Source organism: Diadema antillarum, unplaced genomic scaffold (assembly GCF_040938485.1).
Source record: "Diadema antillarum isolate AM-2024a unplaced genomic scaffold, OU_Dant_1.0 seq00000507_RagTag, whole genome shotgun sequence".
Classification (NCBI taxonomy): Eukaryota; Metazoa; Echinodermata; class Echinoidea; order Diadematoida; family Diadematidae; genus Diadema; species Diadema antillarum.
In genome coordinates this window covers 2,863,360-2,935,448 of record NW_027271462.1, presented here as the reverse complement: position 1 = coordinate 2,935,448, position 72,089 = coordinate 2,863,360, and the positions used below count along the sequence as shown (strand labels likewise).

At 38.3% G+C, this 72,089-nt stretch overlaps 1 protein-coding gene across 1 annotated transcript; it reads right to left on the bottom strand.

Moving 5' to 3' along the window:
* Positions 1-14,320: 14,320 nt before the first annotated feature.
* LOC139734053 (protein polybromo-1-like) lies at positions 14,321-67,728 on the bottom strand. The gene is made up of 37 exons (XM_071644869.1): positions 67,621-67,728; positions 66,836-66,991; positions 65,678-65,775; positions 63,752-63,899; positions 63,075-63,197; positions 61,618-61,773; positions 56,743-57,021; positions 54,485-54,672; positions 53,601-53,973; positions 52,409-52,573; positions 51,172-51,366; positions 49,922-50,053; positions 48,871-49,027; positions 47,669-47,853; positions 46,589-46,756; positions 45,930-46,144; positions 45,247-45,376; positions 44,471-44,629; positions 43,437-43,532; positions 42,467-42,534; positions 41,928-42,066; positions 41,478-41,657; positions 40,893-41,051; positions 40,034-40,191; positions 39,204-39,376; positions 38,313-38,740; positions 37,713-37,829; positions 34,605-34,887; positions 30,694-30,735; positions 27,320-27,374; positions 26,721-26,813; positions 25,790-25,929; positions 23,847-24,044; positions 21,005-21,088; positions 16,987-17,110; positions 16,068-16,295; positions 14,321-14,430 (listed from the first exon to the last, which is right to left on the bottom strand). The coding sequence occupies exons 2-37, from the start codon at positions 66,950-66,952 to the stop codon at positions 14,394-14,396; spliced, it is 5,790 nt and encodes a 1,929-aa protein (XP_071500970.1). The 5' UTR covers positions 66,953-66,991; positions 67,621-67,728; the 3' UTR covers positions 14,321-14,393.
* Positions 67,729-72,089: the final 4,361 nt, after the last annotated feature.

Sequence of the window (72,089 nt, the reverse complement as noted above, 5' to 3'; positions counted from 1 at the left end):
ATCAAATAAACGTTGAATTCCTCATAGAATTACATGCTCTTTCATATTTCATTAGAGGTTTCTCATTATGTCACCAAAAAATGTTGAAACCTGAAATTAGGTCTCAACCAAAACCGTATGATCCCTTTAAAAAATCAATGAACAGGTATTTTGGATAGTCTTACTGATCAGTAAAGATTTTTTTTTTCCATTCATATCAGGGTAGTAGCCATGTAGCTCCTTACAGACCTCAAAATGCACTATACTAGATTATGTGCATGGCTGCCAGATGTATCATAAGCAATCATATGCCATGATATAGATTGATTGATATAGGACAAGTTATGTGTGGATTGAGTGAATGCAGCAATATTAGAAGAACACATCAGTTAAAGTTTGAGGAAAATTGGACTATCTGTTCGAAAGTTATGAATTTTTAAAGGCATGATTAACCATTTGCAGATGAAACAGAAACCAGCATTAGTGCTTCAAAATAGTTCTAAAATGTGAGTTAGGGATAGAAACAACCAATGTAAAAATTTGAATCAGTGTAATTGATGTTAAGTATTATTAAATATACAGAATGTGAACAAAAGTTATAATAAAAATGTTTCCAGACTAAATCATCTACAGTTATGATTTATTGGAAAAAACAGTGATATCTCCTTATATTTCAGGCTTTATTGCAAAAATTTTATATGGTAGGATGTTTTGTGGTACAGCTGACCTACTCATATGCATCAAATACGATCTATTGAATTTTTTTTTTTAAATCACTGCTCCCAAAGGTAAACAGGACGTTTAAGTTTCAGTTCTGGCATTGCTGGACAAAAGACTATAATGAAAAAAAAAAATTAATTCAAGATATTTTCACTTTTCTCGGATAAGAACATTTGACTTACCCCTTTCAGAAGGCAATGGGAAAAATATTACCCTTAACATAAGTCAGTAACAAGTTGAGGGAGTGTGTACTTTTCAAAAGGAAATAAAAGTTTGTGGAATTCTCTTCATATGTTTCACATTTTTCAAACTTTCTCTGATATGTCCTAGTAATATTACTGCATTTGCTCAATCCACACATATACTAAGGTGAACTTGTCCTTTGATAATGACATAATAACATGTAATAGACATATATGTATATATGTGTATGTATGTACTGTGAAGCAAGATTTTTTTTGTTGCACTAAATTTTTGCGAATTGAAGCCGACGGCCGTTTTCACTGCGTGTAATTTTTGCGAAGAGTCACTGGCATTCAATGCAAACGGTCTAGACAACTTTCATGTGCATTTTGATTTCATGAATCTCGGCTCTTTCAAAATTAAAATGCATACGAACATACAAGGTTTTACAGTATATATGTATGCATGTACACGTATGTATATGTAAATATAATCAGTTCATACATAAATCATATCGTATACCACTATTTTGTAATTGATACGTTCAAATTCCTCCCATGTGAGCTTCAAGTTCATCCTGTAAAATGACATCAATTTTTATTAAGCGGCCAACATGAACAATTTCCAGCAGACTTTGAAGTACAACGTATAAACTCTTAGCATCCACAAAGACTCAGAAGTTTACCAGCAGCCCAGCTCCCCTGTCATCAAAGCTAGTGCATGGTATGTTCCCAAGATTTATTTGAATGCTGAGGATGTCCCCAAGATGAAAGTGTACTTTCCGAGGCGCACAGTGCAAATCATACATAGCGACTGGTTTATATTTACCAACTGAGTCATCCCCACACAGTCTATTTAGGCCATGGGCTCACTCCATGCTGATCAGCCGTCCTGGTGAGGCATTCAGATCTGTGTATAATAGTTGGAATGGATTTGTAGGTGATATTATCCCAGCAACATGCTTCACACATGAAAGATTTGAAATTAACAATGAGTGAAAAAAATCCCCTCATAAGGAGCTGATCCAATCTGTATTGTCCATTCTAGTGGGCCATATTTCTCTCCAGTTAACTATATTCTAATATTTTGTGGCTGAAAAGCACATTTTTCTCTCTTTTCTCTATCTCTGGGACAGCTGAATCAAACGTTCAGCTCTGACTAGGCTCAAACATGTAAACACACGACCTCTACAAATGCCCTTTGACACGTCATGACCTTTGGCAATCACAATAAACCAAGCATCCTACCTTGAACTTTGCAGTTCACTTGCAACCCACACAAGATGTTATTTGTAACACCCAAAATCCAACTTGGCCAATTGTTGTATACGTATTTGTGTGTTTGTGTGTGTTCATGTTTTATATTTATCATATATACATATAAGATATGATTTATATATATATATATATATATATATATATATATATATATATATATATATATATATATATATATATATATGTCTATGATTATAACATAAATATTTATCTATCACATATAATTATATACACACACATATATATGTTTTGAATTTGGTTTTGCAAACTGAGACATTATCCCCAAGGTATTAGTTCCTCTGAGGTATGGATAGACCGAGACAAAATGAAGTCTGAAGTAGAAATTAGCAGTCTCATTGTCCGCTCCATGTATTGGTGACTTGTCATTCCCTGGGGGGTCTCATGAATATTCATACCATACAAGGGACCACCTGAACAGCTGCCCATGTGGTGGCAGGGAAATGAGTGCCCATAGAACCGGCTCTCAGTTTCATAGAATTGGTTTGCCGGCTCTTGCACTAGCAAATTATGGGTTATTTCACCAGACAATGTTGGATACACATGAATAGGAAATGTTTTGATTTGATTGTGATGGCAAAAAAAGAGCACTTTCCATTTGTGTTGTTCATTGGTAGAAACCTCATAGCTTATGCCCAAGGTTTCCAATAGATAGGCAAAGTGTTCTAATAAGCAATATGGTGTGAAAAAGACAGATTGAAAACAAGAAAATCGCTTCAGCTTCTGACAGATATTTGATTGAGTAGGTAAACTGAAAACTCAAGGGATCCATATATCCTTCACAGTAGTCCTATGAATTTGATCTTTTGCACGAAGGCTTCCAACAACCATATTACAAAGTTGTGCACTGCATATATCTTGAATAGAGCATCAAAGGTTTGAATGGGACTTGCTATCATGAATATTGTTATTATGACTGAGCATAATAATACTTTGTAATCATAATCATAATCATGATTATGATTATGATACTACTACTACTACTGATAATAATAATCTAAAAATAATGATATTCATTATCATCATTCTTCTTAAAACTATTATAACCATGTATTATTATCATGATGATTGTTGTTGTTGTTGTTCTTCTTCTTATTATTATTATTATTAGTAGTAGTAGTAGTAGTAGAAGTAGTAGTAGTAGCAGTAGTAGTATTATCATCATTATTATTATCATTATTATTATTATTATTATTATTTCATTATTATAAATATCATTACTACTACTACAACTACTGCTGCTGCTAAAACTACTACTACTACTAGCTACTTCTACTACTACTACTACCACCATTTTAGCATTTTTATCAGAGTTATCATCATCATCATCTTTATTATCATTGTCACCAACATCATCATTTTTGTTACCATGACATGAATGACTCATCAGAATGGCCCCCAACTCTTTTGAGTCGCTCGACCTGCATCCACCTGTTGAGGTTAATCTCATCTGCATCGGCCAACATGGCATGTTGTATTCTTAAATCAATGCGATAGGACGAGCAAAGTGTTGGCAATCTCTATAGGGATGTTGAGGATTTGTTGTGAAGGTTCTAAGTATGTCCAGAAAGTGGTTTGTTCCTGTTACAATTGCGTATGGTCTTGTAGGATCTAGGTGTAATGTAAAATCATCTAGAACTTTTCTTTTTAACCAATGGGCCATGATGTCGGCCAAAAATAGAATGCAAAAATTAATTCATATTTCATCTAACTATGAGCCTGGAAAACATTTGTATAGGAGCCAAAGAGGGCCTTGGGTTGAAAAAGGTTGAGAAGCACAAATCTAGAATTCGGACACAAATAAGGCACATCATTCAAGTATTTATGTGTATCTTGATGTTGAAGAAATGAAATTCAGGATTATAGGAGATAGCCAAAGTCATAAAAATTATATAGATGTCTCATAGTGGTCAGTATTGCAGTGTTGAAGCTGTCACATTATCTTTTTTTTCCCTTGCAGTGGTCCTAATCAAATGACATTAATATCTCTATACTGCATTGCACATTACACAGTGCTGCATAATACATGTATGTATACATGCACTGATCCCTTGTTCTATTCTCTCCTTTTTACCACTATTGATAAAGTAGCTTCCCTTCCTGTCACAATTGCATGCTTTACAATTCTTACATTTATCTGCATATGTCAACATATCTCACGATCACTTTTTGCAAGATACACACAATCAAAAGTAAACAGTTGAGAGTATATGAACATAATTCTATCTGCTTGGCAGGCTTGTGCTAGTTGTGCTTGTTGCATAATGTACACTCCGAGGAGAATTTTGTGCAGAAAGCTAGTACCAATGGATAAAGGGCATGTTGTAAATGTATTTACCAAGCAAATGCCATCATACAGCTGCATTCCACAGAATTTGCCATATCTGCAGAAATGTATGTCCCAAATCTAAAATGCAATGATTATTATATGGGAAGGTTTAATCCTGTATGCAGTGTGAAGTATTGACACATCTAATTTAGATGTAAATGTGTGTGCATTCACGGGGCTTCATATTTCCTCAGCCAGCACTCCCAGCCCCCACACCCCACCCCACCCCAGTTAGTGTCAAAGTGATGGCATGATATAGTCATGGTGTGTTTTATTGCAGGTGTGGAAACAAAATAGACTCCACTATTTCTTAACATATTGCATCTTTAGTTACCAGGACTTTGTTTTTGGTTTAAATGCAGAATTTACAAGTTTGGATGTTTGGTGGGCACTAATTCTAAGGGCAAGGAGGTGTTGGGATGGGGGTGGGTAGGGAAAAATATGTCTATAATGTATTCATTCAGTCATCACAGAGATAATAATATTACTCAGGTTTCACTATGTAATGATTTTGGGGGGCCAAGATTTTATGCGATGGTTAGTCAAACACTGCAAGTATACTTGGGTGACCCGCACCTCGTCATAGTTAATGTTTGCCCATAATTGAATCACATTTCGCCACTGAAATTCTTTGAAATCCAACTCGCATACAGGAAAAATACTGAAAATTCCAATGGAATCACAAGTTCACTGATCGATATTGAAAATTTGCAGCTATCGTCGTCAAAGGCGAACGATGCGAAAAAGTTGCGCGCTAAGGAAGGGGCCCGCAACTCGTCACCCGCTCTCCCATAGACTTAGCACGTAAAAGACGTGTGCGGGTGACCGTGATGTTCCCATAGACATACACGTAAAAGATGCGTGCGGGTGACATATAACACGTATTCCTATAGCTCTATTAAAATTTCAGATTTTCGCGAAAAACTGTTTGGTTTTCACCACGATTTGCTTGGTTGTGGTAGTCCTGCCAAGTTTCAAGCGTACAGAACACAGTCCCGGGCATACATTTTTGTTCAGTGCGCTCAAAACGATTTTAAGCGGGGTGACGGTATTCGGGCCCCTGACGAGGTGCGGGCACCTGGCTATACTTTAGTGGATGTCTGACTCACAGCAGGAATATTTTATTGAATTGGAAAAGAACAACAATTAACAACCCATGACAACAACAAATGAGCTTATAAGATTTGAGCACCATAATATATTGCTTGACAGCAATGCAATTTCCTGAGATCAGGTTTGCGTTAGACTATCTAAACAACTCATTCAGGACTGCTGGTTGCATATTTTAATTTCAGACATCAAACTGGCAGTGAACAAACTCCATAGATAATACTCTGTGGGCTAAATCCAGATATACTGAATGATCTGCATCGGATTTGCACCGGTCCAAGACTACATCAAATTAATGCCAAGGTCATGAATCAGTTACTGAAATTGAATTTTATGAATGTGTCAAATGTCAGCCATGACAATTAAATTTGATGAGGACGACTTGATTTATTGTATTATTACATTGCAGTTCACATAATAATGAAGTCTTTTGATATGAGTGTGAAATTAAGCTATGTGAAGAGACATGGAAATCTTTATCAATATGCCTGCTAGTAAGTGAGATATGTTTGGTATACTATCTAGCACATCATATATATAGTAACTTCATTATCTTCTGCCAGTACATTCTTGTATTAAATTTGCAATAATTCCACACAAACTTGCCACCATTTTGCCTTACAAACGAGGTATGCCGTAAAGGCACAAATGATCAAACCTTGGCTGATTAGGAGGTTATAGCTCAATTGGACTATTCCTCTTGTCTATATCTGTTGCACATCCCACCCCATCCTCATGCAAACCCCCACCTACCCACTCCCCTCTACCCAATAGAGCTGCATCAGTTGTTATTATTGGAGGCCTTCAGTCTTATCCAACATTAACCCGTTCCATACTAAATTCTGAAATGCCCAAAGACGTAATACGCAGGCCATACCAGGTTCCTGCACAGAATGGTTTAAAGGTCTTGTTTACCTTTGGGAGCAGTGATTTAAAAAATGTTCAAGACATCACATTTGATGCATATGTGTGGGTCAGTTGTATCACAAAAAACATCCTACCGTATAATTTTTTTTTTTTTGCAATAAAGCCTAAAAGTTAAGGAGATTTTTTTTCTAAATAAACCATACGTATAACTGTACACAGTTTAGTCTAGAAACATTCTTATTAAAACTATTGTTCATATTTTGTATATTTGGTAATACTTAACATCGATAATACTGGTTCAAATTTTTACATTGGTTGTTTTTGTCTCTAACTCACATTTCAGACCTATTTTGAAGCGCTAATGCTGGGTTTTCGCTTCATCTGCAAATGGTAAACCAAGAGTTGAAATGCATTTCATGTGCAGACGCAATATCTGTCTTCTCACAGATGCGCTGTGATGGGTGGTATAGTCTTAAACTCTGTGAACCATCATCTTTCACACAGCCATACTAAACATATCACAGCCTTTCTAACTTAGAATCATCTTACTGACATATCACAAAAAGATGAATGAATAAAGATATCTGTCAATGTTTGTGTCTATCTGGGCATAAAGTAGATATGGAAATGGTTGTCTTTGTGGATTGTTGTAGAGTGTATTATAAGTCTAATTCTAGTTTTATTTGGTGACATGACATTTGCTCCTATGACAAAGGCTCCAGTTTTATTTTCTCCAAGGGCTGATGGTTAGGGTTAGGGTTAGGGTTGGGGTTGTGGTAGGGTTTTAGGTTTAATTCTTGTGAGGATTAGGATTAGGAGAAGGATTTGGGTTATGTTGTGAGTAGAATTTATGTTTGGCTTAGCGTGCAGATATTTCATGGAAGCAAATTGTCGCAGGAGCAACAGTGATGGAACTGTTTTTCTTTACACACACAAAAAAAAAAAAATCCTCTGTCGATCTGCATGCATCTTTCTCTCTTTACATATTTCATCCTTTCACAGATATCTCCAACAGGCCAATATGTATCTCTGATATGACACATTCTTTTACAAATGGAGGCATTTGCTGCTCAACTCCTATCATATAAACCAATACATTTAAGCAATACATTCTGCACCCAGTTTATGAAAACCTAGTAAGTAGAAAAACAATGAGATCAGTTTTAGTGCACTAAATTCCTCCCAATCTCTACTTTGGGTGAAATAGCTAGTCCTTCTTGTTTTGTTTTGTGTTTTTTTCATTTTCAAATTTTCCTTTCCCTCCACTGTATGTTCCTTTCCCTCCTCCTCAACCCCCTTTACCTTCCTCCTCCCTTCCTCTGGTTTCTTTCTTCTTCCTTTTTCCACCTCACTTCCCTTTCCCTTTCTTTCTCTTCCCTTTTCCATCTTTGTCTTTTTGTTCCTGCTTATCTCTTTCATCCTTACGGTCGTTGTTGACGCTTACTTGCATAACTCAGGGAACAGGCCAGTTAACTTATGACTCTGACCATCATATATGTCCATCACACAAAAGACAATGGGAAGTAATATATCAAACATGTAATTAAACCCTACATTTTTTAATTCAAACAATATCCATTTGTCAAATTATATTGATTTTATGTTCCTGTATGAGTCATGTAATGTACACACCATGGTAGTGTCGTGAATATAAAGGTACGATTACAACTTTTTTAACACTATATCTGTTGTAAACGATATCTATTGTTCACTTTTTTAACACTATATCTGTTGTAAACGATATCTATTGTTCACTTCCTCATATAATGAATATCAGAATAATGTGCCACACAATACACTAGCAATTCATTCTCAACTCAGGTTTATGACAGTAGAGTGCTTTTGTCTGCATATAGTTTTGATTTTGTTTTTCTAACTCAAAACCCTGTTGACATTGCTGCACTTAACTACGGTACTTTCAAAAGCTTTCAATCATTAAAATCACATGGCTGCAAAAGAACCTTGTATTATCTATTGATCTATAGTGTTTCTCAAAGGACACAATGAACTCTTCATAAATCACAATTATTATCATCATATTTTTGCCAAGTATCAATTCACAGAATTTGGACGTGAGCAGTCTCCTTTATTTGGCTGCTCTTTCATTTCAAAAGTTTCTCAATACCATTATCCTGATCCCTTCTATGACCTTCCGTTGACTTATAAAGTGCGCAGCACACTTTCAATGACATTTACGAACATTTATGAATCAATCATATTTTGCCAGGCAGTTCTCCCAATTCAAACCATGAAGTTATATAGCGCCGCTCAGTGAGTGATAGAGTGTTCGGCACTTCATGCGACATGATTTCAGGAAGTTGTTAGTCATGTTGCTCTCTTTCACTGAAGTCTGAAGTACACCAGTGGGTAAATATGGAAACTGTAATCTTGGGGTTTACTCTCGGTACACTTAATCCAAACACGAGTGATTGCTGATGAGGGAACGACATGCAAAAGAAAACCGAAGCACAGATCTTGGGAAAAATTGGGGGGGCATGAACTCTAGCCGAGAGGCCACAGGCATTCCTCAGTTGTTTTTCTTCTTTTTTCTTGCATTCTCTGAATTCTCTTTCAGCTGTCTCATAACATTTGTCAAGCTTGCATTGGATTTGAAGGGTAGTGTGATGCAAATATGTTCAGTGAAGCATGAGGCTATAGGACTGTGTTTTCTTATCTACTGAAGGAGCGCCATTTAAATTCTCAAGGAGATCATAAAGCAGAGAAGGTTTGAATGAAAAACAAAAAGAAAATAGATGGGTCTCTCTAACAAGACACACATCTTTGAGGTTGACTTTGATTACTTACACATCGCATCACATTCAATGTAACCTAAACATACTAATGGAATATTTCAGAAGAGGGGTAACACAATACAACTTTATAATTAAAGGTCTTTACTGGCTCCCTTTTCCATATACTGTATCTGTATCATTTTGGAACTTTTATGTGTCAATGTGATGATTTGTAACATATTTTTGTAATTTTGCATATAGCTTGTCTATCTCATTAAAATTGGAATAAATACATGATACATGATTAACTTAAATTTAACAAGAAACTCAAAACTGTTACATGAGGCAAACTATCACAGAAATCCTGAAGCGCACAGTATACCCCACCCGACCCACAAAAAAGAGAGATGATAATGGGAAATGAAAATATGGTCTAGATTAACATTTCTTGGCAAAGTTGAGCAAGTTTTATTGAAAACTGAACACACGCTACTCTGTTGCCAATCAACATCTTCCAACACCAGCTGTAGGACTTTGGGGGACAAGAGAATTCCAAACAACTTTGTGTACTTTTTTTTTTTTACTTTTTGTACAGATCTCTTTCTTCCTCATTTCATGTAAGTTAAAGGGTGTGTACAGTTCTGGTCGAGGTGAAGATTTAGCATTGAACATTTTGTGAGATATTCAGAAACCACTCTATGAGATGGCAAAGAGCATCAGAGATGCCAAGTTCAAAAAACTTTTATGAGTGAGATTTTCATGACTCGGCATCTCGGCGCTTGCGCGCATGCGCGCGCTAACAAAGGGGGTGTCCATCGTAGGGAGCTTTTTTAAATCATTAGCTCTTAATGATACGATCTGGTGCATACTTTAGTGACTACTTTTTACTAATTTTGAAAGACAAAGGGGAAATATACCTTCAATTGCAATTATCACTTTAATCCTTTGAGCTATGCTCCTTATTTTTGGCCCAAATTGCAGACTTCACCCGATGTGTGAGAAAAATGGGTGCCATGCATGAGACAGACCGTAAATGCTTGAGTCTCATGCAGAATGCGTGAGACTTGGTAGCTCTGGAGCATGCAATTCTAAGGGGTATCAAAAGTTTATTTGATGAAAATCAGTTATGGAATTGCTGAGATATCCAAAAACAAGGTGAAACAAAGAGATCCTAATAAAAGGCATGGCCTGTCGCCTTTAATTATTATCTTTTTTTTGGGGGGGGGGATATCTCAGCCATTTGAAAACCAATTTTCATAAGATAAACGTTGAATCCTTTTTAAAATTACATGCTCTTTCATATTTCAAAAGAGGTTTCTCATTATCTCACTTAGGAATGTTCAAAACATGAATCCCCATCTCAACCAGTACTGTACACTCCCTTTAAGAAAGGCATCATTCACAAAGGATAGTTGGTCGATCTGTTTACAAAAAGTTGTGATATAAAACTGATTCAAGCTTGTCTATGAATAACGTTGTCACAAATTCATGACAGTGAGAACAAGTTTACAATCATGTCTTTACGAATATGTCAAAAAGAAAAAAAGAGGAAAGAATCAAAATATTCATGTGCAAGGCTTTGACAGAACACGTGTGATGAGTGAATCATATCCTGAACTTGACATTTCAGTATATTGTGATCTAATCAGTGCTGTGCATATGTTCTATCAGAGAGACAAGTGGCATATGAAAAGGACTATCATTTTATTTGTGTGACATGAGCACTCTCTTACCTCAAATATACACACAAACACACCCCCTCTCTTTCCTTTCTCTCTCTCTCTTCCTATTGTTCATGAAGGGCCTGAATTGACATCTTAAAAGAAATTGTGTGGGTGTGTGTATGCACGTGTCCGTGCATGTATGTAAATGACTGTACAGTTCAAGTTTATTTGATGTTGCAATTGAAATATTTTTGGGGGAAAAATAAGCATGATTATGGTACTATTAATCACAGCTATCTTTCTTTTATCGTGCTCAACAAGAATCTTCCATAGATCAAATTATCGACCTTTGCGTAGCCATTATGCTAGACCTTTGCACACAATCCTGGTATTGTCAAACACATCCTTCTATTCATCCCATTATACATCATACGTCATAAAAACACCACACAGGTTGGCAAAAGGGCAATGCCAATGGTTGCCCACACATTTTGAGCAAAATTTGTGCGACTGTTTGTCTGCTTTTTTACTCGTTTTGTTTCCTTTTTTTTCCCAATTCTCCCGACTTCCCACACAAATCTACTTCACAATCACAGACAGAACTCCACACATTTACAGCTGCAATGTTGTTCATGCCATATGCTTGTATCGACACAAAAGACTTTGAGACAAATTCTCGCTTTTATAATATTCACAAAAATTCCGCGCATGAGCTGTCTGAGCTGAAACTTTATTGAATACACACACAAACACATATGCACCATTCATAATATAAACAAAGAAAACAAAGGCTTGTGAGAAACAATGATGCAACGATGACAAAAAGCTGGTTTGGTGCTCATAAATAGCTGTACAAAATAACAAAAATATCCACCAGTCTACAACCTGCAAATTCACCCTTCTGTGTATGATTATTTACATGTCCTAAAGAGACCACTAAACATTCTACCTTTGGCATGATTTTGTTTTTCTTCTCCTCATTATTCTAAATTTCATGTGTCATACCTATGCATCATCTTTTCTTCATTTTTTTTCTTTTCAATACATATGAACTTGACATGAAACAAGCCTGTGAATGTGTTGCATAATAGACTAACTACAGTGAATTGCTATGACTACCATCACCATGGCAACAAGCTGAAGTCCTGAAAGCTGATTGGCCATCACTATGACAACTGATAACACAGACACGCTAAAGGCAAAAGGGTCATTTTTACATTCAAAAGCTAGTCCCAAAGTCAATTGGTCCTCATGTGACATGCTAGTAGAATCAAAGTTTAAATGAGAAGAACAAAAACCACATTCCCGTCCTGAAAAGTTGCATATGCATTAATGGCTGTCACCACTGAACATGTAAATTAGCAATTTCTTCCTCATTTTACACTCTATGAGCATAAATTCATTTTGCCAACATTTCAATGAAACACCAAGTAATGTCAACAGTACAGTACATCCCCCTTTCTACAAATGTACTTCTACACTACAAATGGCATTATGATAGCATTACAGCGACTATTTTCTCAAAAACAAAAACAAACAAAAAAGAAAAAAACAACATATACAGAATGAGACACTATACAAAATCAACTGTATGTCATAAACAGTACCAAGGACACAATAATTAAATTCACTGTACATAACATAATGAAGACAACAAACGATCAAACAGATTGAAAAGTAAAGCATATCGAGTTCAAGAAAATTTCCCATCCTGAAATTTTCCCACTTTTCCCCCCTACATCAGGTGAGTTGAGTCTATTTCTGGTTGATTTCAGGAAATTCCTATCTCTGTGTCTATTTCTGGTCAGGATGTGGCTTTTTTTTTGGACATGTTTCACAACAGATGTCAAACGTTGATTTCTGCATTCCTTGTCTGAATTTCCTGCAAAACTGACGTTAGTGAGCCAGATCTGGGGCGGTGATTTTTTTTGTCTTGCCTGCAGGGGACGAGCGAGTGTGCAATTTCATCCTTACAGGACCTCAAATTGAAAAAACAAACACAAAAACAAAAACAAAAACAAAAACAAAAACAAAAACAAAAACAAAAACAAAACAAAGCAAAACAGAAAGACAGGAAAAAAAAAGTGCAACCTGGATAGGAATTGCAGTAAACTTCTCAAAGGAAGAGTAAAATTTATCTTTTGTCACAACATGCCTTGACTTGTGTAGTCATTATCACAGTCATGTTTTTGTATCATCCATTCATACTCTGTAACAGCAACACAACAGTACAAGCTATCGTATTTCCCCTTAATTACCTCATTACGCAGTACAGAGTTTCAGCTTGAAATGACAGAAAGATGAATTTGAACAAAACAAATTTGGTCGATATGTGATGAAACTTCATATAACCATGTTTAAAAAAAAAAAACAACCTGTAGCATACAAAGCGATATCACCATTAAGAAGTCTCTCTCACTGAGTTGGCGCACACGTGAGCAGGGAAGTTCTTAACAACCATATTCCTTTTGCTTTTGGTTTCATTTTGTCTACCGAGGGACTGAGAATCACAAACCACACATCTCTTCCGAAAATGACATGGAGACAGGTAGAAAGACTGCCACTCTGGAGTGAATAAAGTCAAATCTACCTATCAAGGCTTTATAAAGGGAAACATTTAGTGGCCAGTGTGAAAGGTGGCCACTATGGACAGTGTGGCCTGAGCTTGCAATTTTGTAAACCATTGTATATAGGTGGCTGCTACTGACAGGCTGGTTGTGACACAGGTTTAACTGTATTGCAGGAGAGGTATTCATCTTTCTTTTCATAAAGAGGAGTGCCACGCATACCTACCGGTAATCATGTATCAACACAGATTAATGTAATATCAACATAAATTCAACAAAGGTTACAAAATGGTATGAATCATTCATATCTAGGAACTGACTTGTATTTTCAGTGCAATTCATATTCAGGGCGGTCACATATTTGTACTTCCCATTACATATCACACATATTTTCTGAGTGGAATGTTTAATACTTCTGAGCATTTCAATCATGTAAATCATAGAAACGTAGTTATCAACATGTAACAAAATTTTTTCGACTCATAACTTCACGCCACTTTACGCATCGCACTGTGCAACAGTAAATGCGGCAGATTTCATCATTCACTTTGAAATGAATAGTGATTGTATTATCAAGGCTATCAACAACATTTAGACATTGAAAACCACAAAAGGTTCCGTAAGGCAAGCAGGGAGATACTTCTGTTCCACAAGCACCTCAATGGGCACAAGCAAATCTCATATCAGGAGAGCTTTGTATATCAGGACGTAAGAAGATATGACAGATTTCTGGGAGCCTCTTGGAGAATCTGAGTGAATTGGTAACATTGTGTTCACTCTTCCACTCCCCAGCACTGAATAGTCCCATAAACTTGCGCTGAAGCAACTAACATTCCAGCTTTGAAAGCACATGACGGGACAATCGAGGCAGGGGCGCTGTTTGGACGTTGCATTTCAGAAGATGGTGCTGAGATCTCTTCCTTGTACACGTGGAACGTCACCTGTCATCAAAGCGCAGGCTGTGCGCCCGTGTCCAGAGTTTGGCTGACAGGGAGAAAAACAAAACAATTCAACATAAAGCTTTCATTTTTTATCGTGTCGTTGTCAATGTAGAATGTTGAGTAAGTGAAAGTCCTATTCTCATCTTGAGCACAAAGTACATGTAGTTGACTTCATACTCACTAGAAAGTACAGTGAAACAGTGCAAGCACTTTGCTGCATTTGAATATCAACTATTAAAATGTCTGTTTTAACAGAACATGCTTGCATGAAAACTACATCATGTGCAACACTTAACTGCATATGAATACATTAATATGTTCAATTATTTGTACACACACAAAGAAAATGAAAGAGGAGAAGAGTGACAGCTAGCTAAATTCAATTTGGATGTGCTTCAAAAGTACATCAGGATGATATTGAATTTGGTTTGGAAACAATAATTAATACAGAACATGAATAAAAAGCCATCTCTTTTGAGTGCTAAATCAAGTTTCTGCATCATTTACATTTTCGCGCATGGCTAGCTACAGCTAATCAGGGCTCTACTTTCATGATGTCATATGAAGCTTTTCCTCTCCTCCCAAGAAGAAAAGAAAAATCAAATAAGTTTGGTGTACAAAATAACATTTAAAAAAAATGAGTAGCATATTTCAGCGGGTAAAATGTGTGCAATTCTGCTTCACTGCATCACAAAAAAATACAATTAAGAAACTCAAGATTTATGGGGGGGGGGGGAAACAAAAAGGAAGAAATTCTTAAAGTTACACTTTTGGAAGCTCAATACACAAAACTATACAAATGGTCTCTAGTGAATACATTACATGCCTTTCATCATCTCACCATCTTGTTTCATATTCAAACAGATATTTTCTGTTTCCTGATTACCCAACTACATGACTGAATTATCTGTAAACGATCACATTTCTACAGCACAACAAACAAACAGGAAGCATCTAAATAGGACATTACCTTTTTCTTCTTTTTTTTTGGACAACTGCAGTGAAATGAAAGATGCATATCAGCAGATTTAAAGGGGATGGCTAGTAACTGATCAGTGGGAATCAGTGGGAATGCTGGAGGGTGATTGTTCCAATCCTTGTGGGATTCATTTAAGAGTACAACGTGTACATCATATATCTATTGTTGTGTGAAAATCATTTGCTTCAGAATGGTCTCATATTCAAGTAATGTGCAGTTTAATGTTTCCAGGTTAGCGTGCCTGGTCAGTGACGGGGCATTAATCTGCACATTACTTGAATATGAGACCGTTCTGAAGCAAATAATTTTCACACAACAGTAGATATATAATGCACTCTTAAATGAATCCCACAAGGATTGGAACAATCATCCCTCAGCATTCCAACTGATTCCCACTGATCAGTTACTAGCCATCCCCTTTAAGCAGATCAACCAAAAGGGCTTTACACATAAATTTGAACGCCATAAAGGCACATGTTGAGATGTCTCACAAACTGACTGGAGTTTAAAATTTTCCCAACGACTTAAAGTTCCTGTACTGCAAGTATCAGGTCATGACTCTGACCTACGTCGATCTGTATTTTCTAAATGTCACCCACACAGACGCACAGACACAGACACACAGACACACACACACACACACATGCACATGAAATAACAAGGTCCTTCCAAAGTTGAGCAAGGGAACTCCGCACACTTACAACTGGAAAGCCTGTGGCATCATGAGCGAGTCGTTCAGCATGATGTCCCGCATCTTCCACAGGGCGTCCACAATGTCGCCCTCTTCTCCCAGCACGCCCTGGGCGAACCAGTGGCGGGGCAGGCGGGATTTCTGCTGCTCTGTCATGGCGACCGTCTCCTTGGCGGCCGTCAGGTTCTGCTTCCAGTCGCTGATGGTTTCCGACCTGTTGTTCAGGCCCTCGATGTACCTGAGATGAGGAGAAATAATGAGGAAGAAATTCGGTATCATTCTACAGGAATACAGAACCATGCTAAAGCTTTATAAGATGAATCACAGTTTATATGTGACCGTACCCTTAGAGTTTACCTCGGGAGTCCTTTCATCATGATTAATTCCTTGCATTTTTAAAGCAATCTTGATAAGATTAAAAAATCGACAAGTTGAAGATTCACTGACCTTTTTTTGTCCTCCTTCAAAGTAACATAAACTTCTCAATATGCAAATGATATGCAAATGAGTGTAACACAGCAGAAAATTACACAAGGTTTACAAGAGGTGCTATCTTTTTATATCAGTAAGAAGAAAATAATTAGCAATCCCAGCACTTCCCTCTGAGTTTAATACATGCTCCATCATAATTGTTGTCATGACAACTCATGATGCTGTATCCCACTCTTCATTTCCCTTCATCCCTAATGGTCTCACCCTGCCAGTTCACACTGTTGACTGTAAGTTTGAATTATCACTTGATTTTTCATGTGGTCTACCCACGAGAGACTTGAGAATAAACATAAACTGAACACAAGATTAGAGTTTACGAACGTATAAAGCAGGGAGAAAGTCTGCATAGTCACGCTTTGAGGTTCATATTGCTCTTTCAGATGGGGAAAAAAAAGAAGAAGAAGAAGGAGAAGAAGAATTTAAGACAGATGCCTCACTTGATGTATGCCTCGGAGTGCAGCAGTCGTTGTGTCTTGGGCGGGGCAGGAACGAACATGGGCTGGGGTGGGGCCAAGGGAGGGTACTGGGCGGGTATGCTCTGCTGCCCCTGAGGTACGCCACCTGATGGAAGAACAGACACACCCCATCCCAACAACACCATAAGTTAGGGTTTGTTTGTTTTTCCTGTACATAAATGTTATGATGCAATATGTCAAAGGAATGTTGGTAAAAGACACAATCTGAAAACAGACCTTTAATACAGACAACGTTTGGGTTCCATTTCACAGAAAGTTGCTGTGGTAGCCACTCTTGCTGCAATGACAAGTAACATAGTAATCCTGCTTCTGGATAAGCTGTTGCTGCAAGAAGTTACCATCATTCTAGTACTGATTGCAGCTGACAGAAATGGTAGTTGAGTGACAAATGATCACCTGAAAGTGATGCAGCTGCTACTACTGTAACTGAAATTATAATTGGGTCTTGAAATAATGGTAAAATCCTCAATGGAATGAGCCCTTGGCAAAACATATGAATAAGTATTTGACATCTCTCATTGTTTAATGTTTATGGTAGCACATGCTGTGCATGCCCTAGACATCTTCATATCTATACCAATGCAACCTTACATCTCAAAACAGCAGAAAGTCATCAGATACACCTTTTTTGATGGGTGTAAAGTTTGGACAACTTTTTAAAGAATAGACTTTTAGTTTTGATATCATGACTAGTTCATGAATCATCAAAATTGGATGATATGAACCAATTGAAACAATGACAGAAAATAAATGCTGCAACATTTCTACATTTAAGAAAGGGCTCTGAATTTAAGGGTCTTTGGAATAGCAATGACTCACTCTCTATTGTGCGTACACACAACAAAAGGGATTTAAATCGCCATAGCAACTGCTACAAGAGATTACCGGTATCTGTCTTTCGTGAAACTTGGCACACTCATCAAGTGAATTCTATATTAACTGAAAAGTATCAAAGTGATTGCTCAGTTCTAGTAGGATTTTGATGCACATTTTCATGTCGTGCTCCATGTAAAGAAAATCTGAGTAAAACAACATAAAAACAGAAAAGGAAATTGGCCATTGCAACACTTGACCCCTTCCCCCCCCCCCCCCCCCCAGCCTTCACTAAATTGTATGACACTGTAACTTACTACAATTACATGGTCTATTATCGCCTTAACACTGCCGAATATTACCACAAGATTTCTCTGGGATAATGAAACCTCGTATTTGTCATTTCTGTTGCTAGCTCTCTGGATGATAGGAAAACTTACATCAAATTTCACCGCATTTCGCTGCTGTAAAGGAAGATTTACACTGTGGTGCCACCACTATAGATTATCAAATTTAAAGTGTTTGTTTGTTTGTCTGTTTCATTTCCATCTGAGAAGACGGCCGGATAGCCCATATTCAGCTGCACTACACTGGTCTCCCATGGGGTCCAGCTGGATGTGAAGCAGGTATTACCCTTTCAGGGCTGATAAAGATTGCAACACTACAACAAATGCATTTCAGACATTGACTCTACAGGATTATAAGCTCTGTGGTATTAAAAGCTTTGTGTACAGAGTGCAAGTTGGGTGTGCAATGCAGACACTAGCAAACATACATGTAAGGTGTGCCTCCATCCCCATCTAAAAATATATATACCAGGTGATAACATTCTACAAGATAAAAGAAAAGGATGTCTGTTGGGATTTTTCTCAATACAGAATAAGAAGACAAAGTGTGACAGACAGTTTTTCGTACATTTTTTCTTTCAGACACAGAAATTGTGCAACACACAACTCAAATTCCACAGCAGATCATACGTTCAAGCCAATACAAGTCTTTGAAGCTCATCAAGGGGGGAAATAATTTTTAAAACCGACATATAAACGATCAAATTTCCTTCACGATGCACATACATGCAAATTAACTGGCCATAATGCACAGATGGCAATGCTCTCAAAGCTACAGTACTAGCCTCGAGGTCTGGCAATGCGACAAACAGCAAAATTTTGACAAGTCCCAAGGTCTAACATCACATGAATACTAGTGTGAACTTCCAATTGCAGTAACCTTGTGTAAAGGCTCAGTCTGTCAAGTCTATGATATCATAGTCAGTCAAAAATCTTAGGACAGTTTCTCGCGATGCTGATTTTCAAACAAAGGACTGTGTCTGGACCCAATATGAAGGGGGAAAAAAAAAGGTAGATACAAACAATTCAAGTAAATTGGAGAAATATGTTGAAGACGTGAGTCAGTTTTTGAAATGTATCAACTGATATACAAAAATCAAGAAAAAAGAAAAAAGAAAAATTCAAACAAAAAAGTAACAGCTGAGGATAGGACACCCACACCCAATCACAGATCAGTGAACTTGTACCCGTGGGGCAGCTTAAATGAGGGCAGAAGGAAGAAGGCGGGGGGAGAGTTCTGCCCTCGTTTCAACTTTTTTGGCACTCCAAAGCTTGAGATAACATCAGCGATGACATTTCTCTTACTTAGTGATGTTCCGAACTACTTCAAATGATACAGTCGCAATGTTCATGTAACCTTGCTCTTTTTTCCTTATCATTTAATTATCAATTCATGAAATTCTTGTTTTTCCTTCATGACAGGTACCCTGTATATTCTATATATTACACAATTACATATCATATCATATATACAACCTGTAACATGATATACTGCCCCGTAATCCTGCACATTCTGCAAAGTTTCAGCTTTCTGACTTGGAACAAAGTTTCAAAAAAAAAAAAGAAACAGAACAACAAAAAACTAGAAATGTCGCTATGGCAACTGGTATGCCTCCGCCATAATGCATGATTTTCCTAATAGGTCTATAGTACATATGGACAATGTGAGATTACATTTTTACAAAATTGGAAAAATATTAAAATGACATGTTTGTCACAAATGTGTTGAATGTTCACCTTCCTTGACCTAGGTTTAATAGGATGAATAGGAGAGCATGTATTTGGGGATTTTAGAACTTTTACTTGACTTTGACCCTTTCATAAGTTTATGCATTGAGTAATTTTCAGTGTATGGAGAAAAAAGTGCAATTTCTGTATTGAGTAGAAAATTGTTACCATTTTCATCTGGCCTTTGACCCTTGACCTTTGACCCTAAAATTCATAAGAGAATCACTGTCAGGCAAAACATGCATAAATATGTACTATTAAAGTTTCAAGATAACTTGAGCCACTTCTGAGATATGGAGGCAGAAGATTAGCACTTTCACTTGATCTTTGACCTTTGACCTTTTTTGGCCAAAAAAAAAAACCCTTCCCAGAGAATCTCTATTGGGTTATACATTGTACATGCATACACCAAGTTTAAAAAAAATAATCCTGCAGGCGTTGCATAAATATGAGGGAAATAGTAAAATTTTGAAGTGTTGCCCTTGACCTTGACCCTGACCTTTGACTCCATGAACCCAAAATTCCCTAGATAATCACTGCCAGTCAGTACATGCATATATACTATGTTCCATGAAGATACTTTGTACCTTGAACTATTTCCACGATATGGAGAAAAAAGTGAAATTTTAACATTTTACTTGACCTTTTGACCTTTGACCTCATGACCCCAAACTTTCACCAGAGAATCTTAATTGGGTAATACATGTATACACTAAGTTTCAAGAAAATATCTTCAGGCAGTGCATGATATGGGGGAAATACTGGAATTTTGAGCATTTGACCTTGACCTTTTGACCTTTGACCTTGCGCATGTGCACCCTAAAGTTGATAGGCACAACTTCACCCCTAATATCCATACATGCCAAGTTCCATTAGGATACCGCAAAAGGTTTTTTATTTCAATACGCTGTCCACAAAATTCATTACGGACGGACGGACAGACGGAAGTACGGACAATCCGAAAACATAATGCCTCCGGCACCAATTCGTGGCGGAGGCATAAAAAAGATAGAGCAGAGGTGTTCCTCTCCGCCAGGACCTTTCAGAAAGCCGTAACCGGCAGCAAAAATTAAAAGGCTTGGACATCTCACCTTGACTATAGGCAGGGCTGTGGGCCCCAGCATGCGGACTCATTGCCTGCCCCCTAGCCATGCTGTACGGGCCTTGCATCATGCCTGACATAAACAACAACAACAGTGACATCAACAAACATAAGTCAACGATGCAGCAGAACAAGTGGTGGGGGGGGGGGGGGGGTGACGGTGGAAACAACATCAGTGTAATTTAAAAAAAAATGCACAATCATTCTTATTAGGATCACTATTTTGGGTTGTTTTGGAGAAACATGGAGCAACATATCACTTGAAAAAATATTCTATACACAACAAAACAATTTTCAATCATTTTTGGACTGCACAGGGGATAGCACTGTTTATCAAATGACAGCATTAAACTTTTCATATATGCAGCTTAAAATTATCATACAAAATACTACATTTTAATCTCATATGAAGCATGTTTCAGGCTCTGAACTGACTGAAGAACAGTTTCGTTGCTGCAGGGCTTACTGCTAGAGCAAGCTGACTGTAGAAGAATAAGAAACATCTTTTTAAATGATGCATTCTTTAAGTTTTTTATTAGAGTTCTTATTTTGATGTGACACAGTGACTGCGATACATATATGAAATACACATTATCACATCTTTTGGGTCTGTGAAGCGCAAGTGTTTGCAAAATTGCCTGAATGGATGTTAAGCCCTTTTAGGGTTAAGCCCCCTTAACTCTGATTTTCCAGGTCATTCACTACAGCATGTTAGGAACTTGTAAGAAAAAAAAAACATACGAAAAGAGATAGAGGTAAAGGCAAATATGAAGTTGGAATTATGCCTCATAGCAAATATGGATACAACATAAGCATATCAGCTGCGTTAAAATGAGTTAGTTTGCTGTCTATGAACCCTGCTTCAAAACCAAAACCTAGTTGCAGGGGAGCTTAACAACAAGAACCCCCCCCCCCCCAAAAAAAAGAGATAATATCGAAAGCAGCCTCTTAATATTGGACAATACCACAAGCATGTTTATTAGAACTGCAGTCACAGCTTAATACTTGCATTTGGAGAAAAAAAAATGCACATATGCACACACAAAAACTAATATTACAGAAAAAATACTGCCTAAGCACTTACAACAATTAACATAATTTTGTAAATTAGTTGCTCTACACAAAGCCACCATTTTGCTACAAGAGGTCATACTGTACACAGGGCGGAGTGGTACAACAATTATGCCAGCAGAGTTACAGAGTGGCTGGTGCATCATTCCATTCTATGTCACACAGTTTTGGGAAAACAACAAGCATATCCGGTACAATAACAAACTAAGCTTTGTGGGAGCACAAACCAATATCCTGCTAAACTTATCACGAATATATTAGAGTTTGTCCTTTAGGATATTCCTTATTTCTCTGGTAAGCAGATACATAAATAAAATAAACACACAAAAGTGAATATTTGGGACTATCATGTACATCTTGAGAGAAGCCTCAAATTACTTTCTTGACAGCACAAGTAGTCGTCTGCATTCCCTCCAGAGTAAGATATCCCTCGATATCTCACAGAAATTATTTTCATTCAAATTGTGGCACAAAGGTAAAGAATGCAGCTGGATACAGACAATTTTTGGAGTACATTAAGTACAGTGATTGTGCCACTGATACAACAGAATTAAAACAACTGGGCTCACAGCACAAGCAGGCTCCTAATCGCTGAACCTGAACCACTTGACTCTGACTGATTTGAATTCATATGTCAAATACACACAAAAACAGAAAGAAATCAAAGTAATGGAAAGTTGTCTCAGTGATAAACACTAAAACGTACTCTGCCTTAAACAGAAAAATATTTGGGATTTTCATATATTTTTGCCTGTGCATGTGTGTGTTTGTGTGTGTGACTAAAAAAGCATTATAAAGTAAATATTTAATAGATGAATTAAATTAGAACATAATTATACGTGTATAAACTTATTTGTATGAATGAACAAATAATAATTGCAACAAAACTGTAGATGAAAACTAAACATCTTTCTATTTCTAAGAGAATTTGATGATAACTCTGCACCATTTAACGTGAGAAAGAAAGGATACTTTGCATCAAACTAAAATGAAATTTGGAAGCAGCTTTACATACGAACCCAAATATGGGAGTAAAACCACACAATATATTAACAGAATGATCAGAGGTCGAAATGAACACCCTGAAAACTCTCATTTATTAATTTCTTAAGCTTAAAGTTCTATCATTCTCCCAGGAAACAAAATATCAGTATAGCTTTTGACTAAGAAAACAAGTGAGCAAAGCATATATATTACCTAAACAGCTACAATGATGAACTGCTCATACAAGAGAAAGTACTGGTCTAATAATGTCCAAACTATGATGAAAATGCATTAGTCACAGAAATTATTCCCATCAACTGCACAAACTACCCCCGGTCTCCCTGCATTTTCTGACTTGACAAAACTGTTTAACTACCTTTTTTTTTCTTTTAAGACAAAATGACTAATTAAAGAGAAGAAAATAAATAAATGAATCACTGGTAAAAGAGCTGCCCCTCGCACACAGTTTATAATCTTTCAGAGTTAGCATTTCAAGTTATGAAGATGCTGCTGCAGTTTAACTGTACCAAAATTACACCTTTTCACAAGTGATTGTCACAACAACATGTGCGCAAACACACACAAACACACACACACACACACACACACACACTCCAATGTATAAACCTCGAACTCTGTTGAAATGTTAGGAAAAAAATGAAGTCTGCATTCAAGTGAATGTGTGAATTAAAGATGAAACAGGAAGTTAGTGGTGACCCCTCACCCCCAGGGTTCAGAATGTGCCCTCCACCATGCATTGGTGCGCACACACTCACCCGGCTGCTGCTGATGAGGGGGGACCACGCCCATGTGGGGAGCGGGAGGGGGGTGCATGACGGATGAAGGGGGGTACGGCTGGCCCATGGGTGGGAGCATGCCGGGCTGGTAGGAGTGCATGCCCTGGTTGTAGGGGGAGCCATGGGGGCCGCCGTGAGGCATGGCTCCGCCGTACATGTCCCCCTGTATGGCATAGCCTGTGTCGGAGGAGGATGAGGTGTTCAAACTAACTCAAACAACAAAAACAAATTTAATACCCGTGGCTAACTCAAACAAAAACAACAAAAAATCTTTAATACCCATGGAAATATCCAGAGCTCTGCATACTGTCACTGGTAGCATATTCTATGAAGCCTTCCAATTTCCTCATAAAACTGCATTTTCTATCCATGATTTTGTCTCTCTTTCTTTAAAACACTTCCTTAATTGGATAATAAAAATTGGCATGATATGTTTGCATACAAAATGACAACAAAAAGCACAATATGACATTACATTAATCCCACCCACACTTCTTGTTTTTTTTCATTTTAAACACATTTAACTACCCTCTTCACACTTATCTACCCTCTGTTGATATGACTGATTTTTTTTTTCCCTGAGTACTTAAAGGACAAGTTCACCTTCATAAACATAAGGATTGAGAGAATGCAACAATGTTAGTAGAACACATCAGTGAAAGTTTGAGGAAAATTGGACAATCGATGCAAAAGTTATGAATTTTTAAAATTTTTGTGTTGGAACCGCTGGATGAGGAGACTACTACAGCTTGTGAGTCATATGCGTACAACAGTATAAAGAAAATATAAAGAAAATTCAACATATTTTCATTTTTTTCACATAATAAAAGAGCACTTGACTTGGCTCCTTCTAAAGGCAGGGGGAATGATATTACCCATAACATTTGTCGGTAACAAGTCGGGGGAATGTGAACTTTTTTCATAAGATGAAATTTTGTGAAATTCTCTTTATATTTTCCTTATATTGTTGTACGCATGTGACATCTAAGTTATTCACACACTGCAGTAGTCTTCTCATCCAGCGGTTACTGCACAAAAACTTCAAAAATTCATAACTTTTGAACGGATTGTCCGATTTTCCTCAAACCTTCAATGATGTGTTCTACTAATATTGCTACATTCTCTCAATCCTTATGTTTATGAAGGTGAACTTGTCCTTTAAACTATGCAGAGCTCTGTTCCACAACTCAAAAGGGAAAAAATGACAACACAAAATATGTCAATAATTGAAAGCATTGGCAAAAACAAATGCATAAATAAAACAAAAAACAAAATCAAAACTACAACAACCTTCAACATATACTTGCAAAGCTTAGTGTACATATTGGGAACAGAAATATGAATTTGGGATCAATAATCAATATCTCAAGTGTCGGGCGGTCATGCAATATCAGTGTTGAGGAATTCATGCAATTACAAGAGGCTGGCATATTAAACATCAAACATGCGCAATGAAAAAGAACCCACAAACAAATGATGTCATAACCTGTGTGTCATTTTACGACATCATTCAAAAATAGAAAGCATGCAAATGCATTATAAAGCAAAAGTAAATACTATCCATGCACAACCAAACATCAATTTCAATTCCCAATTTCTCCCAAACAAGAGGACAACCAATCATACCGACAATTTAGAACAGAAGCAAAAGTAACCCAGATGCAAAATTTTTTCAGTTTTTTTTTTCTTTTTTTGCAGTGAGATATGAGATATTTGCACATAAAATCCACTAACAAACAATGTTAACACATTCACACAACTTCACTGTGAGATCAGAAAAACAGATTTAAAAAAAAACCAAAAAACAAATATATAGATATATATCACGCAGGTATGATATGCAAATGACACCCTGGGCTGTTTGCACAGCCTCCGAGAGATCTTGTGTAGACTTCTAACAAAAAGAGACATCTCTAAATTACCACCGTATGATTGGTTGATTTGTTGAGTTGCCATACCGACAGGAGTGGGCGGTCCTACCACGCCCATGACAGCACTGGAGCCGGGAGTGGAGGGCCTCACTGCGTTGGGCCCATGAAGGGCCTCACGGGAATAGTAATTCCTGGCACAAGAGAGACACAAAAGTATTAATTCTGAGATTTTCAAAACTGGAGAACATCAAACATCATAGTGACTCTCAAGCGTATCCCTGCACTCCCTACTAAAATTATGTGAAGCTAAAGCTTTGGAGTATCTTGAATCAAGAGAACTGGATATGCATGAACACAGGCCTTCAAACTTATCTCAGCAACCTACTGGAGTTCATAATTCTGGCACATTTGGCGAAAATTTCAGAATAATACCATACACTGGATTGAAGTTCCTAAAAATTTTCCTCATGGAGAGAGGTATCTAGCATCTGTAATGTGGACTGACAAGGGCCAAAGAAAGAGACTCACCCCAAAATCAGAATGAATGAATGAATGGTCTGCAATTATAATTGGTATACATGTAGCTATAGTATAATGGAATGCTTGAAATTTGCATAAACATAAATTGAACAAATTGCTGATAAAGATGAGAACACAAAAGCCTGTATCGTAGTAACAGTCTGGCACTGCAACTCCTCAGTGCCTTAATTACCCTGAGTCCATGACTGTCCATCTCAGAAATCACTGAAACTGCCCAAAGCATAAATAATTAGGTCATTGATAATGATATGGTTACACACAACTATATATACATGTGAGAATATAATATGTTTGAAGGGTACAGAATTACAAACATCATCATCAACAAACAACAACAACAACAACATAATATGGATGTGCAGCTGTTCAAAGAGCTGGACCAAGAAAATTAGCAACAGGAAACAGCGACCATATACATCCAAAGGCTTTTTTTGCGGCTCACCTGGACAGCTGATGAGGGTAGATCATCCTAGCTGAATGCTTCATGTGTACCTCCTTGCAGTGTCTCACCAGGCGAGAGTAGACAGGGAAAGGTCTGAAACATAGAATAGTACCAGAAGACTTGAAAAATAAAATGGTCACAATTCGCTATGTGTCAAGATCAGAGTTTATACTTTGTGATAAATTAATTGGAATCATCATCAAACATTTGGTTAGCTAGAAACGTTGATTCATTTGGGAGCATTTCCCTGTTTCCACAAAAGGTTATCTTCAAAGTGTCCAGACAAAATGGAAAGAGAATACCCTGTGCCTGTACCCCTGGACAAAATGCTTCATAACTAGCCTTGGCACATTTATAGACCAGCTAAAATGTCAAAACTACAACTGCTTTTCCTACAATGTAAAACTACGAATAAGGAGCCATAAGCTTGCATGTGAACATGACATTGACAATTTTCTTCATGTGATCTATGACCTCAAATGTCCTTCTTCTATTGACATCTTGTATGTTGGACATCTAGACCCTTTGAGCTCTAAGAGAAACAATCTAATAGCATCATAATGAAGTGTGACGCTGAAGTCACAACCTCCCACGCTTACTGATTCTTCTTGAAGCGGGTACACGTCCTCCAACAGCAAAGGAAAGAATTTTCTCCTGGCAAGGGATAAGCATGAGAAAAAACAAAGCATGTATTACACACACACAAAGAAAGATATGTAGAAAACGGTTGTCCAGTGACTAAAGTAAAGAGAAATTCACTCCATTTGTCCTTGCTATAGTTTGAGCGAAGGACCTTTTTTTTTGGGGGGGGGGGGAGGAGGAATTTTCCTAGTAATTGTATCATTTGTATACACTTGAAGTTGATCCTGTAGCCATTTTTTCTCTTTATAGTTATTAGAACAAGGCAGGCAATAAAGCTATCAAAACATAACCAAAACACTTAACATCATCATACAAGTGTACTAGTTTCATAACACATTTTTCAAGCCGCAATACAAAAAGACACTCAATGGACCATATTAATGTATAAAAGTTTAAGGGGAAAAATAGAGGGACATAATGACACAATACCTTACATCTCGAGAACACAATTCAAATTTCAATGGTAGAAAGCATGCAAGGTTGCTACAAAATTCAGCCACATTCACAATGCACAAATCTAACCACATTTTTGGTCATAAATGCACATAAGACTGTAACAGCAACAATGTCCATGTATAAACATCTTTTCGTTTCCCCCTTTTTTTTTGCACCTAGACCTGCCTACAAACACTAATTTCATCCACATATCAGAAGTGCACTTAAGTGAATTGGGGGAACAATACAGATTACACACATTTTCTCTAAAATATGTCTGTAATGTAAAATCATGATAAATGACAAATCTCATGCTGAGTGCAAAATAGTGTAACTGACCAATTACTTTTGTTTTACCCCCCCCCCCCAAAAAAAAAAATCCCTTGGGTGAATTTTCGTAAAAGGACAAATATTTGCTCTTATTCATTTGTTTTTGTTACAATTGCAAAGTACGCATTGTTCTTTTTTCTATGTTGTCATTTGTACATGCTTTTGTATTATACTCAATGATCTGTCTTTTCAAATTGATTAACAGTTTAAATGATAAATGCATCACATTGTATTATGTATTTCCTTTTACTGATGGAAAGAAAACAATTGAATTTAATTATGATGATTTACATTACTCCTTTTACCATCCTTGAAAACCAATATATTGAGGGGGGGGGGGGTTCAGCACAGGCGATGTTCTGATTACTGCTAGCACATTTAAGGATAAGAGTTTGAAGATAAGCTGGAACATGAAGTAACAGTAGGCAGCATGTATACAGCATGATGTTTCTTTTCAGACATATTTCTGCCTAGATCTTGAGGTGTACTGAACTGGGGCCTGTTCTGTCACGAGTTAAGATTAATCTCATTGATCAAAATTGATTTCATTTGTAAGTCTCTGGCAGTCCAGGTAATAAGGAAAGATGAAATCAAATTAACTCTTGATGAAACATGGGGCAGTTCAGATATCATGCTACACACGAGCATCACGATGCAATAATGACTTGGTGTTTTATTGATACATGCCAAGCATACATAAACAAAGAAATCATGAAATAAATGAACAATGATAACCAAAAAGAAGAAGAAAAAAAAGAACACACAATGACTTTATGGCTGTAACACACTGTACTTAGAAACAACAAAACAGTGAACGAAAATACACAAACACATGTCACAAATTGCGGCAACTCCCTTGTTCGCATGGGATGATTACAGATTTACTGCAGACCCTGCTCAGAAACTGTGCATGAACAAATTAAACATACAAAACCAAATATTCTACCTATTGTATTTAGGTGTGAGAACAAATATTTTATGAATAATCAACTCATAAATGGTTAGTGAGCAATAAGTGAAAGGAAAGTAAACATTCCACAGATGGTGTTGGTTATGCATTCATTACATATTTGTTAAATAGTGGTGAGATACAAGCCAAGTTCAGACAGTGATCCTTAACTTCGAGGATAGGCTAATGTAACTTTGAGGATAAGCTCGTAATTAAGTATGAGGCGCCAAGTGTCGTATGTTCTCTTTCGTCACCAAATCGGTCATTTCGTCACGAGATGACAATTTCGTCAACAGAATGACAATTTCACCAACAAAATTGTCATTTCTTGACAAAATGACCGATTTTGTGACAAAAGAGACCACGCAAAACTTGTCGCCCAATACGTACCTTCGAGCTTATCCTCGAAGTTAGCTTCTTCTCGAAATTAAGGATTACCGTCTGAATGTAACTAATGCCTTTTGGTCATTCAAGTGTTTCATACTCCAGATGTCAGCAGGAATATGAGATTTGCTGATGAGGAATACATATTTAGTTCATCGTTATAAGAAAACACTTGACCTTGTGTCTTATTTCATTAGTTAGTTTGTTTTATATGAATAATACTCTTTGTTACAACACCAACCACTGAGGAGAAACTTAGAATGGACATTTTGAATTTTTTTCCCTTAATCCTCCGGCATAAGTTGTTGAGGAAGGTTTGCAATATCTATTCGTCAATCCTCAAAGCTTTTTTTTTTTTTTAATTATTGGATGTTCCTGAAATAACACAAAGAAAAGAGAAAGACAGAAAGAAAGGAAGAAAATATCTGCAGTATGCATCTACGTTTATAATTCTTTGTAGTTGATTTTGACTTCCTTTACGGGAGAATGTGCACCAAATACATCATCAACAGTTACATGGAATATTCACTTTGTGTAATTACGGTACAGTTTTAACAGTGTCTATCTTACTGTAGTTACGGTCCTAACAGTGTCTATCTTGCCAATGGTGTAAGCATTGGACAATAATCACACCAATTTTTCTGTTCTCCTCCACAAATGAAAGAAAAGGGGAACACATCCCAACCCAAAGGCTGTACAGCCACCCTGAAGAACACTAAGCTCAGAGGGAGAGACGCTATCCTATGAAGTGAGAGTGGGTGATTCTGCTTACATTGAAATAAGACATTGTTACTGGGGGAAACAAAATTTAAAAACCTTTGGCAATCAAAAATGAGAAGATGGTGGCATGTTCTACACAATATTTGTTACACCACGGACACGGTGCTGACAATGTTGGTAATTTCTGCACACAGCAACATGAGATAGAGGTAGTGCCATTTTTTTTTCCTTCATGATAGGAATGACAATAAAGAAGTCATGTATGATATTTTTCTTGGATTTTTTACGATCGTAAGGCAGAAGGTAGAGTCTAGGAGGACAGACACACACGCACACTCAAAGTCAAGGTGTAACATAATCAATGCTTCATGAAGACACTTTGGGGAAGGACAGAGAGAGTGAGAGAGGGGCATGCGAGAGTAACAGACACTACAAACGGTGCACACTTTGACTGAGGGTGCATGGGCAGTGCAACACTAAGAGACAGCAGGAGGGATGGGGGACGAGACTCACGTTTGGTGGTGCCATCGGTGCCCTCCACGGTGGTGGTGGTGCCTAGTTCAAAACAACACAACGTCATAGTTAAAAGGTCGGCTGGGGGCTAACTTGCAAGTCAGCGCCCACCCCTTACTCCAATCCGCACTCATCTTGGGGGTAGGGCTCTCGGTGGTGAAATACCTCAACACCCAAGGCCACGGCTGCTATACGGAGCTGCGATCCACTCTCTGGTGTTGGGTGTGTGTCTTGGAACTCACAGACGTTAAAAGAGTTTTTAAATCCTTTCAGTACCGGGGACTTTGGACAGTGTGTAGAACACTACGGGGTTTCCTGTGCCAATCAGCACTCGAAGCACATTAAAGGTTAATGTGATGACATACACTGTACAGACACTGATCCTCTCATACAATCAACACCCAGAATCTACTATGCCTCTCACAAAGAAAGAAGATGGTAGTTTGTAGGCCACAGAAATATCAACAAGGTTCCACCTTGAAACAGCATGCATTTTGGAGCCATTACATGGGGGAACATAGGATTTTGGATACTTACATGCACGAGGGTGAGGGAAACTGGATAACTATGATACAGCAATGTATTTGGTACACCCTAGGTAAATTGGTTACCACCCTACCACACTGGAATTTATGGTACGCTCGCTAACCTTGCAGCAAATTTGGTGAAGGCTATTAAACAACGCATTTTGCAGAAAGAAACCAACACCCTCCTTTCCATTGGTTGCTGCTAGCAGTGTATCGTATGCACTGCAGGCTTCGATTCTTATCATTAAGATTTATCACCAAGAATACAGCAATGTGGCAATCAATTTGTAATCTGTTGCTGAATTTTTACTTCATTTGATTTTAACAATCACTCTAATCAATTTGTCACCTTGTTGTTGAAACAATAACAATGCCGGTTATTTGAAAAATAACAAAAACATGAGCAAAACTAGCACAGTACTACTTCAACTATTACTATCAATAACTATAAAGATGGTGATGATGCTGATGATGATGATGATGAAATTAATTTCAATAACAACAAAAATAATAATGATACTACTACATCTACCATTACTTTTATTATCATTATTATTACTACTACTACAACAACAACTACACTACAAAAACTACAACTACTACTACTACTACTACTACTACTACTACTACTACTACTACTACTACTACTACTACTACTACTACTATACTACTTCTACTACAACTTGTACAATGTACTACAACTGCTAATAATAATAATAATAACAATAATAATAATAATGATGATGATGATGATAATAATAATGACAATACTGGCAATAAAATAACTGATAATGATACTGTTGATATTTGTGCCAAAACTATGATAACAATAATAATTGTGTCTAGCTATATTGGCTGATAGCAAACATTGCATGCCAACACATTGCTTTTTAGGCTGGATTGGGGGAGGAAGAGGAGGAGGAGTGGGAGGAGGAGGAGAAGGAAGAAGGAGGGAGTGGAGGAGGAGGAGGAGGGAGGAGGAGGAGGAGGGAGTCGAGGGAGAGGAGACGAGATGCACGGGACAGGTGACACGATGGTGTTTACCTGCTTGCTTACCAAGAGACTCTACAAAGGAGAATTCCATCATCACCCGATGGAGGTCGATGTCGGAGGAGAGTGAGGACAGACAAGAATACAGAATTTCCTTTGGTCATTCATTGCCACTCCCAAATCTCCTTGTCTCTCAAAACAATTCAACTTTAACACACTTCAGGGATCATATCCTAATATGGATTCTTTAAAGGGACTGTACAGTACTGGTTGAGGCGAGGATTCAGCTTGCAACATTTTGCGAGATATTTAGAAGCCAATTCTAAGAGAAATCAAAAGTTCATTTGATGAAAATCGGTTTTGAAATGACTGAGTTTTTTTACTTAAAAACAAGGAAACACAAAGAGATCCTAACAAAAGTCATGGCCTGTCAATTTTATTGGGATTGCGTTTTTGAATATCTCAGCCAATTCAAGGCCAATTTTCATCAAATGAATGTTGAATCCTTCTTGGAAATTACATGCTCTTTCATATTTCATACGAGTTTCTCATTATCTCACCAAAAAAAATGTTAGAAACCTGAATCCTCATCTCAACCAGTACTGTACAGTCCCTTTAATGTGCCAACATGGATGTATGGATGCACAAGAAGTCAAATTTACAACCAACTGGTGAGAAAAAAGTTTTGATGACTTGATACAGAATCTAACAGAAACAGGATAGTGTGAAAGAGATTGGTACTGTAGGTCTGTAAAATCTCGTTCTAAAATAATAGTTAGTAGCATTATTTTAAATTACACATATACCCTGAGAGTGCATAAAAGTTATGGATGAAAGTAGATTTTATCATCGTAGTACTTCAAAGCACTGAACATGAAACATGAATTATTAAGCTGCTTGTTTGCTTGGTATAAAAAAACATACATTGTGTATATAGGGTATGAAGAGGCCCATAGTTTGCCCTGTGCTATATACTTGTACATGAACATGAGGACTTGAAATTGAGTATTGGATTTAAATAGAACTCTAATGAATAGATTGATAACTTTACAAGAAAGATATTAGCTCTAGCAGCCTTGGGGCTAATAACTGCATGCAAGAAAACAATAAACAAGGAGTGACGCATTAGGGGAATTACCAGCGTCGGTTAATCAAATGCATAAATTTTGCCTTGTTAAGGTGTATATGTGAAATAAAGATAAAGCGTTACTATAATCAACTATGTTTAAATTCACTTGCCCGCTTGCTAGGGGCTACTAAAACTGCTGAGCGGGTAAAATGAACAAGTGCTTCCTTGTTCAAAGCAAAAGAGTAAAATATCTTTTGCAATGCTCTAAAATGACGATGAAACTTCACTGTAGTTTGTTTGGATGGCCATTATATAGCATATGTCTGATAGAATTCATTCATGTTATTTACATCTACTTTACAAAATAAAGAAGCAAGCATTATCCCTAAATATGAATGAAAGGTTATCGGAATCAAATTTGGAACTTTAGGGGTAAGATTTCTAAAAGGGGAATGTCAAACTTAACACATAAGGCTACTGGAGAAATCAAAACAGAAACAAGCCAATTTTTTCCCCCTTTTAAAAGGAAGAATGTGAAAAAAACAAAACAAATAAGAACATGAAGGCATTATAAGAATAGTCTGACAGCTGGATATAGAGACAGACAGACAGAGAGGGGAGGAGGTACAAAGTGATAGAAGAGGAGGAACAAAAAACCCAATATCTAATAAATAGATGAAAAGTTGGGTAGCCGAGACATAACAGGGGAGGACTGACAACCACTCCAGCATGATAGTCTTACATGACAAACCTGAGAAGTGGTGAAATTCAGAGACTGATTTGTCAATGTTGACACCTGAATCCATTCAGATATATTTGGCCATCACTCTTTTCAATGGACTTCTCTTTAATAATACATCAAAGTGGAAAAAAAAAAGTTTAACTGAATAATATCAATTTCTTCTTGAATGACTGCCTAGACCATGACATTTTGGAGTTTGACCCTGACAATCACTCTTCACCTCATATTGGGCCCAAATTAGTAAGCTGATTACCCTGTAGTATCCATTTACAATGATTAGCAAAAGTTGGACGAATACAGTGTATAAATATATATCTAAAATAGTTATGGAACCAAAGAAGATTGACATGGATAAGCGGACAGACAGACTACACAATATGAATATATAATGCCTTGGTGACCTTGGAGAAGGGCTGAACAGAAAATAGGGGGGGAATTGTCAAGGGGAGACAAAATGAAGCTGTAGACTTCATTAGAGTAGAAAGGGAGAAAAAGAAGAGGAAAGATGGGAGTATAGAAAGGTCAGTTCAAACTTTCTGTCCCACTGACCAACAGTGGCCGAGCACATGCAGCCATCACTTACTCGCTGCCCTGAGGTGACCGCTGTTCTCCACAACGTGGGAAATCAGATCTTCCAGGTCCTCGTACATATAGTCGCAGCCGTCCCAGCCGCACTCGTAGACCTGGATCCCGTTGGGGTCCACGGCGGAGCCGTCCTTGCCCGCCTGGCCCGGGGTGGCCGGATCCTTGCCAGACTTGTCCTTGTCCTTGTCCTTATCCACCTTGGGCACCTTGGGCATGCTGGCCGCGATCTGGGCCGCCTGCACCTCAAACCGCTTCCGCTCTGGCTTGGACAGCTTGCGCCACTGTGAGGTTTGCCAGAATACATCGCAGGGTGGGGCAAAATAAAAATTGTTTAAACTTACAGGCAAGACATCACATAGGCGTATGACACTGACAAGGAATATATAGCTTACAATGAGTATTAAGTAATTATTCTTCTTTGTTATCTCATTAAAGAAAGTAATCTTGTAGGAAATAGGAAGAAAGCAAAAAAAATGAAACAGCCTATAATGCAATAAATGTGGTTTATGTGTTTGAAAAGGCTGCAATATATCGTGCACACTTAATGCTTCACAGCACTTCATACAACATCAAACTTAATGTTTCATACAAAGCAGTGTATCTGCATGCTCGAAAGAGCTTATAACGTAGAGTTCAAGCTCACAGACCTCCTGCATAGAAATTATCGGTCAAAAACTATTCTGTGCCTTTAACGCATCTGCCATATATATACAATATATATCTTTCTCCAGTGAAGGTCTTCAGTAACTAGTGCTGAAAATTCATTCAAAAAGCCCTGTATGCTTCAGGCATAATGTTGACAGAGCAAATCCACAATAATGGTTTAAAAAAAAAAAAGAAGCAAAGTACATTTCAGAATGCAACAAATTCAATACGATACCCCATCTTAAGTCAGTCCTGGAAAATAAACATTTACAAAGTTTTATGATCAAACATGATTGGTGAGTGAGTGGGTAGCACCAAGTCATAGCCCATGCCAGATGCATCGCTGTATAGGAGAGGTGTTAAGTTTGACAGTGACAGTCAGCACCACAAGTTGCACACATAAGGCAAAATACAAAGCAAGATAATGGGCCCACGACACAATCACGAAGGTGGTACAAATGAAACCATGGTTTTTAATAAACCATGGACAAAAACCATGGAGCGCCAAGTGTCGTATGGAATATTTTGTTACGAAATCAGTCATTTCGTCGATGAAATGATTATTTTGTAACGACATGACAACATTTTGTAACTAAATGAACATTTCGTTCACGAAATGATAATTTCGTTAACGAAACAGTCATTTTGTCGACGAAATGACCAATTTCGTAACGAAATATTGCATGTGACACTTGGCGCTCCATGGTTTTTGTCCATGGTTTAAACCATAGTTTCATTTGTACCACCTTCGTGAATTCGGGCCAAAGAGTGAAGGAGTGAGAACAAAGAGACAAAGTGAGAGAAGGAAATGATGAAAATGAAGAAGAAACAGATGAAGAAGAAGAAGAGATGGAGGTAAAATGGAGGAAGAAGAAATGAAGGAGGAGGAGGAAGGAAAGATGAAGAAGACAGAATGGAGGAGGAATAGAGAAAGAGAGGAAGGAAAAGAAGTAGAAGAAAAGAAGAAGAAGAAGAAAAGGAGAAGAAGGAGAAGAAGTAAAGAAGGAGAAAAAGAAGAAGAGGTAAAGAAGGACAAGAAGAAGGAGAAGAAGAAAAAAGAACAAGAAAAAGAAGAAATGAAGGAGGAGGAAAAAGAGAGGAAGGAAAGATGAAGAAAAATGGAGGATAAATAGTGGAAGAGGATAAAGAAGAAGATGATGATGATGATGAAGGAGAAAGAGAAGAAGAACAAGAAGAAAAAGAAAAGGAAAAGGAGGAGAAGGACAGAAAAGAGAAAGAAGGCAAAGAAAAAGAGATCCAACACTGAAAAACCTGCCATGATAGGGTCGGCACATATCACTGAGATCAAAAATCTGTGAGACTTTGACACTGAAGTTAGTTCCTACAACAGGTGCCTGTTAGCAATGCAGACTCTGGGCAGCAAATTACCAGTGTCCTGTTTAACTCTGGCTCCCCAACATCTCATTGTAGGAAATTAGGAAAAGCTTTAATCATAAGACAAGCAGAAAATTGTTAGCGTGTGGCGTCTGCTATTACTTTGTGCCTTCCTTGCTCTCAAACTCAGGACAGGACAGAAAGCACAAACCTTTTGCACAAGCAGTCTGGTAAATATTTTACAACATCACAACATTACAGAGTGAGGTTAGGTGCTTCAGAAGTGAGAATGAGTAAGACTTTGATAATGCATATACACCAGTACGCTCACATAGCACACACAAAATTGTGAGTGACACGTACTATCAGACTAAAGTATATGTTGTATCTTGAGGCTCCATTCATTACAAGTTGCATTCATGACATGTATAACGGCCAATATCACCATGAAAACAATGTTTGAGGCCTACCAAGATGAAAGTTAGTGAAATGCGACATCACTGTGTAATTACATTGATGAAAGTATTGATGCTGCTGCATCTCGTCTTAAAGGAGCGGTCCAGCAGATTCTTTTCAACTTCTTTTGAAATCTATTCTTTTCAACATATGAACACATCATGCTACTCCAGGCATTTAGTTTAGGATGCCCACTAGTGACACGCTGAACTATCAAACTTCATCTTTCTCATAAATGGAATGAAAAAAAGAAATGCATCACAAAAAATGACACCTTTGAAAGAATGGATGGGGTGAATGCCCCTAGTCAACATAAACACACATTAATCTGATATTACATGTCACCACAAGTTATGAAAGACCACATGCGTCAAATGTTATCCACACAAACACACATATATATAAGTCTCCATGAAAAGCCAACATTTAACAAGATACAGCCGTTAAACATTGGTGCAGGCACAAGTACCTACACTCTTCGATCAGTTTGATTTCTTTCACACACACACACACACGAATGTTGACAACTCCACAAAAACCTGTTGGTGCAAACTTTATTGGGGGTGTCCAGGTGTGTGAGAATTGAGTTAGCATTCCTCTCTTACAGTTAGTGGAAGGTGATGTGTTAGTGGGTGGCGTCCTACGTTAGTGTTAGACCTAATCATCTTACTTCTGAGCCAATAATTCTGCTGATGTCGCCAAATGTCATGTCGGGATTACTCTTCTTGCATGCTGCCCGATTCTCACTAGCAAACAAGATGAAAGCACTGGGAGGGCGGATGGGTTTCTGTAATAATCCACAAAAACAAAATCGTATAAACACTGCATGGTCTACATAATCTGTCAGATATGCCTTATATCACTTTTCTGCATCATTGTTGTTGTACTCAGTGCAATCACAAATTACCAAATGCGAAGACATTGAATGTTACACTAGAGGTTACACTCTTTGTTTCCAGCGGTGCCACATAATTTGGTTGTTGAGAAAGTAGTAAGCCTTTTTTTTAAATTTCCATTTCTGTTTTGGATAACTTGCTGAGCTGAATGCAGCGGTTGTCACCTAAGTGGTCAACATGGAGCGATGTGAATATTTTGCTAGAAACTACCAGGGGTACAAACATTGGTACATTACCATAAATTATAGCTGTTGGTGGGGGGAATGCTAAATACTGCACATGCAGTCTGACTAGATGTTGCAGATTTTGTTGGGCTTTTTTTTTTCCCTCAGGGATCAATTCATACACTTGTATCTTCCACTCTGCCACCTCACCTCTTCGCCGCTCTTCCCCTTGGGTTTGCTCGTCTTCGGGGTGGAGATGCTGGACGTCGCCGAGGCGGTTTCGTCGACGTCGGAGAACTGCTCGCCCATCTGCATGAGGGCGACCTCCTCCTCGGCCTTGAGGTCCTCCCCTTCCTCATCATCGAGCTCCAGCTCGATCGCCATCTCCATCTCCTCCTCCTTGCCATCGCTCTCCTCCTCCTCCTCCTCCTCCGTCTGGTCCAGCTGCTCCTGGAGCAGCGGCGAGGGCTCCTTCACTGGGTTGATGGGCTTCTTGAAGAAGTAGATTTCATCGTCGATCACCTTGTTGGCTACGTTGTGCCTCTTCAGGCCCTTGATCTTCCGCATGGACTGCTCTACTTCCTTGTACTGGGATTCGCACACATAGACATGCTTCTCTGCGAACTCCGTCGGTCGGCCTTTTAGGGAACAAAAACAAAACCACTATCACATGGAAATCAGCACAGTAGGAGATGACTCACAAAGAACCTTGAATTACCAGTAATAGCCAAACTTACATTCTTCATGACATCGCAGAACAACGCGAAAATCCAACTCTGGTTAAAAGAGAATTCAATAAATATCACACTGATCTTCTAATATTTTTCAATCAGTATACAAACTATCATTTCCCTCAATGTTACATGAAACAAGGCATGAACTTTTCTTTCAAACTACAATTGTGCGATATAATTTGAAACACAACTTGAGACAACTCAAGTGCAATATGTGAGCTAATTTAGTCAGTAGAGAGAAAAAAAAATGAATTGCATGAAATGAATTGCACAAAAACAAAACCTCACACACAACACACAACACACACACAACACACACACAGAAATGCATCTCCTTCACCTACACCATCCCCAACAGAAAACTCACTTGCGATGTAGTCCTTAAAGAGCATGACGGAGCACTTGCCAAGCACCTGAGTGATGTGGTAGGAGGTTTCCATGGAGCTGAGGAAGATCTCGTTCTGGAAGAAGAGCCTGGTAGGAGGGTGGACCGTTTCCGATGGGTGGATGAAGACCGGGCCAAAGAAGTACAGGTCGCCACTGAACAGGATGGGGAGCACGTTTTTTATACAGATTTGACTTTTAGTTTCCCACGTCATTTGACTATGATGACATCTCCAGATACACAAATGTGGTACTTGAGAACTTTGGTAAGTCACTGCTCTCATTTCTTTCATCTCCCTAAGGTGCAATATTTCATAATATCTCTTTCATCATTGGGTAATGCTATATTATGCCCTACCTACTTACAAGGTGGCCTCGGGCCTAAACACATGAATTCCTTATAATCTCTTGCACTGACCATACATAACATTTTTGTTCCTATTGTTGCCATCATACGTTCCAGAGTGTATCATCATCATTGTCTTAGATCGAGTTTACAAACAAAACTTGGTGCACCACTAAAATTTCAGTACACGTTACACAAATTGATATTTGGTAGTGATATCCAAACTTCTCATCAGCCTGAGAGAAAATGCCAAAAGTAAAAATCAATGTGGTCCAAGGTTTGAATCTAGACACACTCGTCCACAGATAAAGACATTGCATCCCTCAAAGACAATTACAGAGCAAAGAGACAACAAAACACAAGACATGAAAACATAATCGGAGGTGAAGCTACCAGGGTAAGGAAGAGAAAGGGGAGGGGAAGGGAGGCAGAGGTGGTGATTAGGAAAATTTTTATATCAGCCTTACTTTCTGTCCTTCCAAATCTTGTCCATCTTGCAGATGTTGGGTCGGCCCTTGATGGCCTTGATGTAGACACAGTCGCCAAGCTTGAACCAGACACTGTTCCAGCACACCTGCTCATAGTAGGTGAATCCTTCTTGGTTGGGCATCTCCTGCATGACTTCCTGCAATACAGAGGACAAACATACAGACATACAAACACAAACAAACAAAGTCAGGTGATGTGGAATCACTAGTGTGTGTGTGTGTGTGTGTGACTGCTGACTTTGAACAATAGAAAAGCCAGTTGCAACTGACAAATTGCCCTTCCTTTACGTAAATAAGCACCAAGCTCTGTCATATAGCACTGTCAATCAGTTGCAATATAAATAACTTGACACAAGAAACTCACTAATTTTGAAAGAGTCCAAAGTTGTTGATGATAAATTCAATTCTATTGGAATGCATTACATATTGTACTGGGAGAAGACTCACCAATGACATCTCAGTTTTGATGAGACCCAACAAAATTCTCTTTTTGTGAGCACATATCACGGCACTCCACTATGTTTAATGTTTCTCACTTTGTACCTCTGGTACATACATATATCTACATAAGTATGTGTGTGTATGCAGTGTGCATATAAACATTTATTCATTTGTAGTTTCTTCTTAAACTATTATGCACGCATCCCTTGCCTCTCCTTGACATTTTGTGATGCCATACACGCGAGGATCATGTGGCTTCAACGTGTTTGTGACATTTGAAGAAATAAGACCTCATCCCTTTCTCAACTTTGTGGCTTCTGAAGTAGAATAAAGATTCCCTGGATGACTGAGGTGATTGGCTACTCTGCCGAAAAAAGCGGCTGCTCCTCACACATACCTCTCTCTCTTTGTCAAACACGGGCAGGCTCTCTGTGTCATCAAAGGTCTCCACCGGTTTATCAGGGGAGAATCCAGCAAAGACAGACGCAATCCTGACCTTCGACAGCGGTTCATCCCGGTTAAGGATCTTTGTTGCCCCCGGCGGCACAGCCCAGATCTGAAGTTTTAGGACAATATACAAATAATCTTCTATGACAACAAAAGCAATAGTACACTTACACATTTTATTTTTTTTTTCCTGCTTTTTCTTCGGCTCTAAAGACACAGATTCTTCTAGTAAATTCGGTTTTGACTTTTGAGAAGTTTGGAAATGTTTATTGTTATCTTGAAACCTTATAATTTCTGTGAAGACATTACCTTGTACAGAGGACAGTACCTTAATGCAGCAGTTCTGAAGTAGTTATGATGAGCCAGTAAACATAATTATGACAATTTGTAAACTGACTCTTGAAATTAACATCAACTTTACAAGAGACCTGATATCTTATGTATTTGAAGTAAGCACACAACTTCACAGTAAACTGAATTACAGAAAAATCACAGAGAATGTTTGAAGAAAATTATAGAAGAAATATATTTTCACCTTGATCTTCTTGAAAGCCTTGGCCTTGGCAGAGTAGCGGGACTCGCAGACGAAGACATCGTCCTCGTCGAAGCCTTCCGGCTTGTTCTTGAAGTAATCCCGGACAAACATGACGAAGCACTTACCCAGGACGTGCTGTGAGATCTTCACCTTGTTGTAGTAGTCACTTTTGAATACTTCCTGGAATGCAAAATGCAAAGATTTTTAAGTGATTTTTTTTTTCAGTCTTTTTCTTTTTGTTTCACTGAATTCCCCTGTTTCTTTTAATTGTCTGTTTAAAGTAGCATCATGTTACACACTTCACCAAAGAAAAGTAAAAATGTCAGCATCAATCACATAGTTCACAAATACATGGTACATAGTGTAAATCAAAATGAGCACAGTTTGGCAAATGTTAAGACTTAACCAGGAGAATATAATGCCAACGTTGCACTATGATGACAGCGTTACCTTCTCCAAGAATTTCCTGGTCGCCAGGTGGAAGGTCTCGTTGGGGCGGAGGAACCAGTTGCCGTGGAGCCACGCCTCCCCGTCCGCATCCCTCCACAGCTTTTCAATGCACACAATGTGGTTCTTAAGCTGCTTCTCACTGCATGGTAATATTAACATCACGACATAGTGAGCACTTTGACTCGGCCATTCCTGGATGAGAATCTTTGTATAATCACAATGCTCAGACAAGGGACTTGGTGTAATTTCAATTCTTTGCTTCTCATTTTGATGGCACGAATACATCGTTCATTGAACAGGTTTGATTTGCCATCGTCAAATGAATATCTTTGGTGGTGCACCATCATATGGTTTCTTGTATCCTATCATTCCTGTAAGTGATCATCTTACTGCTACCTTCTCACTTTCTGTAACAGAGACTTTTACATCGTGAATGCAAAGCATTCACGGGAGCTATACTGGCCAGAAACCACAGTTAGACCACTACAATATGGCTAAACAGGTCAAAAGTTTTGGACATGGGGTAAAATTCTGCTCACCTTGGCTCCACGTAGACAAAATCTCCCACTCTGTAGGTCACTCCATTCACCATCAAACCATCGTCATTCTGGAAGGGACAAACATTCAAGAAGCATAAAGCACAAAACAAGAAGACAAGTTGATGCTGATATTCTAACCCCTTTGCCCTAAATAAATGATCAAAAGGGACTTGATTGCATGTCACATCATTAAATCTACTTTTAAAAAAATCTCTTATGAAATATTTGTCATAAAGTTATTGCAATGACTGATTATGAAAGAATGGAAATCTCTGACAGGGCACTTGGTTCCTCAAGGTACAAATGCATTAAATGTGCAACTCAAAGTATTTCTTGTTGCACCTCAGAGAGTAACAGAGTCAAAACATATTAGGGTCGCACATTTTCTACATTTCACTCTTACTTAGGTTGATAACTAAATCCGCATGACAAAGTAGCACAACATGCGAGTTTTGAAAAGTGACACTTATTCCATTACAACTGATATCTGTACACTGTAATACAAGGCTTCAGGGTGCACCACATATTGTTTGTTGGGTATGTATGTGGCCATGAAAAGAGCCTACCCACTTTGACGTTTTGGCAAGCATGTTCTAGCCATCTTCAAGGGAATGGCAAGATGGCAATGGCAAGAATTGCAAGAACATGCTTGCTGACACGTCAGGAGTGGGTAGGCCCTTATCAGGGCCACATACATACCCAAGAAAGAATATGTGGTGCCCTGTGAAGCCTTCTATTACTAAACATTTTACCGCCATGGAAACCTTCAAAAATTGTAACCAATATCTAAAGAAAAAAAAATATGGACTGCGAGAACCACACTGATGAAGAAAAACTACATTTTAGAAAAATCTTGAAGACACTAGCCAGGGAGTGAGGGTAGAGGAAGAAGGGATGTAAAAGATGGGGAAAAAACCCACTAGTTGGGTGTTACTAGTATACTGTATTTCATCATCAGCGTGAGCCTTACATCATCTTTTTCGCCATCTGCCTTGTCGTGTTGGTCATCAATACTGTGGTCTTTTTTGGCATCTTCCTCTTCCTTCTTCTCATTATCCTCCTTTATCTAGCACAAAAAGAGTTCAATCATTAATAGTTTCCATGGTAACTTAAACCATCTCCATCTGAACTTATCCCTCTTCCATCCACAGCCTAGACATTACAGAAGTTAGAATGAAGAGCACTGGCATTTCTGCCGAGAATCCCCACACGCATTTCCACTATGCCGAATACGCTTTTCTTGTTAGCAATTGGCGATTCAAAAATAAACATTGTGTGATCACTGTGCTTTACCACATAACCACATCGTGAAGCTATAACAGTTGAGTTCCTCCTGCACTTTCTTCATGATGGGGCTATAAGATCTTTACAACGTATCAATACCTTCTCAACTACATACTGTAAAAGACCAGCATCCACATACAATATGTAGCACTCATTCCACTCTTGGGAATCATTGCTCTGTGCAGCGATAGAACCACAAACACAAGAAAATTACACTTCACTCTCGATTTCCATTTTACACACATGGGTGGAGGTAAGCATCATAGATACAGTGTTATCTTCATATGCTTGTGGTTAGGCTTGAATCTTACACCTTCTCACTGACAGCACATTCACCGCACCATTAAATAATGATATTCACTGTAACATAAACATTTCCATAGCAGTTATTCATCAACTAATGCAAAGTTACACACACAAAATAAAATATCTTTCTCAATCATGTATTCCTGTTGCAAAGGAGTCTCTCATTTACACTAAAGGTACTGTATATATGTTGCATCATTTTTATCCTAACTTTTGTAATCACTTAGGGACATTTATCCTTGTATGCTAGAGTATCTGTAGGCTCCACCCATCTACCAACTGAATTACTTTGCTTGATCTATTGATCTATCAAGCTTTGGCATCCTTTGGTCAGTCTTTCCTTGCCTGTATTCCATCTGCCTACATCTGCAAATCTCCATACATCCGATGACAGGAATATTAGGTGTTGCGTACCTCTTTTGGCAGTTTCTCTTTCTTCTCTTCATCCAGGTCATTCTGGAGATGTCTGTGAGTGTAGCTGAGGGCGGGGGAGAGCAGGATCTCCCCATTCTTGCAGATCTCGTCTCGGATCTGGATGAAGAATCGCTGCAGCTCCACGGAATCTTCATAGACCTGAAAACAGAGAGAGAGAGATATGTAGATAGATGAGCCAAAGCTTGAGAGAGAGAGAGAGAGATATGTAGATACATGTAGAGGAGAGAAAGTGTGTGTGAGAGAGAGAGAACACAGCTATACTTCATGCAGTGATTAATGCAACATGCATCATCAAAACTACAGATGACGATTGATTCATTGGTCATATCAAATTCTGTACTTTGAGATGTCTGATGATGGCTGCTCCCTCTTGTAACTACTGCCCATACAACAATGAATCTATGTTTGGGTGGATTTGGCAACACCACACAGTTGTTTTGTATCACTCAATGCAATCTATTCTTGTTGTCACAGCAAAGACAACAGTTTGCATTGAAGTTGAGAATGGTGATGTCCAAATGTGCTACTCTTACACACTCATAAAACAATAATTTGCAAAGTAAAGCACTCCTCATCAAATGGAAGGGAGGCACCATAGTCACTATCCTATTCAATGCCACACACAGTGCCTAAACTTATTCACACACACGAGCACAGCATACAATCCAAGGGTGCATCAGGTCCCTCATTGTGTAGCTGATAAACACTGCCTCTAGCCCACAAAACAATTTTGACACAAGAAAGGAACTCATTACCTGCGAGTCCGTCCTGCTGAGAGCCCTGGCTCTCTCAAGAACCTCAAAGATGTGGTCCTGGAAGCAGTCCAGGCGCCGGTAGCAGCCGCGGTCCAGGTAGCGTCGGATAGTGTCTAAATCAAGTGGTTTTCTGGCAATTAATACAGAAAGCACGAATTGCATCATTTCCACCGGAAAATAACTGCAATGACTGCTGTCAAGTCAATTATCATAAGTACAATATCATCAGAGAATTCAATTTTCAGCGGGTGCGCTTCTGCTTTTGAGGTCATTTTCACAAATCCTCCCACTCTCCAGCTGGACTTTGAAATTCTCCAGCTCTAGCTGTGTGTCTCCCATTTCAGATATATTTTCTCCAGCTTAAGATTTAGTTTTCTCCCGTCCAACTATAGATTTATCGTATATGTTCAAAAATACGGCTAAGACAGCTAGCACCAGAGAGCATCTACATGTATAACCCCTGACCTCGGGCCCTGGCCCAAGGATGTCACACTTCACTCCTGTTATATGCGCTCTGTGCATTTAATATTGTGTGCATGTTCATGTAATCAGTATCTTCAATTTGCTACGGGGTCCAGGCGGGAGAATCTCCATTATAAGAGATGGTTAGGTTGGCATCTCTGTACTATAAAGGGTCATATCTGTAAACGGTATGCGACAATAGGAAATTAAAAAGTTCTTACTTCTGTCCATCAGCATTTCCATCCTTGTCCACAGGTATCTCTGCCAGTGAGTCGCTATAGCAACGGCCCTCCTCATCCTGGTGGTTGGCCACCGACACAAAGAGACTGGTCAGGATCTCTCGCACCAGTCCCTGGACATCGGGCACGCCGGACGTCTCGTCTCCCATCAACACCGTCTTGGTCTGCAGTAGGATGCGCTGCAGCGTCAGGGCATCCTGGGAGGATGGGAAGTGGAGGAGAAGATCGAGAGAGTTTGTAAAAATTCCTTGAATCACTGTCATCAACATTTAGCATTTCATCTTCTACAGACATTCTCCTCTGTAATGGCGGAGCTAAAGCATGCTATGGTCTAAATGTGATACAGTGCTCACCAGCTAATCAGGGACCACTTTAGCGGGAACCTCGCTTAAGTACAAGAAAACTTGATGCAACTTACTTTTCACACGTTATTTCCACCTCCATTTAATCGGAACCATAAACTGCTTTAGATGAAGAGTTCTCAAGAGTTCTCAAGAGAGACTCTTCATCTATATTTATCAACCACCCTTATGAACTTGTTTTGCAATTTCCATAAACTGCTTTATTGGGACAAATTCTGGCTGAAACACTTCCATTCCAAACAACAGCAGCAGTCACAACCAGAAAGAAAGCAAACATACCTTGTAGATAAGGGAGTCGGGTTCGTTGAACTTGCAGGCATTGTCAAACATAAGGAGAAAGTCATTGACCATGTCCTCCAACTGGTCATAGCCCCTGGACAGGATCTTCTGCTGGATGCGCTGCATGTCCATTGGCCGCTTGATGACCTGGTAGTACTCGGGGTATTCCTGCATGGGATGCATATGGAGTTCAAAAGTCATTCAAGGCACAGGTCATACCATCTTGGCCCCACAAATTCACATCCAGACTGACTTTCATATTGTTTCATATATTTTGATCCTTGCCATATTATTGGCTGAAGAGAAACAGTCATCTGACAGATATATTCATGGAACATCAGCAAAACATGGTAGCCATTTTACTACACAGCATTTGATAACCCTTACAGGGGAATGAAACCCAAATATTCATGTGGATTGAGTGAACGGAGCAATATTAGTAGACCACATCATCAAAGTCTGAGGAAAATCAGAAAATCCACTCAAAAGCAATGAATATTTGAAAGTATTGGTGCAACCACTGCTGGATGAGAAGACGACTACAGTTTGTGATGTCATGTATGAACAACGATATAAGGAAAAAATACACAGAAAATTCCACAAGATGTCATTTTCGTGAAAAGTACACATTCCCTTGACTTGCTGCTGGCATGTGCTTAGGGTGATATCATTCTTTCACTTCTGAAAGAGATTAAAATGAAGTGCTCTTTCATTATGCTAAAAAAAGTGAAAATATTTCATTGTTTTGTATATTTTCTTTATATTGTTGTCATACATGACATCACAAAATGTTGTAGTCTTCTCATCCAGGAACGGCTGCACCAAAACTTTACAAACTGATTACTCTTGAACAGATTATTCAATTTTCATCAAACTTTGCTGATGTGTTCCACAAATATTGCTGTATTCAATTTACATACCTATTTTGGTTTCATTCTCATCTAAACCAGTCAGACCGCAGGAAGGTTCTTTTACTACCATGTAATCTGGTACTAAATAGAATACGGGTTGAGAGTTTTTTCTACAAATTTTTTGTGATATAATTAGGTGTTTTCCTCCCTTTAAACTCCAAACACTCACATTCTTCGAGGGCAGCCTAATGAAGGGTGGAGAGAGCTCCCTCCCGTGCTGGTCGGTGTAATCCTTGATGGCGTTGAAAAGGTCGTTCAGCTTCTGTGCCGTGGGACTGAGGGTTTTGGCCGGGGAACGCTTCACTGGCGTCTTCTTCTGGCTCTGGGACTTGGGCGTGCTCCGGCCCGAGTCCGCTACAGGATCAGCGCGGGGCAAACCAAAACCACAAGGGGAACAGCATAAAATCTCGGGCTACTAGCACTTCCAGTTGCATACTGAAATCATCTCAAAACTATTCAAACTGTGGTTACAGCTGGAAAATCTTCAGGCTGTGTAAAAACCTATCAGAGCATGATGTGACAGTTGGATACAACATTGCTACTGTAACTCACATCTTCACATTCTCTAATACATACTTTAAAGGCATAATTTACCATTTGCAGATGAAACAAAAACCCAGCATTAGTGCTTTAAAATAGTTCTGAAATGTGAGTTAGGGATAGAAACAACCACTGTAAAAATTTGAATCAGTCAAATCGATGCTAAGTATTGTTAAATATAGAAAATGTGACCAATAATTATACTAAAAATTTTTCCAGACTAAACTGTCTACAGTTACGGTTTATTGATAAAAATATATTTTATGCTTTATTGCAAAAAATGTATATGTTAGGATGTTTTGTGGTACAACATACATACACATATGCATGAAATGTAATATCTTGAACATTTTTTAAGTCACTGCTCCCAAAGGTAAACAGGACCTTTAATGATACACATCATTTTGTATCAACAATTGTGCAGTTGGCAAGAAACTTTAGCTGATGGCATAGGTCTTCACAGAAATTAGTTTCAGTGAACCAAGGCTCTCTAACACCAGTACAATGGTAAAAGCAGTGCATACTGCCACCATGCTAACCTGTTTACTAGCAGAGTGACTTATCACGAAACTACTGTCTACTTGTAAGACATTTCAAGTACCGTAAATCTAATCACGCACATATCTTCATTTTTGTAGCATATTGCCTATATAATTTTGACCCTATTTTTTTCCACATATCTTTTTTTTTCCCCCACATATTTTTCCCACATCAGAGGCCCTGTTTCATGTAGAATCATGTAACTTTAATTTCTAAAACTTAAATAGTAACTATACTAAAATTCAAGCATAGTCTTGATTCCAGACAGGACATGGGGGTTTCTCTTCTTACCTGGTGGCAGAAAGAAGCCCAATTCTTTGCACTTCTCACTTAGAATGGTCTCGAGGAGATTGGCGTCTTCATACACCATGGAACCCTCCTCGTTGTAGTGCCGGGCATTCTCGAACATCAGGGCAAAGTCCTTCATCAGGAAATCCTCCGTCGGGTACTGCAATTTTGAGTGGATCGAGATCAAAATTTTTCCAGTCTGATTCAATGAAATTATGCTTCCACCACCTTCCGTGACACACAAATTATCAGCAGGCAAAAATGGCATGGAAATACCACAAGATGGTCAGTATCATTAGGAGCAGGCAGAGTTTTTACAGGGGAGCTCAGAATACAAATGATCACTTTACAAATGGGCATAAGCAGGTAAGATTATTCAGGCAACTTAAACCACACCATTAGAAATAAAACACAGACCTAAAAAAAAAAGGGAAAAAAAGAATTGGGATACCAAAGAGAACAATAGATAGACATTTAAAATCCTATGACATCCAATAGTCTGACATACATATGGAAATCCAACAAGACACAACAATTTTAACATAATCCTTTTCCTGAGTAACTTCCTTCATGCCTTACTTCCAACTATTTTGATTGACTCGCTGGGAATGTTACTTTATCATACAGATATATCATGAGATAACTAAAGAAACGATAGGGTTGCCCAGTCAAATGCAGAAGAGGGATGATGCCAAACTTCTCCATCCCTTGGATGACTGCCATGGAGGCCCTCACCTCCTCTGCTTCCACTTAGTCCTCCTCCTCCTCTTCCTCCTCATCACCATCATCATCATCCATCTTCATCATTATCATCATCCATCTTCATCATCATCCATCTCATCATCATCATCATCATCATCATCATCATCATCATCACCGTCATCATCATCATCAACATCACCATCATCATCATCAATTCATTATCATCATCATCATCATCACCATCATCACCATCATCATCATCAACCAATCATTATAATCATCATCACCATCAAAATTGTTGTCGTCATCATGATCATCATGATCATCATCACTGCTAGAAGCCGACACTCACCCTGTCGTGCCTGATGTTGCCCTCGATGGTGCGCATGTCGATGGGTTCCGTGATGATGTGGTAGTAGTCAGGATACTCTTTCTTTGAAGGCTTCTCCATGAAGAGACCAATGGGGTTTCTTCCTGTCCCGTCCTGACGAAAGAATGAGGCCCACTCGCATCATAATACATTGATGCATCAAACACACTGAATATTGGCACAAAAACCCACTGCCTTTGCTGAAGATTCTCAATAACTGCAAAATTTTCTGCGGTTTACTTTTTGAATTACTGAACTTCACAATGACTTATCTGAACCTCTTATCATTTTGTCATGCTTCTTTTTATTCGTTGGTTTACATCTTCCAAAAACATATATACACACAGTCATGTACATATTCTCCATTATTTTAGTAACTTGAACATGTATCACTTAAAACATACTTTAAATACATTGATTCATATGCTCTGTAAGGCTATTTATTCATGAAATTACTCATGTTGAAAATGTAGAATATAAACAGTACAATTATTTATCAATTACATGTACTTTTATCTGAACCATACTTCGTAATTTGTGTCTCAATGAATCTTAGAGGTACCTATTGAACAATGTACTTGGATTGGAATTATAGTATAGGATGATTACATGTTTTGTGTGTTTTGGAGTTTGCTTGCTTGTAATCATGTCTCGACACTAACTTTTTTGTTTGGTGGCCCGATGGGGCCACCAAAATTTTACATTTCAAATTTTTGGTGGCCCGAGAGAAAAATTTGGTGGCCCGAAAAAAAAAGCAATAAAAAACATTAAAAGTCCTTTTTTTTATGAGTCAAATATTTAAGTTTTATGATAGTAAGAATTAGAAGTTGGACATATCTACTCATAAATAAACTTCAACAAACTTGCAACACTCACTCTCAGGCACTCATTCAGTCCTTTTCATCCATCCTTTAAACAAATTTAACTACTAATTTCCGGCGCAAAAAGTTACGAATTTATTGACATACTTTTCAAAAAATTTTGGTGGCCCAAGGCGGGCCACCAAATTTGCCCTTTTTTAAAAATTTGGTGGCCCGACTTTCATTTTTGGTGGCCCCGGGCCACTGGGCCACCGTTAGTGTCGAGCCCTGTTGTAATGTTGCACAGAAAGGTACAGGAAACTACTGCACGATTCACTTCATAAAAACATAAAGTGAAGATTCATTTCTACGCCAAATGAAAGTAATCATGTATGTATGCTATGCCGTTAAAGATTTCTCCAAGTGGCTTGCCTGATATTGCACTAGAGTTTGGTAGAGCGTCATCATCTTGGTCTTGAGGGTAGACTCGGCATCAGATCTCCTCGACTTCCAGGGTGGCACCCCGCTCCTTCTCCGCCTTCCTCCCTTTTCACTTCCACTCTTCTCACTTCCTCCCTTCTCACTTCCTCCTTTCTCACTCCCGTCATCTTCACTCTCGTATTCCTTCTGGGGAGAAAAAGAACATATATTTATAAACACATCTATGTTATTATACCACATCCCGCTGATTTTTCTTGCAGGAGAACTGCAATCAATTCTTTCGGAATATCGTTTTGAATGCAAGGATGTATGCTGCAACAATTTCACAACAAAGGCACGCTCACTATGAGGGTAAATTATATATAATGACTTCCGAGATTCCAAAATCTTGCTTAGAAAAAATGCCATAACACAATCATTCTTCACAAAATCTCAAAAAAAGACATAGACTACTTTCAAGGATGAATAGATCTACAAGTCCCATAGAGTTAAAGGAATGATAGTTTACAGTTCAAAGGAATTTTAATGTAAAAACAGACACACACAAAGTTAGTTCTAAACAGATGCTGCGCTTGGCAGGCTGTGACTAAGATTACCTGCGGTAAGCACGACTCTTGCATGATAGGCAGTAGTCAAATTTCATTATACTTTGTAACATCCTGATGACCACTGATTACACACACACACACACACACACACACACACATACACACACAACAGATGAAGAAGCATCTCAACATGTGATTGCTATCTCGAGACATGTAATCGCAAGTCAGCAAAATCTTTCATGATAATCAATATGTAACTATACACATGGAGAGCAATTATGCTAATCTCTTTCTTACCCATGGTTTCATGCAATGTACTCTTTAGATTTTCCTTTTCTTCATTTTTTTCATATAATAAGCGACATAAAACATTTTTTCATAGAATTTGAAGTATTCCCTATGACAAAGGAGCTCATCATTAACTTTCATGCCACTGTTTGCGCTAGACCAGCACATGCGACATGTACTATACATTACATCTTAACCTGTTGAGGACGGACTGATTTTGCTACAACACTCATTTCGCATAGACACCTGCCCGAGTATACTCAAGACTCGTCCTCAACAATATCAATTCCACACATACAGCAGATATACTCTAAATGCCATACATGTATATCTAGGGAGTCTACTTTTTCCTCTCAAAATGTACATTCTTTAATGACACTATTCTTACTTACCTTCACATCACTCTTGTCTAGTTCCTTCTTTTTGTGAAGCATAGCCCTGTGCAGCGTCTCGGCATCCTTGTAGAGCTGTGAGGCGGGTTCGTTGTACTGGAAGGCGTTCTTGAACACCAGCTCCAAGTCAGCACCGAGTTCATTCAGATTCTTGTACTTGTTGATCTGCCGCAAGATGGTCGACAAAACAACAAAATAAAGCACAAAAATTACAGAAACTCAATTCAGTTTTACTTCCTTTTCTTCTAATCTGCCCAATTGCCCTTGAAACAACAATCTTAAAGAGGGTTAGGAGGGATTTTAATAACAGGCGGAAATGGCACGCCAGAACTAGCTTGACACAAACAACTACAGTACTGGGGCAAGGTTTGAAGTGAAGATAGTAGTCAGGGTCACGGTAGCTTGAAGCATTGAACCTCAAAACATCCAGCAAAAACATAGGAAAAACGGATTTATTTAAAATCTGTTTGAATTTTTGATGAGCACACTAGACTTGCAGTGGCATTGAAATTTGCCAGTGTATATTCACCCGTTCCTCCCACAATTTTCTGAGTGCCTTCAATGCCGCAAAACGAAATTCTTTTTGCAGGGCAAAAGAGAATGGACAGGTCGGTAATCCACCTGTGCGGTGGGCAGTCAAGCGGCACATGTACCCCCTTCCATGGTCAACTACATGTGCTATCGAACAGTGGAAATATCGACTAGGCGCAAGGTTATGAATAGAGCGTGCGCTGATGTGTTCACAAAGTCTTTTGTTATACACAAAAGATGCATCTAAACAGGGTCAGCGAAGTCAATTATCAACTGAGCTCAACCTTGATCGCTATATACATCTTTACACCAGTTTTACAGCAAAGCAAGCACACTCACTACACTGGAAAAAAGACAAATAATACTGCGATAAACGCAATTTTCATACAGAAAGAAAACAGATATCGATAGAAGAAACCCTAATCTTTCTAGTAGAGCCATTTTTGTGGGCAGCATAACACAAATTAACATGAATTCAGGCCATGAATTCAGGCACTCCTGTCTACATTTTGGGAACCTGGTATACCACGTTCCCGTATAGAACGGGTCAATGTACACTGTGGCAACGGTTCTAGCATTGCCCACTATCATGGTCAGGAAGTGGAAGGGGGAGGGGAATAGATGGATCTACCAAGCTTGACAATTCCTGGTAGCAGCTGACCTTGAGTTTTGACCTGATCTTTGTCAGTGCCAGCGGCTTCTTGATCTCCCGGTAGTAGTCTGGGTAGATACGGCTGTTGGGCAGCCTCATGAAGGGTTCCGACAGCAGCTGGCCCAGCTGGTTGCGGAAGTGCAGCACAAAGTCGAAGAGGACGTGGCGCGGGTCGCCACTGTCAGCCGAGAAGCTGTCGTCGTCCTCGTCGTCCTCATCGATGTTGAGGGAGCCGCTCGGAGTGGAGGTCAGGGAGGGGCTGAGCAGTCCGTGGGACGCCAGCGACGACCCGATGCTGATGGGAGTGTTTTTGACACTCTCCACGTAGCCTGCCAGGTTGAGGGCTTCGGTGATGGCTGACTGTGCGTGAGCTAGGGCTTGCCTGGAATAAGATTTGTTACGGATTAAACGAAGAGTTTGAAATGGGAACAGTTACAGCAAAACATACCAACAATATTTCAACCAGCAATATCAAGTGAGGAAAATCAGCTTTAAAAATACTTTTTTCGCCAAAAGAAGTCTACAAGCTTTATCGATTCCATCAATTATATAGAATAGATTGTGACTAACATTGATAAATCAGTGCATTTATTCTTTTTTCACTCACTTCAGCTCTAAACAACAGGAACCAAAATCCCAACTGGAACTTCATAATCATATGCTCAGACTCCTTCATGATTGGTAAAAACCTAATAAAATTGCTGAATTTTTCACTTCCTAAAAGTGAGAATGCTTGCCATCTGCTAAAAAGCTGAAGACGCCAACAACTGATCATACAGCTTTACATTTCACTGATTCCTCTCACATCCCTCACAACACATCAAACATTTAACCCCTTAAAATAACTACGGCATTGGAGAAGCTACAAATGTACATGTACAACCTCCACAAACCTTGCTTTACTCGCATGGTGGACATCCCTGCCTTGGCGTTCCAGCTCGGCTTTCTTGGCAACGATCACCTTCTTCAGCGTGACGGCATCCTTGTAGATCTGGGAGCCCGGCTCGTTGAACGTCTTGGCATTCTTCACCATCAAGGAGAGGTCTTTGTCGAGGTCTGCCAGGCGGTCATACTTCTTGTTCTGGTTATCAGGTCACAAGCAAGAGAGGAGGCATTTGAAAGGAAACCATGCCATGATAAATCAAAGTATTGACGCTTCATATACTGCTGCCTGTAGTCAGGCTGTCTGTAGGCAACTGCAGTCCTTTGCCGACATACCTTAGTTCTCCTCACGATTTTTTAGAGACAGAATAATCAAACACAGCTTTGGTCAGGACTCTTCATGATGTTCCATAAACCATCTATACAGTATGCCCCCCCCCCCCAAAAAAAAAAGAGAAAAAAAAACTACAATTGCATTTTCGCATTGATAACTTCCCAGTATGATTAAACTGTCTGAATGCTAAATCAGAGTCTTAAAATATAACATCTTAGCTATATTTAGCAGAAAATCCCATTCAATTTAGGTAAGTGGGCATAGAGAAATATGGATCGTTCTAAAGCATGTCATGGGTCTGATTCTTTCAAGTTTAGCACTTGGATGCATTTGGAACTGTATATTAGTGTGTAAACACAATGGACAGAACTTGGAGGAAAGGGATTCCTGACATGCTCTCTAAAAATCCTGATTTCTCTTTGGCCACTGAATCAGGATAGGGTTTTCTGTAAGATTCGGGTAATCAAAGTCATTACTTAAGTCATAGTTTCACATCCTGACTTTGTATTTGGATTGATTCACTATTTTTCAAAGTTAACATTGTGGAGGGTCCCGTTGGAATCTTTGGGGAGACAGACGGTACATTATTATTTCACCATACAAGGACTACCCTTCAAACAACACAACTTTTAGTCTCCTCTGGTTGCCACAAGCTGACACTTACATTTGCCAAAATCATTGAAAACAAGGAAAAGTAGAAATTACGCGGTGCGTAATATATGTCCCCGCCGGAAGTAGCATTTTGTAACAAAATGTGCAATATAGGTAAAAAATCAAGGTCAAAGGTCAAACAAGTCAAAGGTCAAAATTCTGTGTAGAAGTTTTGAAGCCCTCACCTAGTGCCATCACATAAAGCAAATGGAATCGAAATTGGGTTAGAAATGGCGAAGGAGTAGCATTTTGTAGCCAATGTACAATATAGGTCAAAAATCAAGGTCAAAGGTCAAAGAAGACAAAGGTCAAAATTCTGTGTAGAAGTTTTGAAGCCCTCACCTAGTGCTATCACATAAAGCAAACGGAATCGAAATCGGGTTAGAAATGGCGAAGGAGTAGCATTTTGTAGCAAAATGCACAATATAGGTCAAAAATCAAGGTCAAAGGTCAAAGAAGTCAAAGGTCAAAATTCTGTGTAGAAGTTTTGAAGCCCTCAACTAGTGCCATCACATAAAGCAAACGGAATCGAAATCGGGTTAGAAATGGCGAAGGAGTAGCATTTTGTAGCAAAATGTACAATATAGGTAAAAAATCAAGGTCAAAGGTCAAAGAAGTCAAAGGTCAAAATTCTGTGTAGAAGTTTTGAAGCCCTCACCTAGTGCCATCACATAAAGCAAACGGAATCGAAATCGGGTTAGAAATGGCGAAGGAGTAGCATTTTGTAGCAAAATGTACAATATAGGTCAAAGGTCAAGGTCAAAGGTCACAACTGAAATTCTGTGTAGAAGTTTTAAAGCTCCCATGTAGTGCTATCATATAAAGCAAACAGAATCAAAATTGGCTCATAAATGACAGAGAAGTAGCAAATTGAACATTTTGATCACACACGGACGCACACACGGACGGACGGACGCTACGACGGACGGACGGACGGACGCACGGACGGACGCACAGACACACACACGTACGGAGCCCGTTTCATAGTCCCCTGCTCGAACTCGTTCGGCGGGGACAATTAGATATATCTAATTGACTATACATTCTTCAGCTTCATTTTCTATATACATTTTGTACCAGGTCATGATGAAGAATAATAACAATAAGAAAACTCATTGTAACTTTTGCAGAAGCCACATTAACACAAACCCATTATCCACCTACAATGTCTTGTTCAGTTCAAAAGAGGAAAGCAACTAATGGGATGTAACACTAGAGAGGGTAATGGCTCAAATGGAATTTGTCATTTTCTGTTCAATTTCAGTCATCCGTCCTCATTCTCACCTTTATCTTGACAGCGATGTCACACAGGTCGATTGGATGATCGATGATCTCGTAGTAGGCAGGGAATTCGTGTTGCCGCGGCAGCTTGCGGAACATGAGACTGACGATGCGTCCCGTGACATCGCGGTGACCCATGACGGCGCTGAAGAGGATTTCCAAGGGGTCAGAGGGGTCGTCCACAATGTAGCCACTTTCCTCCACTGGACCCTGGGGGGCGGTGTTCACTTCGCTCCCTGCTCCACTGTCAGCCATGACTCCTCCACTCATGCCTGCACCCTCCTGTAAATAGAGAAACAACAATCAATATATATATCCAAGAGCAGCGCTGCAAATTGCAAATGTTTTCTTGGCAGTGCCTTTCCTCTACAGTAGTGTTTCACATTCACAAAGAACTTGTATCTTAGGTTTGAGTTTCTTCAGTTTGTCTCCCTCTATAAATGAATTTGTATATCCACAAATTTTCACTTGTAGAGGGAGACAAACTGAAGAAACTCAAACCTGAGCCTTCACCCCTCTGAATAATATCTTTCTTTCATTTTACTTGTATCTTAGTATCATAATCTGACATTTGTTGTGATGAGAGCTTGAGCTGAATCCCTCACAAGCTCAAAAAGCAGTAATAGGATGACTTAAGTTTTGCTGCGGGCAAACTACATGATACTACACACAATGTCAGCTCAAACACTGAACACATATTGGTCAAGACACAGTGCAGACGGTATAAGATTGGAAAGACTGCAAAGAACTGTCTATAAACTACATACCACGAACTTTGATGAAAAGAAAAAATCTGAACAGAATTTGAACAGTGTGGAAACATTAATTGCATACAAACATGGTGCAGCCGTTGGAAGTATTTTAACTTTCAAATAAACTCTTTCTTTTCTCTACAACAAATTTCTCATCAGCAGTATGAAATACTGTGTTAAATTTGTCAATGGCGTGCACTGAAAATAATGCCAGAAGAGACGACAGAAAGCTTGGTTGGAATGTGCCCAACTCTCTCTCACTGAAGTGATTGGTGATTTGAGAGATGGCTAAAACTAGTGACGAAAGCTACATCGAATGTCAAACAGTTCAACATCAACACATTAAAACACAGCGTCACAGCTAAATACAATCAACCTTGCTTAAAGGGGATGGCTAGTAACTGATCAGTGAGAATCAGGTGGAATGCTGGAGGATGATTGTTCCAATCCTTGTGGGATTCATTAAAGAGTACATTATATATCTATTGTTGTGTGAAAATGATTTGCTTCAGAATGGTCTCATATTCAAGTAATGTGCAGTTTAATGTTTCCAGGTTAGCGTGCCTGGTCAGTGATGGGGCATTAATCTGTACATTACTTGAATATGAGACTGTTCTGAAGCAAATCATTTTCACACAGCAGTAGATATATGATGAACTCTTAAATGAATCCCACAAGGATTGGAACAATCATCCCTCAGCATTCCCACTGATTCCCACTGATCGGTTACTAGCCATCCCCTTTAAGTCGACCTCACATAAGTCGAATAATCACCTAAGTCGAAGGTCTCTTCTCTTTATATTCTATTGACTTTAATCCCTCATAAGTCAAATTTTCTGTAAGTCAAAGCTTTCGGTCTAAATAGATTTGACATAGCAAGGTTGACTGTACTTATTTTGTATCCATACATATGTCTCAAATCAAATCTTTTAGCTGGACAATGAATAGAGAAGGAATATTTCTTGCAGTGAGTCTTATCTTTGATATTCAGCGAGCAATAATATCTTTGGGGTTCTTTGCTTTCTTTCGGTACATAAAAAGGCAGCCATATGGAACAACAGTAACAAAAAACAGTATATTTAACACATACAAGGCAACACCAAAATATCTGATATACTGATAGACAAGAAAATCATTTTGAAAAATAGCAATAAACTGCATGTAATAAATGTGTGTTCAACAGCTGAATACTGTATACGCCTAAAATTTCACGATGTTTTTATTTTCACGAATTTCGTGAGTTAAGTGCTATTCACAACTTAAAAGACGCTTGAAAATATTGACTCTGAGTCTGATATTTAATGTGATGTGCATGTATACATTTCTCTCTTCGGTACTTACTCCACAATCACAAATTTAACCACTCCCAAAATCGTCAGGAAGTCCCGATTTGCAAAAATTTAGACTCGCTAAATATATGGCGTATACAGTAAACTGTGATGTAAAAGGGCTTGTTACATATTGGCAAAACATGGATTATTTTCATAATTCATTGCAAAATTGTTACTTTTTTCACTTTTTCTTTGCAAATTCACTAAGCTAGGATTTTTACAGCAGGTTGCGGTTAATCTTGAAGTATTCCCCAACGTAACATTACATGAAAATTCAATTAGTTTTCCTGCAGAGAGCAAAGTTTCCATTTCAACCAAAATTACCAAAGTGACAACATATTAGTTTTCAAAGCAGTACAAGACAAACATATTATTTTCAAAAAAGCAATGAAACACTGTTTTCATGCTATGAATTAAGATTCGCAGAATTACAAGAACCTTGGAGTGATAATGCAAGAAAGAAAATGCCAGCGTTGAATTATGATTATTAAGAGAAGCATGTTGCACTGTGACTAATGGACGAAGATACAAGTTGCATTGCATATATCTTTGTATGGCCATAAATTAGAAATGTCTGCAACAGTCTGAGAACTTGTGGAGCATTTTGTTTTGTTTTCTACTAGGTCACTGTGACCAAAATATCTTCTCCATGAATATTTCCTTAAGTGCATGCAACATTCACATTTACCTGTCTATAAGTGAACTATGACTTGAACTATCCACAAGAATGTGACATTATTGCCACATCACAATTAGTGTCATTTTCTCTGTTACCGCCCTGGATTAAAAAAAAAAAAAAAAAAAACATCCTCACTTCTTGCCCACACATCCTCAATGATAAATTATCAGTAGTGACATTAAGTATTTAAAACTGTATAGCTACGTATCACAGAATGCACAAAATCTTTACGGCATATTGGGGAAGACGCATTCTCATAAGTGCACATGGGAATATGATTACAGCATAGATACTACAATAGGTTTAGGAGCTAAGTGAGCGAGTAAGGCAAGTGTTTTGATGACTGACCATGGAGGGGGGAAGGAAGAAGAAGTCTGCTTTATGTCATTGAGTATTGCAGATCAAATCATGATGATTTAAAGCCGTGCTTCTCCACTTTTTTTTTTTTCAACCCGAGGTCCACTTTGGCACCTACAATTTTTTTTTTGGCCCAGTAAAATCAAATACTGTAAAACGAGAAATGTTCGCGTGCATTTTAATTTCGCGAATTTCGCGAGCGCGAAGATTCGCGAAATTAAAATGCACGCGAAAAGTTCTTTTCTACACTGTATGCATTGAATACCACTTCCAGTTCGCGAAAATTTCATGCCGCTAAAAAGGCCGTCGGCTCCAATTCGCGAAAAATTCATGCCGCGAATATATCATGTTTTACCGTATGGATCTTTTTTACTTCACTTTTGGCTGACATCGCAGCCCTCGTGGGGAAGCAGGGATTTAAAGTATCATAACCGCAGTGATGTGAACACAAACTTCACACAGCTTTGTGCTACTTCTTTTTCAGTATGACACTTTCTGAGGTAAATACAGTCTTACAGGTATTTCTCATCTTTTATTTATTTATTTTTCTACCTTATTTTTTATAATGCAATGCATGTATCCCCACATCACAATAAGACAGTACAAAATCTCTTTAAAAATAGTGCTGGTTTAGATTTGACTTGCAGTCACACAAAAAGAATAATCAAAAAAATACTTTTGAATAAATGGAAAACATTTCTTTAATACATCAAATCACAAGTTACAAAACTATTTGTTTACAATTGTCTTTTGTGCTAGTGTTTGCTTTTGGTTAATTGAGGTCGTTTGAGAAGCTGACCCTAAAGAAACTCATTTACTAATGCAAATGTTATTACACTAGTATATATAGAGGCTACATATGGTTGTTGTATTAAATGGAGCAATAGTGCATTGACTTTTTCATAGTGATATGAATGATGGACCGACAGCAGGTGGGGCTGAACTAAAAATGCCTGATAATGGATGGTCTTTCATTCTCTTTCTCTCTCTCTATTTATCCCAATATAACTGTGTAAATCATTTGCCCATATAGCAGTGAGGAAAGGATCCACAACATTTAACAGGTAAGTGCCATTGTACTTCATGTGCACCCAGAGAGTAGTAATAGTTGCTGGTTTAGCGAGAATGTGGATTTGTTGCACCCTCGATTCAAATGATTCATTTAGCCTGAACTAGCCGATGAAAAACAAATACATGCATTACATGACATGACATGAAATTTGGCATTCAAATCAAATTAAAAACAAAAAAATAGAACAATGACCCTTATATAAGGGAGCAGCTCATTCTGCACCATCCTCAATTACATGCAGGGAGACAGGAACCATTAAGGGAGACACAACGCATAACACACAATTGGAACTTCTTCACATTCCACAGAACACTCCTTCCATATAAATCAGTAGTACCCTCCATTTGTATGGCATGAGAACACAGCATGAGAGGAAAGATGTAGGTATATGTTTGTTCGCTTGCTTTCATTTTTTTAAGTGATTATCGGTAGCATTAGTGATATACCCAACGTCTCAAAAACATTAAGTTTGCACAAGAGATTTTGTCAATGCTCTGCCCCCTTAAAAATACATCATATTTGACAAAATACTTCAGCAGGTCAGTTTCATTTGATTGCCTTTGATTGCTTTCTTTTCTTCCACTTTTTTTTTTTATACAAGACACAGCACAATGTACAGACATGGGTGACAACTTTAAATACAAAAAAAAAAAACCAATAAACAAATTAATGTGACTGATGTAATACCTGACCGGCAAACCTAGACTCATACCCAGCCACTTGGAAGGCTGGGATATGAGGCTGAGAGTACTCCCGTTTCTTTATGAGGATTATGGGTGCTTTCGGGGGCTCCACTGGTTTGTACGAGGTGTGGGGCCCCACACTGGCACTCAGCTGCTGGAGCTGAAAAAATGGTACAGGTGGTGGGTGACCCAGCAGAATTAGCAGTAAATGTGGCGTGGAGAAATGTGGAAGAGAAATCATTCATTCATATTGTCATCGGGTGACAGATGCACGCTGCCATCTTTCGCTTCAACCTCACAAAGAATTAAAGCATGGCAGTACTTTGATTGTGGAAATAATTTGGTGTCATAGAACATATTCTTTGCATTTATTTCAATTACAGAAATGGTTTTTAGTCTGCTCTTTACCGAAACATGACCATCAAATGCACCTCAAGTTCATCTCCAAGTTCTACTACACAAATTTGACCAGAATTAGATTGGCTTTAAGGAATTCCTTTTAAAACTCAAGACAATAAAAAGAATGTTGTTTCTCTTGACTCATCAGATGTATGATGTTTCATTTCAATAAACAAAAAATCAAGACATATCATGGCATGCAAACCTTTCATAGCTAAGCTACAATAAACACTGTTATGTGAACAAATCACACTGGAATTTCACTCTCTAGATTAGTATCTAACGAGCAAAACGGAAGTTAATAGAAGCATCCCAAGGCACTGTTACTTATTGAACTTTAATATGATTTCAAGAGGGAGCCAAGAATTGGGATTGGCAACATCACAGAAATATTTGTACTTTACCTTACTGTGTGACTTCTTGACGTAATAAATATGCTGGCCACAAAATGAAAGAGGAACACTGACAAATGATGTGATGTTTAATGGTTCCTAACGGTTGCAGTCATCTCTAGCAAACCCTCCCAACTTCAACCAATTTTACTGTAAGATGACATTTGGTGTAAGGATGGCACAGATCAACATTTAGGTCAAACTACCTGCTACATATAATTTATAATCAACAAAGGTATTATTTTTTCCCCCTTTTATTTCATTTGAATACCTTTCACATCCTCTCATTGCATTCACACAAATTGGTAGAAAATAAGATTTTGAGGATTTGGACTTATGTCTGGGAATTCGGTGTTATAATGACCCAAGGAGTCATCATTTCAAGCTGAAATCAACGGCTTTTTACTTGATACATTTATCATGTTTGGTATATTAGTGATTTTACTATTAACTTAAAGTATACACATACTATTAGCTCACAAAATTGTCCTGACCAGGAAATAAGAGCACACATATTTCTATCACAGACTCTACAAGTTTACAACAATCAGAACACAGACTCTCTCTCTAATGTCATTTTTCTCGAGTAAAGTGCAAAAGTGAATGGCAGATAATTTGGGGTTGCACCTTTTAGTAAACAACCGCCAACAAGCTGGTGTCTCTTTCTCACCTGCGGTTCTTCGACGGCTGGCGGAGGGTGTCTGCGGGCCTCCGCTTCCTCCAGTAGTTCTCGTCGTGACTGGAGGAAGACCGTCCAGAGCTCGTTGGCATCCCGGTATTCCTGCGAGTTTTTCTGTGGGTAAGAATACAATCACTCACTAAATCAAATGGTCTTCACATCATGAACACACTTTCTTTATGCTGTCCTTTAATATCTTAATTGTTAGGCAACTCTTCAACAACAACAACAACAAAAAGGTTCTATTTTTTTTTCACCCCTCTGAATATCTTTCTTTCAGGTTCTATCACTTTTAACTATTAAAATCTACACCCATTAATGACTACTCCTTTAACAGCACACGATGTATGTACAAATCCTTGTATAATAAGGGTGAAATGAAAGTGCGACCGTCAATATTTTCAGTATTCTGAGTGCATCACTTTTGCTGCCATGAAGTATGTTTAAAGACAATGCATTTTAGCTCAAATTGAGGTCTACTATACATTTAACTCCATCTTTCATTTTTGTAGCACTGCACCATGGCTGAATCTCTGCATAGTAATAACCTGCCGTTGTCCTAATCAATTCCATTAAAATTGCACGAGATACGAATCTTGCTTGAAATTTTTGGTGCATCACAGACAGAGGCTCAAAATTATGTTTGATCTGGGCCGACTTGATCTCACCTTGTAGTACGCCTGTGCATTATTCACCATCAGCTCCACATCGCTGACCATGTCATCCACTGTATCATACTCCTCAGTCTTGATCCGCTGCTGGATCTTCAGCATGTCGATGGGGTTTGAGACCACCTCATAGTACTCTGGAGCAGACCTATGCGTGGCAGAGAGAGGGTGATAAAAGTTATTCCATTTAGGGGTAGTAGGCTTCTATTGGTAAATAATCAAAGCGGTGGGGTTCTTACACAAATAACAGCCAAGTGTAGCTTTCAATGATGACTCAGCTCCCACTGGACTTATTCAATTTATACTCCCATACCATTTTTTTCAGTAAAACCTTTGATTGACTGAGGCACTGCTAAAAAACCCTACATACTAGTAACCAAACTCTCAGGTACATGCCTGTATGAAGGACTTGACTATGCCTCAGATGAATAGATGAGAGGAAATTTGAGCAACAGATTCATTTATCAGTGTCATACCCACAGGCAGTCTGATTGAAAGCTGGCTTTGAGGAATGTATGCTTGTGTGGGGCATCGTGTATATAAGGTTTTACAGAACCAAAGAGGATCTTTACAGGCAAACTTGAAGCTGTTTTATACCAGACTCTTTCCCTCCTATTCTTGCACTGCACGCATGTTTCACAGTTGCACACTCTGTGCCTTTTTGTGTTTGTTTTTCATCACAATGAAAACTTTTAATTTCATTTTTTTTTCAAAATGAATGAAATGCCCCACAGGTCTACCTGGTATAAAGATACCTTGTACATGAACAGAGGCATTGCATTCATAGCTTCTTTGTGATGTTAGGCATTTCAAAATATTTCGGAACCTACTGTAAAGATACAGAAAACTGCTTTAAAAACTTTGCAAGTTCACACCATGGTCCAGTTGGCTTTTGAAATAAAATAAATAGAAAACAAACTATTAGATCATGAGAGGTTTCATCAAAGTTGGACCTTAAGCAAGAAAATTACAGAATTTCACAGTTTTTTTTTTCACCAAACACCAATATCAGTGACAATGTGGAGGCCATTTCAAATGTCAGCACAAACCTCACACTGATCTAAAATCTAAATGTGTGAATGTTCACTTACGTTCCCATTTGCCATGCAATTAATGTTTTTTATGTTCTTATTCTAATATAACTATGCACCTCTTCTAATTTTTGTGTTGTTTTCATTAATCTGTGAAAAGGTGTAAAACTTCAAAATTCCATAACTTTCTTATTCTAGGTGAGATTTTTAATTACAAGTAAATTTCTACCTAGACCCTTTCTGTACCGGGGACTTTGGATACTGTAAAAGTGGTTTCTTTCGCGTACAGATACTTTCGTGGTTTCCATCAGTGCCGACTTTTTCGCGTGTGTTTAAATTCGTGGTCGGCAAAATCTGTGAATTCAGTTGGCAAAAACTGTTTTATTTTGCACATGAAAACCCAAACTATAATCCAATAATTCTTTTATCTATTAAATAGAAATTAAAAATAAATGCAGGCTTACCTGAAATCCCGTCTCTCGAGTACTGCATGACATGCTTGTACCTACATTGCGCGGTATCGCTGTGTGTGTGTTGACCATCAATACACTCAATGCGCGAAATCTTCATGTGTGCATGAACGCAATAGCGTTGTAACAAGCAACAGTGTTGTAACAGGCGGCGAGTTCAAAACATTTTCGCGTGATGTTAAATTCGCGGTACAACCTCAAAGCGCAAAAAGTGCGAAAATAAAACCACCGTGAAAGAAACCACTTTTACAGTAGTGTGTACAATGCTATTGTGTTTTCTGTGGTAATCGGTACTCAAAGCACACAAAATGTCTATGTTCACTTGATTTCACTTAAGGTGCTAAAAGTCAACTTGAACATGATGTGGGTCAGTACTTATAATTCACTAGATCCATCTACTGAGCTAATAATGAAACTTCACTTGCCTCCTCTTTGGTACTCGAATGAGAGGTTCACAAACTAGCCGTCCTTCTTCATTTTTGTGACTTCGGATAATTTCATAAAGCTCCTGTATGACTTCACCCTGTGAGGGAACAATCAAATAACACAAATTAACATTGCATAAACAAATTTTCAGCATAAATATCATTATTCTCAAAAATTCAGAATGAAATGTTCATGAGCACTGACAAATGCATTCCACAAATACACCTCATTATTGTGGGGGAGGGGGGGGGTTTGAGAGAGAGAAAAAAAAATAAGACTATTTCAATTGTTTTCCTCTATGGCTTTCAAAATAAGCAAACAATTTGAACTATTCTATACATTTCCTTTTATTAGAAGACAGAGTGCTAGACACAACAAAACACCAGCCTGATGTTCATGATTTTCACAAATGAATTCACAGCAAATTTGCTCACGATTAACATTGACAAATGTGTTCAATGAATAAGCACTGTATTATTGAAAATTCAACAAATTGCACCTCAAGTCTTCTCTCTGGCCTACAAAAATAATTCAACAAGAAAAGTACACACTTCAAACACTTTGTTATATGCATGTCATACAGAATGACACGAAAGACAATATGTCAACAATTACCAACTACCACAATGATTGATAACAACAGACCTCGAGAAAACAAAAGCAAACTAGTTTCTACAAATTCAACATAATTCTATTCATTGCATTTTCAAACCACAATGATTTAACAGCATCAGCTATTAAATGTTGTTGTTGCTGTTTTGGGTTTTTTTGACTTGAAGAAATAATGATACAATCAAATCTGTCTATAACAGCCACCCGAGGGAGACAAAAAAGTGGCAATTATAGACAGGTTCTTTAACATGCTTTTTCTCTCGGAGATATTTTTTTTTTAGTGGTCGTATATGGCAGGTAGCCACCATAGACAGGTGGTCGCTAAGACAAGTTTGACTGGATTATACTATGGGTAACTTTAAAGACACTGCAGTATGGTGATTTTCTTTGAATTCTGTTTTGATTGATCTACTTTCATTCCCATCTTAGGTTTTATTGGTTTATTGTGTGATACATACATACAACTGTAGTCAAACTCTTCTGGTAGTACAATGTGACACAAATGAGCAAACAAACAAAACCCAAGACACTGGTGGAACACGTACAACATCCTGGACATTTACGGATCTCTTTCTCCTCTTAATGGTCAGGGTTGTTGGTGACGTGTGAGGTTCATCGTCATCTCTTGCCTCCGAGGTTGTAGATCTGCGACGCTTGGACATCTTTGACCTACACCTTCTCTTACAATTGATGGCTGGAATCTGAAACAGAAAAAAAAAGAGGACTTTGCTAATTTTTATCACCCATCATCCCTGAAGTTAAAATCAACCAATTTCATTGCAACCAGACTTCAATTTAAGGACTGCACTAGCTTGTCGTCATCTGCTATTGCATGCAGTGTGCTGAGCAAAACACGACGTCATTGCTCATGACTGAGTATTGTTGAACGGTGGCAGTGCGAACCGCCGCGTAGCCATCATAGGCGAAGTGTTACGAGTCTGAGGTGACAAACATGATGACGATGTCATGAATCCAAAATCAATGCGATCAACGTGCGCTGCTTTGGGTTTTGGATCCCAATTGGAACAGCCGTGTAGCGACACTTGTGTATAGCGACAGGGCTGTGTATAGTTAGCCTGCTGCATGCTGCATGCCATGGCCAACGCCATAATAACGGTGATAACAAGCCACAATAGCGTTTCTAATATATGCAGGTACTAAGTAGTTCAGAGACACAAAATGCAATTCATGGGACTATGTAAACCTGCCACAACTAAACAATGCACAAAACGAAACGCAAACGAGTACGGTAAAATTACGAGGAGATATGATTACATACTGCTTTGAACAAAATTTTTGAGTTATGTTTACAGATTTCCATAATATTTACCTAATTCAAGGCAATCTGACTCCAATTTATGATGAATAGACTCTAGTTCTTGACAACACCGAATACTGAACAAAGACCCGCGATCCACGGAGCATCGGGGTATAAATGTTCCACCTAAAGCTGGCGCTATTGGGTGAATGTACAAAAAGGATGTCGATCGACCCCCTTTTCAGTCTCGGACGGATAAGACAAACACAAAGCTAGCCAGAATTTTCACTGGTTTTATGAAAAGTTAACCCAGATACAAATCGTAATGATCCACTCTGCTGCCCACTCTTCAAAATCATTTATTCGTCCATTAACCCACCAAGTGGCATGAACACATTGATGCCGTGTGCATTTCGTATTGCCAAAGGTATTGGTATTTTTTTATCATCTGAGGCATTTCTCTAGATATATTCTGATTACTAGTACGTTATATCATACTTTATTTCCCATATCAATTATTGTGTGAGCTAGCTGTGCATGCGCTTTTGCGAATATTACACGTATGCACCATGGCGAACCAGTAAGAAGCGTGTCAAAGTGTCTCTCTATTTGTCTCCGATTTGTGTGCTGTGTGCGTGCATGAACATATCAATTATGTAATATGGCCTAGTCCAATGGAAATGATTTTTATAATTATGAAAAAATTGTTTTTATTACAGAAAAAAGCTATTCGAATAATTTCCGATGTATCTTTTAATGCCCACACTTCACCTCTTTTTTTCTCATTTGAAGCTTTTTAATGTATATGATATTGCTAGATATAATCTTGCGATTTATTTATATATGTGTTCAATAGGTTTATTACCCTCTAATATTTCTCCTAAATTCTTATTGAATAGTAATGTTTATGTTTATAACACCCGTCATGTTAATGATTATCATTTATGTTATGTGAGAACAAACATTTCTAAGAATACAGTTTTTATAAAGGTCCATTAATATGGACCGAAATACCATTTGATTTGAAAATGAAACCGTCATTGAATAGTTTTAAAAGACGTTACAATTTTTACTTTTGAATTCATATGAAGAGTTTGTTCGCAAAAACCGATAAGTCCATATTTACCAAATGGAGATATTTGCGATTATAGGACAAGAAAAATAAGGAGAATAATAAGAAATTTTTTGCTTCTTTTGACCATAACTTCAAAAATGTACCTTTATATGTAGTGACCAATATATTGTTTAAAGGGTATTATTTTGTACTTTATGACAGAGACCGTACTTCAAAATCTTCAAAAATTGACTTATGGAATATCGGTTTTTGCAAACAAACTCTTCATATTCTCATTTAGAATGATTATTTCAATTGCACTTATATGTCTTTTAATCTGTTCTTTTATCTGTCCTTGTCTTTTCCTCTTTTAGTTCTATACTATACTCCCGATATATCGTACACCGTTTTTATGTTTTCTAGGGGTCAGCGATTCACAAGGCTTATTGCTCTTCACTGCTGACCACCCCCCCCCCCATTCACATGAATTTATACATCGTTTTTGTTCTTGTTGTTGTTTTGTGTATGTGTGTGTATTTTTTTTTGATATTCTTATATTTGTATCTAGTTGTTTTCAGAGTATGAATTGTTTGGTGATTTTATGTCGAATGGAAATAAACTTATTGGTGCGTTCAAGTCCATGAAACCACATTTCGGCCGGGGGGGGGGGGGGGGGGGGCTTGAGCCCCAACTTTTTTTTTTTTTGCACAATATATAGGAAAACATAGGGTGTAACGGGGATCCAGTGTATCCACTTCGTCCCTCCCCCCCCCCCCACACACACACACACTTTTTTCTTTTACCCGGGAAGTGGCACCAGAAAAAAAAAAAATGTGGTTAATCTTCAAAGTTGCTGATTGAAAGTTGTACAAGAACGATTTTTATTTTGCCAGCTGATGAAACCTTGAAGTGGGAGTGCAGGATAAGGCTTTTTTTTTTCTTGTCAGCTGAAGAATATATTTTTGCTTGTAAGCTGATGAAACTCGAAAGTGGCACCAGATATAGAAACTACCCCCCTCTTTTTATGTGGCGCCGTGTCTGTATAATATTCTGTACACATGGTGCCTTATGTTTTTATTATTGTTATTGTCTCTATCATCACAAAAGATATCTCTTGCAGGCCCGTAGCCAGGGGGGGGGGGGGGGGTGCGTCGGGTGCGTACGCACCCCCCCCCCCCCCCAAATTCTGAAAGGTCCACTTTTTCATAATAACGGTTTTTAGCAATTCTCAAGATAACAATCCAAATAAATATAAAGACACATTATATGCTACGTAAATGTGGAAGAGTACGTTTAACAATGTTAAAAATAATTGTACGAAACCCTTTTGTTGTATGAACCATCGGATCGTCCCCATGCACACAAACACAAATGTTATGTATCAATTTGTGCGAGCTATTATTATATTGGCACTGCATGCCATGGCCCTTGGCGCGTGTGACCGGTGTTTTTTTTTTTCCACTGGCCGCCCGAGTACGTGCGATTCGTGGATGACATTGAGGTTGACACTTGCATTTTTTCACAGGAACAGAGGTAAGTGGATGAAAATCTAATAGCCTCAAGTTTACATATATGATAAAAATTAAAGAAATTTCCTCGAAATTACTATAATCGAAAACCTGAGACATTTTATATCTACGTCTCACAAAGATAATATAGTAGGAAAAGCCTGAATATTGCAAGAGCTCCGGAGTAAAAACAGTCAGTGAAAAACCCTATGTATGATAGCATTGTGAGAGCGTTAGACTGCATTGTGACGCATCGTTATTTAATTTACATTCTTTATTGATATATTTTCATAAATATCTCGGGTAATGAGTCGGATTGGATTACAATTCTCACTTACAGCTTTGTAGAAGTCTGAGTCAACAGTATCACACAGTACTTCAAGACGTATTATAGTACAAACGATTTCTTGAGCCTGCACCGTTTCAGGCTCTGTTCTGGATACGGCGGTAGAAACTCATTCTTTTTTGTTGTTTATTTTATCATTATTTACTAATCTCTTTTCTAACTTACAGGTAGCGGATTTCTTTGCAGGCCAAATTCGGACATGTAGTGTTGATTATTACTTATACATTTTCTCATGTTGTGACAGTTCTATTGGTTCTCATTTTAAAGTGAGCCAAAACCTAAGAACATTTTCACTTATAATTTCCAAAGAGTATTATGCAGGCACGCAAACTCATTTTAGTTGTATTTCATTTAAATGTAATGGGTAAGAGGGTATGAGAGAGAATGGAAAGTGCTGAGCTATGAAGTAAAATGGTAAAGTAAAAAGTTTGTCAGATAGTATTACAAAAGAAACTCATTCTTTTTTGTTTGTTTATTTTATCATTATTTACTTATCTCTCTTCTAACTTAAAGGTAGTGGATCTCTTTGCAGCCCAAATTCGAAAATGCCTAGAGACAGCTAGTAACCAAATATGCTACTATAATTTAATAAATAAGAAATAACCATTCCAGTATGTATCTTAGTGTGCACAGTAAGACAGATCAAATCAAATAGGAAAACATCTGAGCACTAAGCCTGAGGTCTGAATTTGCACTCAACTTCTTCCAATGGCTAACGGATGTTTAATTTTTGAATTTCACTGACCTCCAAATTTCACAAAGAAAACCTTCTTAGCATGATAATTGACTGATATTGGAGATGTTTGCGAATCGGATCTACTACCTTTAATATTATTAAATCTAAAATGATTATTTGAAAGTTCGGAAATGCTGGAAATATCCTACCACAAGGAGGCAACATATAAATGGTTCACATTTACAATTCATTTTGTTTTAAAAATTTTCTTATTTATTTTCGTTTTTGACAAACTCGCATACCAACGGCTGATATACTGTATAGTAAAGTGAATGTTTCATCTTCCAAACAGCATCCAATGGGATGGAAAACTCCAACTGAAAGGTGGACACCGTGACCATACTCGCTAAAGAAAACGCGTAATAGGGGTCGTTTTTTCTCACGGATTAGATGGAAAGTGTGATGTACGAGCGTATATAATCAAAGGGTATCAAAAAGGCCGAAATTTGGGAAAATGGTGTATTGTTCAATCATGATGAAGTACTTCTTTAGGGTGCAGGAAACATTTAAGGAATACTTGTTTTTAAGGCCCGAAAAAATCATATGATCATTACTCGTTTAGAGGCCATTTTGAAAGTCCATGTATGAGCATGGTGTCCACCTTTTAATTGTCGCTACCCCTCCCGGGAAAGTATCAAAGGACCGTTTTGTTAATTAACGCAATCCCCCCTTCCTTTAAAAATCCTGGCTTCAGGCCTGGTAACGCGGGTATACAATAGAAAAAAATAAAAGTTAAAACAACACCAGGAAAATCACTATTCTCAATTTTGCGGCGCGCTACGCGCGCAGAGTCTCGAACACAATTAAACTTTGCAACTTCCTGGCAAAATGAGTTTTTACTATTTCCTAGATGAAATACCGTAACGCGATTGCATGCAACAGACAAAAATACAAATT

Excerpts from the sequence above, each read along its gene's own strand:
- LOC139734053 (XM_071644869.1), bottom strand. The coding sequence starts at position 66,952 with ATGTCCAAGCGTCGCAGATCTACAACCTCGGAGGCAAGAGATGACGAT. Across the intron at positions 49,028-49,921 it reads GCAACATCAGGCACGACAGG|TACCCGACGGAGGATTTCCT; the intron begins GTGAGTGTCGGC and ends TCAAAATTGCAG. Across the intron at positions 45,377-45,929 it reads GGAAATGCTGATGGACAGAA|AAAACCACTTGATTTAGACA; the intron begins GTAAGAACTTTT and ends ATTAATTGCCAG.